The sequence below is a fragment of the Nilaparvata lugens genome, chromosome 3 (assembly GCF_014356525.2).
Source record: "Nilaparvata lugens isolate BPH chromosome 3, ASM1435652v1, whole genome shotgun sequence".
Taxonomy (NCBI): Eukaryota; Metazoa; Arthropoda; class Insecta; order Hemiptera; family Delphacidae; genus Nilaparvata; species Nilaparvata lugens.
Window position 1 is genome coordinate 91655853 of NC_052506.1, and position 64016 is coordinate 91719868.

A 64016-nucleotide genomic window follows, 5' to 3' on the forward strand; every position below is an offset into this window, starting at 1 on the left:
AATTTTGATGAATTTCTGTTATATCTGAATAATTTGGATACTAAACCGGATTTTATCATATTGTCTGAAGTATGGATCCAACCAGATGTGAATATTAATTTATATAGTATTGAAGGCTACACTACTTTATTCTCATGTAATGATAACAGATGTGGTGGTGTTGTCGTTTATCACAAGGAGGAATTTTTATGCTGCACAGTGACTAGTGAAATTAATGGAGCCGATTCCATTGTCATTGATTACGTGTGTGGTGGTTCTTGTTTCACATTAGTAGGGATATATAGGTGGCATGGAGCTCCTGTCGATTGTTTCCTTACTGATTTCTGTGGTTTGTTGGAAGGCTTGCAGAGCTCTATTGTAGTATGTTTAGGTGATTTCAATATTAATGTCAATAAATCTGATCGAATTAGTGACCAATACTTTGAGATAATATCTTCATGTGGTTTTGAAAATTTAATTGATATTGACACACGTGTGACTGACACCACTTCAATATGTATTGATCACATACTGGTTAGAGGTCTAGCTCCATCTCTTGCACGCTCTGCTGTTGTCGAGGTCTCTATAACTGATCACAGAGCTGTATGTATATCTATGCATGCTGATAAGTCTCGATCTGAGGTGGTTTCACAGGAATTTCAGGAAATTAATTATGAAGAACTTACTCGTTTACTCAGTGAAGAGGATTGGTCTACTGTGTACAGAGCTGGAAACGCTGATCAGGCTTACAATTGTTTTTGTAATATTTTGAATTTGTCCATTCAGTCAACTACATCCACTAAGCTTAGGCAAAATAACCATAGACAGAGATTGTTAAAACCTTGGATGAGCAGTGGACTTTGTGAAGCAATTGTATCAAGAGACAAGTTATACAAAAGATCTATGAATGAGCCTGACAATCATAGGTTGAAGCTCGAATTTGTAACTTTGAGAAACAAAATAAAAAAGTGGATCAAGAAATCAAAAGAAAGATACAACTATGGTCGATTCCAGATGGTTAGAGGAAATTCAAAAAAACAGTGGAAATTGATTAATGAATTGATTGGAAGAGTATCAGGTTTGTTTCTAGACATTCGAAAAGCCTTTGATACTGTGGACCATTCTACACTTGTCAGAAAGTTGGAGGCATCTGGAGTTCGTGGTCTGCCACTAGCTTGGTTCCGTTCATATCTTACTGGGCGTTCCCAGGCTGTAAGCATTGGCTTGAGTTCCAGCCTGCTTCTGATGATTGACTGTGGAGTTCCACAAGGCTCTGTGTTGGGACCAATTTTATTCTTGGTTTACATCAACAACCTGTATCTGGGCCCCTTCAGAGGAAGTTTTACAGTGTTTGCAATGACACAGCACTTTCTTATGGTGCATGTTCTGATGAGGATTTGTATGATCAGATGTCAAACGACCTGCACTTGATTTCCATGTGGTTCGGGTACAATAAATTAAGCCTGAATCTTGATAAAACCATTTATTTGAATTTTGGAATAGCCTCTTCTTTCTTGCTAACCCAACCTTTAAAGTTCCATCATGTGGGATGTACCAGTCGTGACTGTGACTGTGGTATCATCAATCAGTCAAAAAGTGTAAAGTATCTTGGCATTACTGTTGATGACAATTTGATGTGGAAAGGACAGATAGACGGCATGAAGAAGTACCTGCGTTGCTTACTGCATCGAATTTTCAGTTTGAAAAATATGTGTCCAACATTTGTTTTGAGAGATCTTTACTTTGCTCTTGCTCAATCTCGCCTTTCTTATGGGCTGGTCTGTTGGGGAAGTACTTATATAACTCACTTAACTGGACTTCACTGACTGCCCTTCACTGGAGAACTCGAAGTCTGTTAAATACCTGGGAGTAATGATTGACCAACATCTAAGATGGGATACTCATATTCAGTCATTATGTCAAAAAGCCAAATATCTAATACAAAAATTTTATAGAATTAGCCTCTTGAAACTACCACAGCTTGCCAAAATGACCTATTTCGCTTACGCTCAATCTGTTCTGCAATACGGGATAAGAGTCTGGGGAGGCGCAGCTGAACGACACATTGGTAAGGTTTTCAACATACAAAAACATATAATAAAAATTGCACTTAACAAGCCGCGGCTCTACCCGACCAGAACACTTTTCGAGGAAAGCAAAATACTATCAATCAAACAGCTCTATTTAAAAAACCTAGCATTATACGTGGTAAAAAATAAAAATTTATTTAATATCCGGTATACTCCATACCATACACGTCGAGTTTTTAGATCTTCTGACATGACTGAAACAAATCTTAGTGTTTGTAGGATGCAATTTCCTTATAGGTGTGATAAGCTTGTGAATATAATTCCCCAAACCTTGTTTGCAAATTCTCCACCAAATAAACTAAAGATTGAAACCATAAATTGGATCAAAGCATCCACTGACTTCTCTGGTAACATAAGATAGTATTTTTGTGATTTGGATCGTTTCTCACTACTTTCTCCACTATATCAGAGCCCTAAGTTTTTCTAGCCCAATATTATCATTCGAGCTTACCGTACTCTAAAACAGCTTTATGCTTTTCTCATTTGCGTTCCTGTTGTGCTGTCTAGCCTAGCGATGTTTAAAATGTATAACTCCACTTTGAAGATTCTTCTACCTGCTTTTCAATTCCATTATTTACTACTTTTTTGTATGTATTTTTATCTCCTACTTTTTAATCCTACTGTATTTCATATTATTGTATGCCACTTTGTTTATAAATTTTTTGTAATCTATTTCTTTTTGAAGCTCACGAACGGACGTAAGTCTTGTGAGCTCCACATTCTATTTCTTGTAATAATTTTTGTATGTACATTGTCAATTTGATTTTCTATGTTGTACAAGAGATGAATGAATAAACTTGAAAACTTGAAACTTAAGGCCAGTAATGTCTCTGCAGAAGTCTCTAGTTAGAGCAATTGCTGATCAAGATAATGTTGATTTTCTATCATCATGCCAGGTTATGAAAATCATGCCTCTGAGGCACCTGTATGTCTTCAAGGTCCTGTCTGAATTCTATTGGTCTAGTGGAAAATCAAGGGGCAACTTTGGGACATGATACTGGAATAATGAGAACAAGGTTCACTGATAGGTTCCCAATCCCTAGATCCAATAGCACTTTCTTTCAAAAATCTTTTTGTTTTTTGCAAGGCAGGTTTTTCAATCATGTGCCACAGGATATAGTTTATGCTAATTATCCTCTTCCTGTTTTCAAGAGAAAAATAAAAAAGGTAATTTTTGCTCTCAATATCGATGTCATTGAAAGCTGGTATCATATTCAGAGATAAGATTATTCATTTATGTGGAAAACCCTTGATAAAATGTTTTAAAATTAGCATGTAAGTCATATTGAGTTATCATGCCTTTTAGTATGTATTCAGTGAGGTTCCCTGCTAATGTTCTACTGTTGTAGAAATTCAATAGGTCAAATCATTTTGAATATCCTCAAATTTTTCAGTTTTTAATTGCATAGCTCCATCTCATTTTATACTTTTTTGTAGCCTATACAGTATATTTACAAAATGTTTCATCTTAGCCTAGTATAATTAGTTATGCTCTCGTTTCATATATTATTTGCTTCTTATTTTCTTTTTATTTTTGTCAATATTCTAATATTCATTATATTGTTGTTGATATGATACTCCTGTGTGCAGAAAATTTATTCTCTTTGTGCTCAGTAAATTTGCCATAATTATTATGATTTAGTTTTAAACTTTTATTGTATTATTGTTTTATTTACAATCAATATTGTGTTTCCAACAGTATGTCTGTATTTGTTTTTATGGCAAATAATTCTATTCTATTCTATTCTATTCTATTCTATTCTATTCTATTCTATTCTATTCTATTCTATTCTATTCTATTCTATTCTATTCTATTCTATTCTATTCTATTCTATTCTATTCTATTCTATTCTATTCTATTCTATTCTATTCTATTCTATTCTATTCCATTCTATTCTATTCTATTCTATTCTATTCTATTCTATTCTATTCTATTCTATTCTATTCTATTCTATTCTATTCTATTCTATTCTATTCTATTCTATTCTATTCTATTCTATTCTATTCTATTCTATTCTATTCTATTCTATTCTATTCTATTCCATTCTATTCTATTCTATTCTATTCTATTCTACTCTATAGATAGCATAAGAAGATATACCATTGTCACGTCGTAGAGGGCTAAACCATAGTTAAAAGATAGCATAAGAATATATACCATGGTCACATCGTTGAGGGCTATACCATAGTTAAAAGATAGCATAAGAAGATATACCATGATCACGTCGTTGAGGGCTATCCCATAGTTAAAAGATATGAAGCATAAGAAGATATGTCATGGTTACGTTGTTGATGTTCTAAATTTCAAGTCGATTTTTTGTTAACTCAAGCCGATTATTGTGAACTGTTGTCTATTATTACTGTTTGGGCTTGGTGAGATTGTAAGAATGGCACAGTATGAGAGACTATTTCCTCTCATAAGCAATGTGCTGCGTCCGAAAAGAAATACAGTAGAGCTAAACAGTATTGCATATGCGCTTGCTAGCCAACAAATTATAGACTGCCAACTGATCTGTTGCATCTGTACAGCATCGTATCATATTTCAACATGAAGTAACTCTTTTTGTAGAGAGCTTCCTTCAAGGAACCTCTGTAGGGAGCTTCCATCATCTAGGGATCTAGTTACTTTGGAAATGTTTTTGAAAAAGTAGGAATATTACTCCGCAAATCATACCTCGCCTGTATGCCGTTTCAAAGTCACGGAGGCAAAGCTATGGGATGTGTACTGTACTGTAAGTTGAAGGTTATTTTCAATTGAGGTCCATTTATGTTTCATATTGAATAGATATACCATGGTCACGTTCTTGAGGGCTTTATCATAGTTCAAAGATATGAAGATATGCTATACCATAGCATAAGATGATATGTCATGGCTATGTCATTGATGTTCTAAATTTCAAGTCTATTTTTTGTTAAGAGTGTGTGCCATCTTTCACCTTATTGGATTGAATGTCCCAAAAGATCAATGTTATCTTTTGGAACACATAGAACTGTTATTCATGGACAGGAATTCACATATTATACATCATTGGAAACATAATAAAATTCTTCAAAGCATGTATTTGTTACTTTTTTATTTTTAAACTCAATCTTTTTTTTAAATTCAATCAAAAATAAACTTTTCAAAGTTTTAATTTTTTTTAGGGTTTTGGAAGGAATATTTCAAATTTGAAAACACACATGCCTTGCTAAACTAATACTTTATTCAATGCAATTTTTCTCAACAAGATCCGATGTAAACTGTAGACGTGATTCCAAAAGTAATGCATGACTTGACTGAAATGACCACTGAGTCTAACGGTTGATTTGTCATAGTAGTTCAGCAGACTGCCACAAGATAGTAGCACTCACTGTGTGCTAATGTGTTTAAATGTTTAAATGTTTAAATGTTTAAATGTTTAAATGTTTAAATGTTTAAATGTTTAAATGTTTAAATGTTTAAATGTTTAAATGTTTAAATGTTTAGATGTTTAAATGTTTAAATGTTTAAATGTTTAAATGTTAAATGTTTAAATGTTAATGTTTAAATGTTTAAATGTTTAAATGTTTAAATGTTAAATGTTTAAATGTTTAAATGTTTAAATGTTTAATGTTTAAATGTTTAAATGTTTAAATGTTTAAATGTTTAAATGTTAAATGTTTAAATGTTTAAATGTTTAAATGTTTAAATGTTTAAATGTTTAAATGTTTAAATTTTTAAATGTTTAAATGTTTAAATGTTTAATGTTAAATGTTTAATGTTAAATGTTTAAATGTTGAATGTTTAAATGTTTAAATGTGTAAATGTTTAATGTTTAAATGTTTAAATGCTAAATGTTTAAATGTTCAAATGTTTGAATGTTTAAATGTTAAATGTTTAAATGTTTAATGTTTTAATGTTTTAATGTTTAAATGTTTAAATGCTAAATGTTTAAATGTTTAAATGTTTAATGTTTAAATGTTTGAATGTTTGAATGTTTAAATGTTAAATGTTAAATGTTTAATGTTAAATGTTTAAATGTTTAATGTTTAAATGTTTAAATGTATAAATGTATAATGTTCAAATGTTTGAATGTTTAAATGTGTAAATGTTTAAATGTTAAATGTTTAATGTTTAAATGTTTAAATGTTAAAATTTTTAAATGTTTGAATGTTTAAATGTTTAAATGTTAAAATGTTTAAATGTTTGAATGTTTAAATGTTTAAATGTGGAGCCAGGTTGGACTGAGTGGACAGAAATTGGAATGAATACACTTCCATTAATAATCGGAGGACCAGACCAACAATAAGTTGATCAAATGAATCACTTAAGCACATAAATCAAGTTCAATACAACAAGGCAGTTTAAAACAAAGTCTTTCATTCGAAGGCGGGAATCTCACTACTAGGTAGTAGCACATCTTGCTTATTTCTATACTGTCTTTATGAATTGTACACAACAAAAATAAGTCTCAGGTTGATACTGAAGCGGTATCACAGTAGTAAAACACTTGGAGCGGATTAATCTTGTAGAGAATGAACATGAATCTAACTCGGAGCGGGGAATGACATAAAAATGTAGCAGGAAGCAGGATTGACTTTGCACTGTGAGCTGAGTAAATGATGACTCGAGAACGACTCCTTCAAAGAACGGTTCCTTGGTGAACAAAACTTCAAATAGTTCTGTAGGAACTAGAGGCAGCGCTTGTAGCAGTTACTTACTGCAACTGGTTAGTGATAACATACTCCCCCCCCTGAAAATGGACAGTTTTCAATCTGCCTAGGGGTAAGCAGGCAATGATTGGCGGCGATCTCATCACTGGAGGCAAGTGAATCAGCGGTGCAGCAAGAGTGGGCAGCGAGTGGTGAAGTAGGGCAGCATGGCAACAGTGGTGCGGTCATCACTCATCATTACAGGCTGCAGGTGGCGATAAAACAGTGCAGGCGGTAGTGGCAAACAAAAAAGCTTATGTGATGTGGCGAATCTTGCTAATAGCTGTGATGACGTTTCCAGATGTGCATTTGATTGTTGCCACTCCTACAAGTCCATCTTTGCCAGAGTGCAGCGCAACAATTCTACCCAGCAGCCAGCTGAGAGGTGAGATGTTCATTGCCTTGATGACCACCAGATCATTGAGTTGTAGATTTTCCTTTGCAGCTTTCCATTTTGAGCGGTTCAGCAGTGTGCTCAAATATTCCTTGAACCAGCAGCTCCAGAAATGTTGAGTCATCTGATTTAGAAGTCTCCAACGGTGGGTGACGAGTATCTCTTCACTCTCAATAGGCTGTGGCAGTGCAGTAAGAGGTCCACCAACCAGGAAATGACCGGGAGTCAGGACTGTGGCAGCTTCAGTAGGCTGTGAGGACAATTTGGTGAGCGGGCAGCTGTTCAAGATGCTTTCTAGGGTGCATCACCTATACAGCAGTGTAGCATATTCTTGGCTGACTTGATGGCGGCCTCCCTGAGGCCTTCATGATGTGGAGCATAGGGGGGAATAAATTTCCAATTTATTCCATGGTCTGCCAAAAAACAATTCAAATCTGAGGGAAACGAACTCATGAGCCTTGACACTTCTTGTAGATTTTAGCAGTAGCTATGCACGTTTTAGCATTATCAGAAAATAAAGTATGGGGCATACCTCTTCAGGCTATGAAGTGTAGGAGAGCGGCCATGAATGTTTTGATTGACATTGAGGACAGAAACTCCAAATGTGTAGCTAAGTGAGGAGGTAGTGGCACTGCAACAGTAGAAATCCTCAGCAATGCAGACATGGACATTGGTCTGTGCTGCAGATCAGACAGTGGTGCAGTCATCACAAGATGGAGTAGGGCGGCGGTCATCATTCAGTGAGCGGTGAACTAGCGTGGTGACAATAATGAGCAGCAAGTGGTGACCCAGAAAGATGTCAATGACAGGCAGTGTGGGGCTGTACATTAACCCAGAGGTGTGGAGGCGGCGGTGACTCAGAGACAGGAGCATCCACAGCGTGGGTGGCATCATTTCTAGTGGAGGTGTGCAGAAGACTTAAAACTGTAGGAAACCGTGAAACAAGAGGTATTGTCAAGGTTGCATAGCAGTTGTCACAATGTATATCGTGACTAGTGAGGGGAATGGAGATTTGGGCTAGTTTTAAAGACGCTCGGTAATCTCTCGATGAGATCTTGTTGCTCAACGAGCGGGCCAGCCACTGAGCTACTGCTCAACAGTGCCGCGCATCCTCACCCCCTCCCTCTTGGCTACTGAAGGAGGCTTGCAAAGAGCTAGTGCAGGTGTCCAGTGCGAGCAGTTGGCCGGAGAGCCAGTGAAGGGAGCAGCATGCAACATAAGTAGGGGTAAAGTGAGAGTACTGAAGAAAAGCTGAAGAAAAGCTGAAGAAAAGCTGAAGAAAAGCTGGAGAAAAGCTGCCCCCAAATCTGCCCCAAATCTGATTCTTGGTTCTAACCTTGTCCAATCCAATGTAATCTGATCTAACCTAACCTAGCCATACCCCTAATCTCACAATAAACCTCAAATGAAGATTTCCCACTTTTTTGGAAAAAAAACTAGATCCAGCTTTTTTTTATTTCTTGAATAACTAAGAAACCGTTAATTTTACAAAAAATCTACAAGAGTAACTTTTTCCAGTAAATCTAATAACGAATCCATTGACACCTCATTTGTCAAGATTGAACAAAAAATAAGGATCTCATGGGAAAACTAGATCCAGCTTTTTTTATTTCTTGAATAACTAAGAAACCGTTAATTTTACAAAAAAATTACAAGAATAACTTTTTCCAGTAAATCTAATAACGAATCCATTGACACCTCATTTGTCAAGATTGAACAAAAAATAAGGATCAGATCATGATTTCACTTTTTGCTGTAGGCTAGACATTTTTGTGTTGAGACAGAAAGTTGTTTGGCCTCCACATGTGAACAGTTTCTTCAGTTAGAGTAAAGTGAAAGTGGGTCAAACAGCTTTCAGTTTCTATGGTGAGAGTGAAGTGAGAGTGGGTGAAAAAGCTTCCAGTTTCTCTGGTGAGAGTGGGTTAAACAGCTTCCAGTTACAGACTATAAAAGCTGATTTCTAGTCTGGAATTATCCACACTGTATTCAAGGAAGCAGTTGGAGGTGTACATACAGGAAACATCTGTGCATATTCTTCTACCTTCCAAGTTGGAAAAACATGAAGGTGAGTGTTATCTATTATAATTTCTTGAGTTTATAATCTATTCTAATGTGGTAATAATTTTTATGAGTGTAGCAGTCCCCCTTCTTACTCACTCTCTCTGTTTCTTCCCTATCTCTACTGTGATTGGCATAAATCAAACTCAAATTTACATGTACTGTACAAGATTCATTTCAAAGTTTATTGTTTCTGTCACAGAAGGTAGGATGAGTTAATGAAGATTGGTTATAATTTTGATTGTTTTTTAGAGATAGCCTTAGTCATGATGTGGAATTTTATTGTGAGTTCATTAGGCAATGTCTCTCAACCTTAATTAATATTATAAGTAGAATTTTGATCATGAGTTAATTTTATTATAAGTTCATTAGGTAGTATGAGACTTTATGCTACTGAGCTTATGAATAAGGTTAGAACCTTCATTATGAGTTTAATTCCATTGTCTGCAAGGCTGCTTCAAGCAACTAAGGTTATTAATTCTTGATTATGATTTTGAATAAATTAAGGAACTCTGGCACATATTCTTAAAATATTAGGTATAGAAAATGGATTATTGATTAAGTTCACTTTCATCTTTTTGGGAACCATGTATACTTGATTATGAGTTTAATTCCATTGTCTGCAAGGCTGCTTCAAGCAACTATAAGTACAGCACTTATCCTGAGTGTACTCTGACTCCTTCGACTACTAGGAGTTGTGTCTGAGGTTAACTGGAGTTAATCAAAGGCACTGGAAGCTCCAAGATTCAGCACTCACAGCAGGTGAGTGTTGTTCGACCACTTTGATGACTTTTGGCAGCAACTTGCCTGTTTCGTCCAGTGGCAACAAGTCAGATTTTGGCTAAAACCTGACTAGACCCTGGTACATCATCGTGAGGACCAGGAAAGGTGAGAGGACCTCGAGTAAGGCTCAGGGAGGCCTTTCTCGACCTCGAGACACGATCCTACTCGCAGGAAATAGCCGGTGCCTGAGGTTGAGGACCCAGTGACCAGTAGTGATGCCCAGTGCAAGGGCTCTCGTACCTTGCTATTTTGTCCTAGAATAGCAAGAGGACCTCGAGTAAAGCTTGGGAAGGCCTTTCTCGACCTCAAGACGTGATCCTGGCTGCAGGAAATAGCCGGTGCCCGAGGTTAGGGACCCCGTGACCAGTTGTGACGCCTGGTGCAAGGGCTCCCATACCTTGCTATTTCGTCTTAGAATAGCAAGAGGACCTCGAGAAAGGCTTGGGAAGGCCCTTCTTGACCTCGTGACGCGATCCTGGCCACAAGAAATAACTGGTGCCTGAGGTTAGGGACCCAGTTGCCAACTACAGCAACCAGTTCGAGGCTCTTATACCCTGTTATTTCGGATCTCAATAGCAGGAGGACATCTAGTGGCAATCGGGAATGTTCCTCCCGTACCAGAGACCCCCCTCACGGCAGACACCAGATCGTTCCTATTCCTCTCACTCCATGCCCAACCCTGTTAGGCAGTGCGAAAGCATGGCCTTTCTTACCTAAAAGAGGGAAGCATTTCTCCAAGGTGCTCAAGACCCTGTTCCAACCCCCGACTCGAACGAGGGTGGTTGATGGACGCCCCACCAAGCCTCCCGCCCCCTTCTGCAGACCACCCCAGACACCGACTGAGTCTAGCCGGCCCAGAGTGACACTGGAAATTCTGATAGAAGAAGGTGTGGGCAAAAATCTACTCAGACAGTAGTCTTTAGATCTCGACAGAATCTGGCAGTACATCTGCTGTCACGTTATTCTTTATATTAAAATAACGATTAGCCTCCTGCTTGGCATCAGTCGGTAAAGCATGAGATTTAATATAAGTAGGGCGTGGTTTTCTAATAGTATTCAGTCTTAAAAAATCTTGATAGGCCTAGATATGGGCTTCTCCAATAACTCTTGTAATTCAATAATAATAAATATATATATAAAATGATACTTATACTATAGAGATGAGGAATATAAAATAAATTGCACACCATGTAAATTTCACACATATATTACACAAATAATGCAAAGATCAATCGAGGCAAAAAATATATATAGAGCGATAAAAAATATAATATAAAAAATAGAACAATATTTGAAATCAATAAAAATATCACAGGCTAACTTTATATTCTAGATTTATGGCACGAATCATTACCATGTGCCTTTATCTTGAAATCATATGCATTCTTTGGCATGTAGCTGTGACATGTACTTGCTAATACTTGTCTGCTTGGATAATTCAATCAAAAATATGTGTTCTAAGATCAGCTTGATAAATTAGCCACTAATAATCCAAATATATCTATATATTAAAATCTCTAGTATTTAGTAGATTTATTTGTATCGAATATATATTTTTATCTCAGGGTGCAAGATTCGGCACCTGACGGAATAGGTAGAGCCATTCATCTAGTGAATTAGAACTATGATAAATTATCGCAAATTGTATTGCAAAAATTGAATATTGATGCATATGTTTGATAGCCTAGATTTCGTACTTCTTTGATTAAATAGAAATTTCTAAAATATTGATCTATATATTTTTCTTTCAATTAAATACCTTTAATACTAATTTTTACTTGCGCAAGTATTACTCTTATTAATTTCTTAATTTATAATAACCCTTTCGGCGAGCTAGCTTTGATCATCAGATTATTTCGAAGCACTAGGGCGCCCATCACTAAATTCAAATTTAATCACTCACGTGTCGAAAATCTTCTTGTAAGCCGCCGATGTCGATCCAACTCCATGCGGTCCGGGAATATGGTAGCCGGAATCGTCTCCTCCAAGGGGTTATAAATTTAATAAAAATGAAAAAATGACTTCTGCTTCACAATAGCATCACGAAGTCTTTTAAGAAATTTAATAATTTACTTTAACTTTAATTTTTACAAAATTATTAATAAGGTACTTCGCTCTAAAATATTTGGGGTCCTCTTATGGTGGCATCTGGCTGGCGAGTGCTGGTTCTTCCTTCTCAAGTTTTACAGATCCTCCTTTCCGACTTTCAAATTAGCATAAAATTTAAATATCTTAGTCCTCCGCCATTAAGTTCAAATAGATCTTACAAAAAATACCAAAATATTGCTTAGATTATATGATTAATAATTTCTTTGCATTCGAGCCATATTGATAACATAGATTACACAAATTTTTACACGAAATCTACTACAATTATATAAATATATATAAATATTTTTGAATCGGCCTACAGTTGCCGCCTATTAACTGCCGTTTTACTATTGGTGCATGCAAATTTTATTAGGTATTCATGCGCCTGGTAACTCTTATTTCCTGAATACATTAAATTATTTTTATTTGGTTTTTTATTTATGCTCTTTGCATGCTAGTTAATATTCTATATATTAATATTAATTCCATGCTACCTAATAATTAGCCACGTGGACGGTGTTTTTTCACATTGCACACCATCCGAATGCAATAAAGCTCTGCCAAGGGGTTTTGGTCAGATTCTACGTTCTTCGGTTTGATCGATCTCTAGGTCACCGATCTGTGAATACTTCTACATAACCTCAATCTTCAAATATTTTATAAATAATCTATTTATGAGTAGTAAACTTCCTTCAAATCTCTTTTAGGTTCTTGTACCATTTAGCCAGAACAAGCTGATGCTATCTAATCATGTTTATTATCTGCTTGGCGATATTAGCCAATTACTTTATTTTTAGACCTATTACTATTTCTATTAGGGCTTTTCATCTACCCAGATTTAAATATGTTACACGCGCCCCTGGGTTTGAATTCAAAATATTTGAGAATCACAATGTTTTTAATGAAAACCCACCCTTCAATACATTGATATATACTATACTTTATTTATAAATTATACTCTCCTACTTCTATCACATTTCGCAGACATATTCGCTGCATCTCCTTTATACCTTTATCAAAAACAATAACAAATTCTCCTCTTCAACACACATAAAAATATCGTAAATATAAACTTCTAAACGTACTCCTCCTGACACCATTTACAACACAGTAATTTTTGAATTCGCCGCTTGCAGGGCTGCCAACTTAACTACACACATTTCATAATTCTCATAAATGATTCCTTTTAGACAATAATTTCGATTCATAAACTTCTGGGCTTATATCTTATAGTATTTCTTAGGTCTTAATATAAATAATTTTCTATACATCAGGTACAATACTTTCTTTTGCTAATGGCTCTTTGGTTTTGGTAACTGGTATTCACTTTAAGTCTTTTCAGGTAACAAACGTGGCATAATTAAAAGTAATAAATATAAAAACATATAAATAAATATATCGACATTAATAAATATAATAAATAACAATAATAAATAACTTTTTGGATACAGTACTTCTTTTTATAAACATATGTTCAACAGATATTACATTCATTTGATTTGGTTGGCTTTGGTCAGCTGTTCGCTGTTCTACAATTCATAGTGCTACATGTTACGTCAGAATTTGCTATCGACTTTCATAACTAACCTAACTGCTCAATTTTTTCTCTTAAAAAGGTAATTAACAAATTTTAATTTTATTATCCCCGCTTGTGTCCTTTTTTATCTGATGTATATAATTTAATTACATATTTAAAAATTGTTCTTTTCCTTATTGCAGGCTTCTAACGGCTGGAAGGAATTAAAACATTGGATTGTTGCCACGAGGTCCTATACCAATTTTAAATTTATTAAGGAAGGTTAGTAATGGCTTGATAGTGTTGTTTTCCTTTGACTTCTTATCATATTTATTTCAAATTCTGTGATATGGCTTAATATTGGCTACATTTTCCCACCAAACAATGTGCGTGTTCTCACTCTCTTGTAACTGAACTGTGTTATGCTGAGATATGGCTACTATAGTGAATGGCCCTGAATAAATTAAAAAGAATTTGCGAGTTACTTTCTCTAAAGCATTTGATAACCTGTGGCTCTTTACTAAAACTTCATCTCCAATGTTATATGAAAATATTTTATAGGCTCGGTCGTGGAATCTCTTTCTGCTATCTGCCTTCTGCTCTAGCTTTAACCTTACCAGATGATGGATATTGGGGCTTGTTAACTTACTCACTTCTGATCTTGGAAAATCAATTAATTTTTCGATAAATGTATTATTCCTTTTACCGAATATGATCTCATAAGGCGTACGACCGGTGCTTTCATTTAGGCTATTATTATAGCATTCTTCTAAAAATGGAATATACCTAACCCATTGTTGGTGTTTTTCATTACAGTACGTCCGCATAAAACGAGAGATTTCTGCCATACGTCGCTCTACTGGGTTAGCGCTGGGGCTGTAAAGAGATGTCCTCGACCATTTAATATTAGCCAGGTGAAGTATTTCTTTCCACTGCTTGCTACAAAAATAGGTTGCGTTGTCTGATAGTACTCGTTTGGGCTTTCCTACTTCACTTGTCCATCTTTCCGTTATGCATCGGGCCAAAACTTCTCCGGTCAATTTGCCTATGGGAAATAGCATGGTATATTTTGAAAAAACACATGTAAGAACGAATATGTATTTTTTTCCGTATTGCGCCATGGGCAATGGACCATATATATCCGCTGATATCAATTCCAATGGTGCGCTGGGGAGAATGGGATTCATTTCACCTCTGATATGGTATCGCGGGTATTTGGCTTTCTGGCATATATCGCAAGCTTTCACTATTTTGGCCACTTTTTTATGCATGCTTTTAAAATAACAGCTTTCTTTTAGTAGGTGGAGGGTCTTCGTAGTTCCAAAATGTCCAATGCGTTCGTGAGCTTCTTTTATCAAATCTGTTTCCATATTAGCGGGGATAATTAGGCGCCAGTCGTAAGTATTTTTAGCCGGTCGGTGGAACATAAATCCTTTGTAGCGGGTATACTGTCGCAGGTAGTCGGGCGGTTCGGCAGCTCCTTCTTCCATCAGTTCACGGATCCGGACAGTCTTGGGTCTTCATATTGGGCGATACGGATTCTTTCAGGTGTTAACATGGCGGTATGAATTCGTGGTTGGATATTGGGAGGATACGGTATGCTTTCTCCACTTTTTACGGCAAAACATCTTAGATTGGTATCTTGACAATATGTAGCGTCTATTTCTCTGGATAGAAAGTCGGCGGTCTGATTTCTCTTTCCTGGCAGATGGGTCAATTCGATGTCGTATTCTTGAAGCGCAAGAAACCATCTAGATAAGCGGTTGTGATTCAATTTGGCTGTCTTGAAAAATGTTAAGGCTTTGTGGTCGGTATTGATAAATATCTTATTGCCGAGTAACAATGTCCGGTACTTAATACATACTTCCACAATACTCAACAACTCTTTTTCGGTCACAGAATAACGACGCTGGGCTGGATTAAGTGTCTTACTAAAAAATGCTAACACTCCTTTCTCTCCTTGCTCATCTTCTTGGAAAATCTCTGCGCCTATCGCATAATCTGATGCATCGACATTCAAGAAAAAGGTTTCTTTAGGTTAGGGTGTTTCAACACGACGGAATTTAGGAAGGCTTCTTTTAGTTGTTGGAATATAATCTCTTCTTTGTTAGTCCAAATCCAAGGCTTGGTACTAGACAGTATATGACTGAGTTGAGCAGTGTAGTGTGACATTTGTTTATTAAAACGGCGGTAGAATTGTAAAAATCCAATAAACTTTTGCAATTGTTTACGGTTAGTTGGTGATGGAAATTGTCTGATGGCTAATAATTTGTCCGGGTCCTGTGATATGCCAGTGGGTGTAATTATGTGTCCTAGGTATTTCACCTCTCTCGCAAAAAATTCACACTTAGATAATTTGAGTTTCAATCCGCAATTTATCAATCTATCAAATACTATATCTAAATGCTTGCAATGTTCACGTATATTCTGTGAGGCTATTAATCCATCGTCCACGTATAATGTACAGTAGTCACTGATATCGTCTCCTAGCGCCTGTCTCAAACATCGTATGAATATAGCCATAGCATTTCTTAATCCAAACGCTAAACGAGTGAACCTATAATTGCGTCCATTAAACAGGAAAGATAAATAATCGCGCGATTCCGGTGCTACTTGGACTTGCCAATATCCTGCGCTCAGATCTACCGTTGAATATATGGTCTTGCCATGGAAGGTTTGCATAACTTGTTCAATTTGGTCTGGTCCTTCTCGGTCATCATCCAATATGCGGTTCAAGGCGCGAGCGTCCAGACAGAGTCTCACGGTTCCATCCTTTTTGGCTACACACACAATCGGCAAACTATAGGGTGCTGTGGATTCTTCTATAATTCCTAGTTGTTCCATGCGAGATATTTCTGCTATGGCGGCGGATCGATAGGTGAACGGTATGGGGTATGATTTGCGGTAATACGTGTCGTGTGGTTTAACGTTGAGTGAACATTTGAAGTGAGTAGCTAGGCCAGGTTGTTCGGAAAAAACGTCTGCATTTTTGCGGAATACTTGAATTATTTCCTGTCTAGTGTCAGGGTGCCAATCGGTACGTTGATGAATTCTGTTTATCAGTATCTCTAACAATTCTTCGGTACTAGAGTCGGCTCTTGACGGTGCTCGGTCCTTCGTTGTTAGGCTTAATACCTCCATACACTCCATAGCATTTTCCATTCCGTGGATACCCCACTCCCTCGGCACGCCTTCCATGTAGTGAGCGAAATGTACCTCAGCGATTCCTTCAGTACGTTTCTTCAGATCAAGGGGTACTATGACTTCGTATGCTTCGGTTTCGGTAAATGCATGAAATTTCGAGGTTTGGAAATTTAAACAGGCCTGGAAGTGTTGTAGAAAATCTGTACCTATTATTATATGCGGACCGGAAACAGGTAATACAAGAAATGTATATGCGAATCGTTGTTGTTGAAGATTTATTTCCAGTAAACATTGAGTAGTTATATGTATTCGCCGTCCTGGACTGATACCTGATACATATACGTTGGTTAACGGTAGAGTAGCTAATTTTGTTTTTTCTTTCAGACGTTGGAATAAGTCTGTTTGTATGAGGCTACATTGTGAACCACTATCTACTAATGCTTGAACCTTCATTCCATATATTTCTATATCGATATACGCTTGCATTTGTATATCCGGTAGCATGCTTTCTTTTTCCGTTTCTTCTAACAAAGTCTCCGGTAGATCATTTCTGAATGTGGTGTATGATGTTGAGATGTCTTGTTTTTCTTGGTTTGTTTCACTTGAGTTTGTGCTTGCTGTATCGGGGGTATCATATAGTCATGGTTTATTAGCTGTAGTTTTCTGTATGTCTGGTGGCGGGTCGTTGGGTGTTGGGTTCCGGGTTTTTTGTTGATTCAAACCTATTGCATGTGCTAGTGTATAGTTTGTACTTACTTGTTGAGGTGGTGGTTTATAATTTCTGTTGTAACTGTTTTGTGTATTATTATTATGTGAGTTTAATCGATCACGGCCATCATAGTGATTCCTACGATTGCTCTGCTGGGCATAGTGGTTGGTTGTACGATTTTGAAATTTTTCATTATTCCAATTACCATTTTGCCTGTGCTCATAGCGGCGTTCAAATTGGGGAGCAGATCGGTAGCGATCATATGATACCGGTTCATATTTTTGGCTGTTATGCGGATTAAATTTTGAATTATGCTGATTTGATGCGTACCTTTGGTCTGAGCGGTGGGTTGATATGGCCATTGCAGATTGTATGCCATATAAATGATTAATCAGCTGCTTACAATCAGTAATGGGTTGTGTGGCGAGTGCCATTCTAACTTGATACGGTAGCTTCTTTAAAATAATGCTTGCTAATGCCGATTCATTAATGGGCTCGCTCAGTTGAGAATTTTTAAACTGTATGGCAGTGACGAAAGTGGTACATGCACCGTCTAAGTTAGGGTTGAAATCGCATGATATGATGTCCGCTAGCACGTCCAACTGTTTACTTCTGCTCCAATACTGTTCCAGGAAGACAGCGACAAACTCATCCAATGATGTAAATTCATGGGCTCTACTCCGAAAAAACATCAGGGGTTCGCCAATCAATAAATTAGTCAAACGGAGACGCCAAAAATTCCAAGAGGTAGGTGCAAGAGTTTGTACTAATTTTATCTGATCAATGAATGGTTGAGGTTGCAAATGGCGATCAGTGTTATCAAATTTTCCTAGTCCTTGTAATATACTATGTACGTTGAGGTTGTCTGTTTGAATTCCTTGAGGTTGTTGTTGAATATGATTTTCCAATGCTATTATTTTTTCCTGTGTTATCTGCCATTGACTATTATGTGTAATTTTATTTGCGTTTATTTCTTGATTTAGTTGAGTCAGAGTGGATTTCTGAATTAGTAGAGTTCCATTTAAAGCTTTACAGGTTTCAGTGTTTTGATTGATGCTACCTTGCAGTTGGTTCATTTTTGTGGACATATTAATCTGTTTGTTTTGTATTTCTTTAATATTGTTAATATTTTTGTCAACTGTAGTTGTTAAGTTTTGATTGGCAACGGTAATTTGTTTGTGGATTTCTTGGTGGCAATCGGCCTTAATGTTATTTGTTATATCCTGAATAGGTGTAGTGATTTGTGTATTTAAATTGTCTATCCTTTCATTGAGTTCACATGTAACCGTATCTAACCTTTCCGATAATCCTGCCGTAACTTTATCCTGACTTTCTTTTTGTAGGGTTATCATTGCTTTTAACTCTTCCCTATGACTCTCTACTTTAGTTTCAATATTATCCAACCGTTGTTCTACTGATTTTATAGCGCCTGTGGTCTCTTTCATACCCTGTTCCACTGTCTGTTTATTTTCCTCTTTTACTGTAGCAATTTCCTTTTTAATCTCCTGCATCATACTATCCATTGTTTTTTGTAACATAATGTTGAAAGTGCTACTCGTTTGTTCCATTATTACCTTTTGAAGCGGATCTAGTTCTGTGGTTGAAAATATACTTTGTTTGCCCAGGTGTGACTCGGCCTCCGGCGATGCGGGTTCTGCAGACTGCTCCTCGCCCCCTTCAAAGTTGATCTCTACTATCCGTTGATTCAAGGGTGTGTCAGCGGCGTCGATTCGAGTGGAGGATAGAGGTTGCAGACCTGGTGGATCGAAGACTATCGACCCGACGCTTCCTGGTTCCCTTTCTCGTGGCGTATTGGCATCTACCGTGGTGGGGTTTGATGTGCTCGGAGTCGACAAAGTGGGATCTGTGTAACCGCCGTACATATATGAAACTTCAGAGTTTGCGGGAGTGTGATTCATTATGTCAAATGGGATAAATGCTAATTAAACAGTGATAAAAATGATAAGCGAAAATGCTTAAAAAAGAGACACAACCGGGACTTACAGTGAACAGTGATGTGTAAAGTGTTTGGATACTCTTACAACCAGGTATTTATACTTAAGTTTTTTACAATGCTCTAGCGCCCTCAATGTTTTGTTGATTTATTTTTGGCTAATTTACAGGCTGCGACTTATTTTCCAACCGGCTTAAACACCTAATATATTTTTGACTAGAAAGTAATAGCAGTTTAGGCTTATAAAATATAATCTCTCTCTATAAACATGTAATTTTTCACAGTACTAATAATATAAAATTTTCTTTAAAACATATAATTTCTCTCTATTTAAAGCTATTGTTTCCCCAAAAAGTAATACAAATTTTTCTTCGCCAGTTTTCCTCACAACTTGTATAAGTTAACTATAATTTTCACTATGGTTATTGACCTAATTTCAAATAATTATTCAATGAGCTTGGCTCTCATCATCAGTCCCACGTTGGTACGACATGTCTTTCTGTCACGTTATTCTTTATATTAAAATAACGATTAGCCTCCTGCTTGGCATCAGTCGGTAAAGCATGAGATTTAATATAATTAGGGCGTGGTTTTCTAATAGTATTCAGTCTTAAAAAATCTTGATAGGCCTAGATATGGGCTTCTCCAATAACTCTTGTAATTCAATAATAATAAATATATATATAAAATGATACTTATACTATAGAGATGAGGAATATAAAATAAATTGCACACCATGTAAATTTCACACATATATTACACAAATAATGCAAAGATCAATCGAGGCAAAAAATATATATAGAGCGATAAAAAATATAATATAAAAAATAGAACAATATTTGAAATCAATAAAAATATCACAGGCTAACTTTATATTCTAGATTTATGGCACGAATCATTACCATGTGCCTTTATCTTGAAATCATATGCATTCTTTGGCATGTAGCTGTGACATGTACTTGCTAATACTTGTCTGCTTGGATAATTCAATCAAAAATATGTGTTCTAAGATCAGCTTGATAAATTAGCCACTAATAATCCAAATATATCTATATATTAAAATCTCTAGTATTTAGTAGATTTATTTGTATCGAATATATATTTTTATCTCAGGGTGCAAGATTCGGCACCTGACGGAATAGGTAGAGCCATTCATCTAGTGAATTAGAACTATGATAAATTATCGCAAATTGTATTGCAAAAATTGAATATTGATGCATATGTTTGATAGCCTAGATTTCGTACTTCTTTGATTAAATAGAAATTTCTAAAATATTGATCTATATATTTTTCTTTCAATTAAATACCTTTAATACTAATTTTTACTTGCGCAAGTATTACTCTTATTAATTTCTTAATTTATAATAACCCTTTCGGCGAGCTAGCTTTGATCATCAGATTATTTCGAAGCACTAGGGCGCCCATCACTAAATTCAAATTTAATCACTCACGTGTCGAAAATCTTCTTGTAAGCCGCCGATGTCGATCCAACTCCATGCGGTCCGGGAATATGGTAGCCGGAATCGTCTCCTCCAAGGGGTTATAAATTTAATAAAAATGAAAAATGACTTCTGCTTCACAATAGCATCACGAAGTCTTTTAAGAAATTTAATAATTTACTTTAACTTTAATTTTTACAAAATTATTAATAAGGTACTTCGCTCTAAAATATTTGGGGTCCTCTTATGGTGGCATCTGGCTGGCGAGTGCTGGTTCTTCCTTCTCAAGTTTTACAGATCCTCTTTCCGACTTTCAAATTAGCATAAAATTTAAATATCTTAGTCCTCCGCCATTAAGTTCAAATAGATCTTACAAAAAATACCAAAATATTGCTTAGATTATATGATTAATAATTTCTTTGCATTCGAGCCATATTGATAACATAGATTACACAAATTTTTACACGAAATCTACTACAATTATATAAATATATATAAATATTTTTGAATCGGCCTACAGTTGCCGCCTATTAACTGCCGTTTTACTATTGGTGCATGCAAATTTTATTAGGTATTCATGCGCCTGGTAACTCTTATTTCCTGAATACATTAAATTATTTTTATTTGGTTTTTTATTTATGCTCTTTGCATGCTAGTTAATATTCTATATATTAATATTAATTCCATGCTACCTAATAATTAGCCACGTGGACGGGTGTTTTTTCACATTGCACACCATCCGAATGCAATAAAGCTCTGCCAAGGGGTTTTGGTCAGATTCTACGTTCTTCGGTTTGATCGATCTCTAGGTCACCGATCTGTGAATACATCTACATAACCTCAATCTTCAAATATTTTATAAATAATCTATTTATGAGTAGTAAACTTCCTTCAAATCTTTTTAGGTTCTTGTACCATTTAGCCAGAACAAGCTGATGCTATCTAATCATGTTTATTATCTGCTTGGCGATATTAGCCAATTACTTTATTTTTAGACCTATTACTATTTCTATTAGGGCTTTTCATCTACCCAGATTTAAATATGTTACACTGCTTACAATCATTTTTATCCTTACTGGAAGCATTGCAGACAACACAAATTTTCTGGCTTGTATCGTTGTTTTTGAAGATTGTGTGATGTGGAATTATGTAGTTGACAGCAGAATTGGAAAGTGCTAAGTGCCCAAGCTCCTTATTCATTCATGGAATTAGAGTATTTCTCCTCCAGCTTCGAGGATTTATCCAGATGCTTCAACAGACCAAGATGACTTTGGTAAGCCTGTTTGCGGTTTGAGGCAAGAGGGGGTGCTTCAGGTTTGAATGGAAGTGCGACTACATATATCTTCCTTCATCATTGCGGTAGGTGGTGGATTTATACAATCTTTCACATAGTGCATCAGCAGGCGATGAAATTTTCATATCTGAGCAGATGTCTTCGGTTTCCCACAATTTTTTCATAGCAGTAGAGAGTGGTTTTTTTTGTGCAAACATGGTGCACAATTGCACTTCATTGAGTGGTGCGGGTGCGGGTTCAACATGTGACAGGCCACTTAAAACATATCCAAAAATGGTAGCAAAGGCAGCAGGATTTCCTGGAATTATGGGATGCTCCATGGGGACAAGGATATCGGGATACAGATCAGCTCCAATTAGTAAGTCAATTTCAGCAGATTGATCAAAGTTTGGATCAGCTATGTCCAAGTGTGATAATGAATTCTTGAGAGCAGCATGAAGTGGAAATGCAGACAAGTTGCCAGCAATTTGATCTAACACAAGAGCGTTTTTTGAGAGTGCAGTATCAAATTGTGGTCTGGACAGTATAGTGAGGCATGCGGTTCCCTTTTCAGAGATCCCATTTAATTGAATTTGAGCAGGTATAACAGCTCACCCAAGACAAATAGCGGCCTTGGAAGTGATGATGGAGTGCATGGAGCCGGAGTCCAATACAGCAAATAGTAGAAATGCTTGATTGTAGGGATTTAGAACTGTAACAACAGCAGTTCCAAGTAGAGCAGAGGCATGGACGGCTTTCATTTGGGCGCATCCGCTGAAAGTGTGTTGGACAGTAGGGGGTGAGCTAGGTGGTGCATCTGGAGCACTGGAGGCAGTTCCTGAACCAACAGGTGGAGGTGTGTAACGGCTGAGAGGTGGCAACATCAAACGTGAAGCAGAGTTGGCAATCACGTTGAGAGAGCTGCTGGAAATGGTGTAACAGGCATTACCCACTTGCGGTGGTGGCGATTCAATGTTGCGAGGTGGGGCCGATGGTGGTTCAAAGACAGATGAGGGCACATGACGAGCGGTGTTTTCTCTTAAGGCCATATACCGGTAGTCGGGCTGCCTTGGTGTGGTGTGTGACTCTGCAAAGCGTTGTTCTGAATGGTATTCAGTTGTTATAAAGGATTGCGGGCTGTTACTATTGCTGTTACACAATAAGGAGTGATGATGAGTAGACTTACAAAAGCGACTTGATGATAAAGAGCTGCAATTTGCCTTGATATGAGACCCAAGACAGGCAAAACACCTTCTTTGTTGTTTTACAATTTCTAATCTTTTCTGATAGGCTCTGTCCGGAAACGCTCACACTTGTATATCTGGTGCGGAATGTTGCACAGAATGCAGAGGTTATCAAGATTTTTTCCAGATTGAACTGCAGAGAATGTTGGTTTGGTCAGGTGCGGTTTAGCTTCATCCTTGAAATTCATTGTGGGTGGTTGGCTGCAACTGGCTTGCATGAAAAATTGGTCACTCACCTCATTGATTGCAGTTACTTCCAGCGATTTTTCCTGGTTGGAAATAAATTTCATGAGTTTGTGAAATGCAGGTGAGTCATCTGCACCTAAGGAATTCTCAAACTTAGCCCTCACTGTGCTGGGCAGTTTCTGTAAACAGATCATTGTTATCAGAAAGTCAGCGTGATTCAATCTTAAACTGAATAAGGATTGCTTAGCAGAACTTAACTCAATCGCAAAATTCTTTAGTACCTTCATTAGATTGCCTTGGAAGTTGGTAATCTTACTGAATAGTGCATAGGCTTGGTAGCGTTTGTTATCATATCTCTCATGCAAACTTTTGCAGGCGTTCTGGTGAGAATCATTTGTATCAGCAAAATTCTGTACCAAACACAAGGCATCGCCACATAGGTAGGAAACAAGTAGATAATATTTTTCATCATCAGAAAAATCTTCACAGTGTTGTGAACAGCTGCCTCAAATACACTTTTGAAGGCACTCCATTGATTCATATCACCAGAGAATGTAGGTATGGAGATCTGGGGTTTCATGAGATTTGAAGTCTTGTTTTCAGCATTAGCTCGGGTATTTTCGGTTGCTTTTAATTTTATTTAATAAAAAACATTATGAAACTCATTTTGAAGTGTGTTAAATTCAGCAATTTGATCCAAGGGTACATCGTCAACATCCAAATCATCACATAGTTTTTTGAAGTCTTTGTTATGATCTAGGTATAATTCACATAACTTCATGGGGACTTCAAATTCGTATCTATTAGCAAGTGCAGAGATTGAGAGATTGAGTCTTTTCAATTTATTAAGCAACGGAAAGTCTGCCATTTTTTTTTTACAAAGAAATTGATTGATAGAGGAAAAAGTTTGGAAGACCTCACAGTTATGTTTAAGGTAGTGAGGAGGTAAACATATCAAAAGTCCCCGTCCCTACCCCTTGTGCTAAAGGGATGAGTGTGGTTTAAGAGTTGAATATTTCAATGTTTTGCTTACACGTTTATATCTTGAAAAAAATGTGTTCAACCGACATGACTAAATATTCAAAAATGAAGCTTGATAAATTCTCTACAATTTTTGTTTCGTAGAGTTTTGTGATTTTCTCAACAGTTTTCGAGATATACACTCTTGAAAGTGTGAAATTGTTAAAATTACAGCTTTTCATCCAATTTTTTGCTCTTTCAGGGCGTATCAATTTTCAACAATGCATTGTAAAAATTTATGATTATCGTAGATCTGTCAAACATTGATTTCTCTTCAATTTGATGTATTATTACACTAATTTATGTTTTTCTTTCATTGTTATAGCAAATTCAATGTGTGGAGGTTAAATTTCTAACTCTGCAATAAGTGTCAACTTAGCATTTCCACAACTTCAACAGACGAGCTAGAGATGCGCATTTTTGCTATGTTACCTCCTAACTAGTCTTCATTGACATTCAAAGTAAAAAATTTTGTACCAGACATTCCCCTCAAATTTCATTGTCAAATGATCAATTGTTACAGGATAGAAAATTCCACCCACTACATTGAATCTGCTATAACAGTAAAAGGGTAATATGAAATAGTGGAATAATACATCAAATTAAAGAGAAATCAATGTTCTACAAATCTATGATAAGCATTCAATTTTATGATGCATTGATGAAGATTTATACGCCCTGAAAGAGAAAGGAATTGAATGGAAATCTGTTATTTTAACAATTTTACATTTTCAAGTGCGTATATCTCAAAATTGTTGGGAAAATCACAAAAGCACATAATCAGCATGGATTTTTTCCATCAATATTCAAGAAGATATAAGAGCAAAAATAGCGAAAAATTGAAGGGAAAATGTGTTTTTTTTTTCAAAAATTCACACCTTTGAGAGCAGATATCGTATCTCGAAAAGTAAAAGAGATAGAAAAAGTTTTGAGATAGACCTGAATATTGTAGAAAATTATGTAAGCTTCAATTTTGTATGAAATAGTCATGTCCATAAGATGCATAGTTTTCGAGATGTTTGCAAGAAACTAAAAAAGGGAACCTTTGAACCACCCTCACTCCCTTAGCACAGGGAGTCCTATTTACCTCCTATTTATCTCCTTACTACCATAAACAGAACTGCATGGTCAAAAACTGTCTTCCAAACTTTTCCCTCCATAACCCTTCGTTGACTGGACTAGTGCTGTGTGTAGCAAAATAGTATCCAAAGAGTATGGAAGTGCAAAGAAATGTCAAATGTCGTATGAGAGGTTTTCTGGTGGTGGGGGGGTTGTGAATGAGTCAACGAATAGGGGCGCAAAGGGATACTATCATTGAGGCGCAGTCAGACTAGTTACGCCAGTGGTTTTTGATAGATTATACTTCTATTTCATTTAACGTAATTATTTATTCATTCAATCAAAACGTTATTGACTGAAATAGTTGGATACCACTCAAATTAACCTTGTAAATTGAAAGCGAAAAGCAATCTATAAACCTTCTAACACATTTCGATAATATTCAGTTTTTGTTAATTGTATTTAACATTTCAAATTTCATGTGTTTCTGCACTTTAAGCATGAATATTTATTAAAAAATAATTTTTTATGTTAATATTCCTATAAACCTACAATGTACTAAAATAAAATACTTATGCAAACTGTGAAATTGGAAAAGAATGGAGCTGTCTGCTTTGCTTGATGACAGACTATAGTCAACTGCATGAAAGTATAGTTAAAGTAAATTGGACCAGCTGAGTACTTTCTAACCCTTCCCCCTCTAACGAGTTCATTGGGCAATAATATTTACTCCTTGCTTTAATCATGCTCAATATCACTATCATATCATTCATGCTACAGATAGAATCAATAATCACGGAGGAAAAAATCTTGTGGAAGTCATATAAATGGAGAATTTTAAATCGTTTCAAATATTAGTCATATTTGGAGAATTTTAAAACGCTTCTAATCCGAGATTTTAATAGAACAGCTGACAGAATGTGAGCAGCATTTTGACCAAGCTCTCCCGCCCTGGGTGCTTACTAGCGATGTTTTATCCACGTATATCTTTATCTTTATTCATTCATTTATAAGTACATCATAAAAATGGTAGGGAGAGGGATAGCACAAGGTTACATTGCTCTTCCTCTCCCAAATTTAGATAATGTTAAACCATAGAGAAAAATGGCATGAGAAGATATCCCTTGGCATAGGCCGTTTACGTTCCCAAACCTCAACTCAAACTTTATTACTGACGACTACTGTCTATTATTACTGTTTTGGAGGATTGACAGCGTAAGAGTGAAACAGTATGAAAGACTGTCATCGCCACATAGCTCCACGAAAAAGAAGTACTAGAATTAATGGCTTGGGTATTGAAATTTAATTTGTAACATTAACACCCTATACCATGGGATATCTTCTTATTCTGTATTTTTCTATGGTTACTCCTAGTCCGAAATAGCTTACCGGCCAACTTGGGACAGTTTTCAACTTTGACTTGAAATTCAATTCCATTATCATTTTAATAGTTTATCTCTCCTGTGCTCAAAACTTACGTCTTTAATAATACTTCAAATATATACATTTAATTTCATTATTATTCCAACCTGTTCTGAAAAAATATGGTGTCCCAAGTTGGGTAACTTGGGACAACAAAATAATTTGCCTGAAATGAGACAATTGAGTGGTTGAAGGCTGACTTGGGACTTTATATATTTTGAATAATATGTTTCATATTCATAATAGAAATACTTTAACTGTAAAATAATTGAATAATTTATAAAATAATTGTGTGTAATATTTGAGTGTTCACAATAGAAGTTATTAAAGGCTCAATTTCTAGGTTGGAGATAGTAGATTGTTATGACTGTTAAAAAAGTATCTTAGCTGTTGATCAGTTGTTCAAAACGTTATTAAATATTTTAAATGATGTGTTCCCAACAAATCCACAATGCCAGATCTCGGAATGAATTGCACAGACAGCTGGTAAGTTAGAATTGGAGGGTAGGGTTTAAACTGTCCCAAGTTAGACTACCGTCCCAAGTTAGCCGGTTTGACGGTAACTCTTGGAGTTATTCACTTAACACAATTTTTTAAGTGAATTATTCATTGAACATGATTTCAGGCCAGAAAGCGCCGCTGACTGAGAAGCAGGAACGAGTACACTCGGCCCTGAACAAGATGCTCGCCATGGGTTTCAGCAACGAGGGCGGATGGCTGGAGAACATTCTCGATCAGCAAGACGCTAGCATTGAACGCGTTCTCGAGATGCTGCTGCCCCCATCAGTTGTCGGACGTGTTGTTGATTAAATCGTCAATCAATCACTCATTGATGAAACGATTCTATCATAAATATTTACAACCTAATCATCTTTACTTTATTATTGGATTCTATTGAAACTGAAACCAAGCAGATCTAACTTAACAATGTCTACTGGAACCAGAATCATCTATTATTGTATGCCAAGTTCTATTCTGACGTAATTCAAACCACATGGATTGGTTCGTGAATTCTGCTCTTGTTGTCATCATTCTTCGTACAAAGATTGATCAAATCTCTGATCAATAACTGATGAAGAATCACTCAAAATCAGAAATATTAATAATTCCACATTATAAATATTATCAGATTCAACAGTTGAAGCCAATTATCAATGTACGTGTCAAATACAGTGAACATATTAATGGAACTATTCCCACTCAGCCCGGCCGAATAGTCCCATCAAAACTTGAGGGATTGATATCATCAATATGATTTGAATAGAATCAAGAATAATTATTATTGATTGTCAGAATCCGCTTTTCATTCCTGCAAAATCAAAATGAATTTTTTGTAAAATCTTCAAAGTTGTTGATCAGAACGTTTATAGTTAGCTGTTCTATTTCTAGTTGTATTTTTTATTTGGCAGTTAATGAGAATTCATTATCAATAATTGATTGTTAAATCAGTTCTATTATTTTGAATACTATATTTATCTACTGTGAGGTGTACTATTATGTTTTATCCTTATAACTTGAAGCTGTTTTGAATAAGTTAGTATCTATAGAGATTAGCAAATCTCGACTTAATCTCTTCTTTTCTCTTCTCTTCTCTTCTCTTCTCTTTCTCTTATATATATATATATATATATATATATATAATATATATATATATATATATACTTATAAAAGGCTAAGCCCCGACAGACTGAAATCACACCACAGCCCAAACTACTGAGCCTAAAAACTTGAAATTTTGCACGATTGTTTATGGTAGCCTGAAAACATCCACTAAGAAAGGATTTTCAGAAATTTGCCCCCCTGAGGGAGCTAGGGCCCCCCCAAAATTTTGTACTTTTTAACCGCTCATTGCACAGCAAAGTCATGAGGAACTTTTTTGTTCAGCTACGAAAAAAAATTAGATCTATGCAGAAAAATTTCGATCAGGAGCACAGGGAGATCCAGGAGAGGGTATTTTTCGAAAATTTTGATGTAAAATCACACTACAGCTCAAACTAACTGTCCTACAGACTTGAAACTTTGCACAAATATTCTTCAAACATGCTAGACGCGCACTAAGAACGGATTTTGAGATATATTGCCTCTAAGGGTTTCAAAGGATGAAAAAGGATCCTATTAAGTAAGGTTATGGACATGGTAAGGTGAGTGCCATATGGAAATGAAATAATTCATTTATTGACATGTGATATTCTAACATATGTTGTAATCATTGGAAATAACAAAATAATATGATAGAAATTCAAAAAAGAACATCTGTTCTGTTATTGCTTTCTACCTGATTCCACTCAACCTCAATAATATTGTTCTGATAATTGATAAATATGTTTGATATTATTATTAATTTAATAGAAGTATTGTTTTGATAATCAATATTTTTTTCACAAACTCTGTATAATAATATGGCGAATGTGAAACAGCTGCATCAAAGAAATTATGTCAACAACATATATGTTTAGGAAAACCATAGTTTTGAACTTCATTTTCCTGATGCAATGTATAGGCCCAATGTATGGATTATTCATTTTTTGCTAGAACAGTTTTTTGAGACTGCTAAATAAACGTCTACAGTTTTATCAATGCTGTATCGGCAATACAAAAACGCATGCAGTTAATATGTCTTTAAATAAAGGTGTTGACATTCACATGAATTAATTATTCTCTACCATTTTTATTTTATTACAATTTCAAAATTATTCGAGCCATGATAGAATTATTGACTCACTGTAGAGTCAGTCTAAAATTTCAATATTGAAATGAGGGGTATTTTGGCAAGCTGAACAAAAAATAAGATCCTATGCACCTTTTCGATATTTCCTCAAATGAAAAATGAGTTTTGTGGGTTGTCAAAACTCCCCCTGAAAGGAAAACTATTCAACTTATCCTATCGTTTAGTAAATTAACAATGATTTCTGCGTTGAATAACATGTTTCTTGCCAACAAGAATCGAACTCTCTAAATGGAGGTAGAATGATAAGGTTGACAACTTTCAGTTCTGTTGTTCTAACATTTTTTTTAAATCACTTTCAAAAAGTTCATGTAGTACCTACTATTGTGTTCGAGAAACTCCTGGGGCTATCATAGTTTCACAAATATTCTGTTCCACACTCCTATCTCTTGCAGTCGTTAACCATATCTATAATAAAATAAAGAGTTGGCTTATACACGTACGGGATAGGAAAATTATGTTTGACGCATTATCACGTCTGAACTACTGGACTAATCAACTTGAAATTTTGCATATAGGCTAGATTCTTAATTAACCAAGGATGGTTATAGGTCTATTTTCAATTCTTCAAAATTTCATTACGTCAAGTTTTCAGATTATCAATTTTGAAAATAGATCCTTGCGAAGCACGGGTTCCTGTTAGTCTTTTATAATTTGTTTATCTGATCGATTTATCAAATATCGAATTTGTGTGTTGTATCATACGAAAAACATTCACATTTTCATGTTTTCTCTACGGTTGTAGCTTACTCATTTAATTATATTAAAATTGTTGATAAATCTACGTAACTTTCTCATTTTATCTGTGTAACATGAAGTTTTGACATCAATCATGTCATATATTTCCATCGTGCATTTTTTAACGATATCTGAATTTGAAGAACCTCCTATTAAACAATCTGACATTTAAGTATTAAACAATCAAAATATTAAACAATCTTACTTTAAGATTGTTCACAGAGAAAATTCGAGTTACCGTACTCATTCCACTCTGATTCTTTTCTTTCATATCCAATTTTTATATTCTAGTAGTTGACTTCGTGCACTTCATTTAATATGAAGTGTATTGATAAATTTTCACATCCAATACCGACACACAAAAGCTAGTGTGCAATCATGTGAAAGTCTTCTACTGAAAAATTACATTATTGTAAGTACTTATTCTTCGTAGTTCTGATTAGATCAAGAATTTCTTATCAATATTCGCGAAAATAGAATATTCTCCTTCACTGAATATTGTAATCATAAGTCGATGTGTGTAGAAGTTGATAAGAAGTAAATAAATAATTAAATTAGTATCAAGTGGCTTGAATAAAAAATGATTGAAAAATAAATGAACAGTGGAAACTATTTTATTTTTGTGAATTAGATCATAACATGCAGTGAGTTTTATTTTTCCCGTTATTTCTAGGTACATAATCATTTTTCCCTTTCCTAGGTACATAATCATTTAAATTTACATTTCTTCATTGTAGTCAACTACAATAGATGTTTCTATAATTGTATTTGCTATGTTGCTTTGTTCATTAATTTCTTTATTTTATTTCGTGAAATATTGTAATTGATTAAAATATGGTGCATTTGATATGATGGTATATCGGTGTAATATGATTATATTTTAATGGTATCGGTGTTTTGAAATCCTATTGTGAAAAACAAAGCTATATGCCAGTTGAGATCTTGTTCAATTTCTTTATAATTGTAGTGGTTCGGAACACACCTGAAACGTTGAGAGTACATTCATCCCTCCCGTTACCCACACGCAAGTCTTGAACCTCGATGTGCATCATCCTCATGTTCATTTCTATTGTAGTATAGCCTATAATGACTTATTTGTTGATGTGGCGAAGATTGGACAGTGATGTCCACTCTACACTTGACCACGATCCATCATGGCTCCATTTACATTGTATATTCTGTTGCTGGATGTTTAAAGCTGAATTCCCACATAGCAGTATCACAACGGTATATAGAAGAAGACGGTAGGTGTCACGCGCATGGTGTGCTAAAATTCCGGTTTAGCTGACGTCATTTTATATCCAATCATCTGTTTTTACAAATAAGTTTCATGAATTGTCAATAGGGGCCTGTTTCATAAAAACTTAGAAGTCCTGTAATACAGGAACAGCTAATTTTATCGGCTATATTGAGCATGTAATTGGAATGGTGATTCTCCTGTATTACAGGACTTTTAACTTTTATGAAACAGGCCTAGGTGTTAGAGCCTGTTCACATGACAGCGATTTACGCTCGGTTGTTGCGCGATCGCTCGGTTTTAGTAGTCGCCGGCGAATCGCGGCGGTTGTAATCTCAGACTTAACCGAGGGCAAATCGCTCATGAATCGCTGTCATGTGTAACAGGTGTAGTAGATAATGGAGTAACAGGTAGCTTAAAGCGAGAAGGGATGTCTAAGTCTTGTATCTCAAAAGTTGCTACAGTAGCTAGCGAGAGACGGGAGAGTGAGAGTGATGGAGATGGGATTTATGTCCACGTAGGAGTAAGTGGAATGGATCTCAATGCTTTAATTGATACGACGACAGATAAAACATTTATCTCTTCTGAAGTAGCTAACCGTCTTGGAGTAGAGGGGGAGCCCATATTACCGTTTATCGTTTGTGGGAAAAATTATAATTGGAAGGTATCTATCACATCTAATATAAACTCGCGAATGGTTTTAGGTTTGAAAAATCTCCGTGATATGAGAGCTGTAATAGAGTTACAGCCTCATGGTATTCGCTTAAGGAGTAGGGATGTTGAGGGAAAATTATCAGTTGTCTCCGGGATGGAGAAGGTAGATAAATCCCCTGTAAGAAAACTTGAAAAGTTTTCACCTATCTTTGAACAAACTCCTGTAAGTGGGAAAAAAGTAAAACTCCATAAAAGAGTTGAATCTATTGAACTTTATACCTGTCCTAAAAATATAGAGAAGCAGGGGAATGCTTTAAATATTAAGAATAGGCAGGATATAGTTGTGGTACGGGATGTACTGTCACGGTTTCCTCATATAGAGGGGGGCGAGTTGAATAGAGTTAACTCAGGTTGTAGTGTAGCTCATTCAATTGAAAATCGCCGTAGCGGTAGCGAATTTAGTGGGAAAGGAAAATTGAAAACCCGATCCGAGATAAGGAGATCAGAGGGGAATGATTTTGGTAACAATTCATTGTATTCCAGCGGTCAACAGTACAGGAGCCGATGGAGAAGAGCGAAAGGAGTAGGTAGACCCCTAATGTGTTCCATATGAGGGGTGAATGGTTCTCTTTTCTTCTTTTATCTTTTTCTCCTTTTTCTTTTCATTCTTCACAGGTGCTGCGCCGCCGTTTTACTTTTCCTTTCCTTTCAGATTATTATTCAGCTGCTGCCAGCCAGGGGCTGTCATTATCGGTGTTATCGGGAGATAACAAGCGATGAGGTCTATTGCTAATTGCTGTTATAATCGTTGGAGCAACAGGTTGTTTCTTTTTCAGCGTTAGGTCATGCTTATCTTGTGGCTTCGAGAAGTCTGACCTACTACACTAATTATTCTTCTTTTCAGCTTGACATTCTTCTTTCATCTCTCTCTTTATTCGTCCTGTTATCTTCTCTCTTTCACTTCCTTCTTGTTTTCTTGAGTGCTGTACTTCGGGTGTGTGATCATGGGTTCAACACGGAGTCAACCGGTACCTCGGATGCTGTATTTTCTTCTCATCGCCAACCCCCCCCCTCCTTAGTAGGAGTGGGGTGTCACAAAGTGAATTTTTGTGACGGATGGAGAGCCGTCGTCCAGCGTAATTTAGCGAATTTATTTTATTTTAGAATAGGAATAGGATCGACTGCCGGATATATTTTGTTAGATTTGCAGTTGTGTACATGCACATCATCACCATCGCCGTCAACCCCTTTAAATCAGCAGCAGCCGCATCATCAAAACGATAAGCGGCTACCGAGTCGGGTTGGTATCGTTCTTCATGAAATTTCTGGAATAGAAATATTGTTTACCGGCCTGAATTAGTGTAGCAATTACTATCATTGTCATCATTTGCTGCACCCTTAACATCAGGAGCAGCTGAATCAAACCCCGTCACATGACCAGTGGCGTGATCGTCTTTTCAGACTCTCATTGGTCAGGAAGCTCTTTTCCCCGGCCTCCTAATTTTCAGCGACCCGGTGCAGCTTCAAGTAGACCTGGCAGAGAGCAGTTGTTCGGTGAACGGGTTCGTGTACGGCTGCGTTCCGAGCGGCGCACCTAATAGTGGTGTACTAGAGGGTTAATATTCTATTCTGTATTTTAGTGAATGGAATATTGTATGTCGAATTGCCGACTGTATTTGAAGATAGAACTTCCTGGGGGATTTTCTTTCTTGTTGGTTATTTTTCCTAAATTCGTGTCACTGGGGGTGAACGAGTTATCCTTGGTTTTGAAACCTGTAAGGGATCTCAAGTTTGTGCTACAAATAGTTGAGTGGGAAATTTAGCTAGGCTCTTATAGCAGATTATTTTTGAGTACTTAATTTATAAGCCTCGACTCTGTCGCTTCACGACGTTTTTAATTATAATACGGGAAGTGGGAATCGGTTCGTTATTCTCCGTATCAGTATCCACATCATTTCAGGTAATTGTATGTCAGGACTGGTAGTCCGTATATTTTTCCTTCTCTGTAGTAAGGTGGCCTTTAGTTTAAAGAGTAATTTTTCTCCATTGAGTTTTTATTCTTGTAGGAAAATCCCTGTCCTTTTTAAGAATAATTTTTCTCAATTAATTTTTATTCTTGTGGGAAAATCCCTGTTCCTTTTGAGAAAAGTTTTCTCGATTAATTTTTATCCTTGTAGAGAGATTATTATCATTTATGGTAAATTTTCCTTGCTTAGTTTTCATACTATAGAGTGGCCCTGTATTTTAAATTCGCTTAGCAGTTTCTGACTTGCTGTAATTCCAAGTAGGAAAAGTCCAATCCTTTTCCTAGAGAACTCAGGTGCAGCTTGAGTTCGTCCTTGTCGAAGTTGGTAGACTGCGACGTCCTTTCTCTTTCTTTCTCTTCACTTTCCCTATTCTAAAATCCTTCCAGCCCTCAGGTACAGCTTGAGGACTTCCTCGCCGAAGTTTCTAGACTGCGGCATCCTTTCTCTTTCTTCCTCTTAATTCTTCCTGTGCTAAAATCCTTCCTGATCTCAGTTCCAGATTCGAATCCTTTCTAATATTCTTAGAAACCTGTCTTCTTTAATAGCAAATATTATTTGCTGGTTTTCCCTGTGGAAAATTCACGAATTTTCCCGTGATCTCAGTTGCAAATTAGAGATCGATATTGTGGTAGTCTTTAGACTGGCAATTACTTGGAAAAGTCTATTGAAATCTTTTTCTGAATTAGGAGTCTCTGACTCGATATTTTCCTTGTGGAAAATCCTGGAAAAATCCTTTCCTACCCTGACAACGACAGACTGTTGTCTTCCCGATATTATTCTACAGACTGTGTCTGTGAAAAATCTTTTCTATCCTCTCATAATAGTCGACATACTGACTATTAATTTAAAAGCGTTTCGGACGATTGAGAGTGATTCCCATACCCTTAGGGGCAGTCACAGATTGGCCCTTAATAACCGGCGCGCAGTCACCAGATTAGCGCGGAAATCCTGTTTAGCAGTTTCAGAATTGCTGAAAATCCTTTTCGCAGCTGCAGGCTCGCGATTCAGAAATCCTACACCTAAAACCTTATCCTCTAAGCTTTAATTACCACGTAATTGAAATTGATATACTGTATTTAGCTAGCAGGTCCAGCTTGCTGAGAGCTAGAGCGCAATTCTCAGATTGCGGATTATTGAGCAGATATTTATTTGCTGTAGAGAATAATAATATTATTATTGATTCTTTGTTCCCTATACCCTATACCGTATACCTCATACCCTGCACCCTATTCTCTATAGCTTACACCCTATACCGTGCCCTATTTAACTACATCTTAAATACATCTAATAACTCCATAGTTCCGTCATACCTTTACCCCATAGCTCTCACCTTAAACCCCATAGAAAAACCACATCCCGGGCTTGCAGGTACAGCTTGCTCGCCGTCAATTTGCAGTTGGTCCAGATTGCGTACTACCTTTATAAATAGAATTATTGGTAGGGATCTGATAGTCAGATCCGTCTCCTTGTATAGGGTTATCTTAATCTCCCTTAACACCCACCCTGTATTCCAAAGGCCGAGGGCCGAATCGGCCAGCAACGGCACGGGTAAACACTCTTCCCCTGAAAGTAAAAATCTCGCGAAAGAAGCAGAGGGTAAAGAATCAGGATAGAGGGAGAAGTGTAGGTCCAGTATCTCCACCGGTCAATACGGTCACCGACCCCGACCCATACCCGACTGTAGCTAGTCCGCGTCGTAGCAATACTTCGCAATTATTAGAAAACCTAGAGGGTGGAATAGGTCATGCTAATAAGTTTAAATATAATTCCTATGATTTAGTTTAATTGGGCTATCCTACTACCTCCGTAAATCCATTGTGCATTCTGGTGACGTCAGTACAGGTCAAGAATAGTTATAGCTATATACTATCCTTGAGCACAGGTAGGGCTCCTACACCAATAAAAATTTGTTGATTTCAGCAGCTGATCTATATCATCTAATTTTTTTATTGGTGTAGGAGCCCTACCTGTGCTGACGTTACCATCAACCACCTGTCATGCACTATGGCTTTGTTTACGGAGGTAGTGGCTAATCCCAATCAGCCCGGACTCGTAAACACACACTCATTTGTGGGAATCCACATTCTTCAGATTACCTGAAATTGATGATGGTTTAACAACCTTAAAATATTTTTCTCGCAAGTTATTATTCAAAATGGCTCTCACAAAGTTGTTAAAATTTTACATTAGCTCTTTACAAAATTAATTTTTTTTCAAATTCTCCACAGAGGTTTTTCGACGACGTAATGGAATTATAATGAATAGGACTCAAAATTCAGTTCAAAATTTAATTCACAAATTCTTCCAGCAATAATCTACTCAAAACTAGAATTAACTAACTGTAATGTAGAATTAGTAACACGGCAACAAATTAGCCTACTTTCAAACTGAAGTCAGGTCTATACTTTCAAACAGGTCTATACTAATTAATATGATTAAAACGACTTATTTTCTATTAACTCCTACAAGAAAGTAAATGGAATGTTACAATGCAATGTAATTTCTCAAATTAAAATAACTAAGATCAAAATCATATTAACCTATTTAAGTGAAATGTTACAATGCAATGTAATTTCTCAAATTAAAATAACTAAGATCAAAATCATAATCACCTATTTTAAAAACAATAACCCAATAGTTCTATCTGATAAAGCAAAGATAAGTGTTTTATGAAATTCTACGAATTATCACCAAGTTAAAAATTGGAACGAAAGTAATTACTCATCCAATATAATTATAATAACAATACCTACAACAACTGATATTTGATAACAATAATGACTAAATAAACTTATTGCTTAGAATAAACTTTATTGCTTAAGATTCTATGTAACTGATATGCTTTGAATTGTATTCAGAAGGAAAAAATAAATTGAATTGAATCAAATGACCATTAGTATCACTTACATTATTAAAAAAACTTATTTTATTGTCTTGTATCATGTTTGATAAATCATTCATGTGGATGAATGCTCAGAAGAATGTTGATGGATCAAAAGTGTAATTCACATAAAACTGTCAGCATTTATTTACAAGAAATGCAGGCAGTTGGAAGTGATTCCCACAACAATCATGTTTATTTCCAGATACATTAAACCATGAAGCTCAGTAGGCAATTGAACGAAGGTAGCTTTCTATTCAATCCACAATTAATTATCAAGAACCATTATTGAAATTTCCATTGCACCATTTTCCTGCTAGCCTATAGCCTACTCTAGTTGAAGTAGCAATAAAACTTATTGTAAATTATATGTAACATTCTTAGAACTACAGCCTCTTTGAATAATTTCTTAATAAATTAGAGGTTTCACTCATCAAGAATATAAGATTTTCTAAATTATCATTTTATTATATTCGAAATAATCGATAGGTCGAATATCAAGGGGCGCTATTGTAGCCTAGTTCTGAAAGTACGTTTTAATACGCAATATTATTTCCCTCCATTTTCCTCTTTCGATTTCCAGCAACCTAACAAACGTTGAACGAATGCCGCACACGGATTCTTCTTAATCCTGAAAAAAAACCAAATGAATCATCAAATTACAAATATTCATTTCACTTTGAAATAAAACTTTTGTCACTGAAGATCTACAGTCCCGCTCCAAGGACCTAATGCTGATGATATAGTGATTGTGTCAGAATCGGCTGAAGACATACAAAACGAGCTAAACCTATGAAGTAACCGTTTAGATAGCCGAGTGTTTACAGTAATTAGCCGAACGAAAACGGAATACATGCACTGCAATTTCTCTGGTGTGAACGCAAACGTGTCACCATACTCACCATCACAATTAGATAATATTCACCTCGATATAAAGTCTCCAAATTCAAGTACCTAGGCTCCTTAATAACTAATGAGTCGAGCACAAAAGAAGACTTGGAAAACAGGATCCAAGCAGGGTGGCAAATGTGGAGAGCATCTACTGGGGTGCTCTGTGACTCAAAAATGCCTACGGTATTCGCACCAAAAGGATATATACATACAAGGATGGGGAAGAATATGAGCAAGAATATATACAAGGATGGGGCTCTGTCAAAATAACGGCTCATTGATAGAGTTTGGCGTGCCTCAGGGCATATTTTAGGTCCTATTCTCTTCGATATCTATATAAATGATTTGCCGATTAATATTGATGGAAACTGTCTGGATGGTTACCAGTTTGCTGATGACTTTGGCTTGAAAATTAATTGCCCATCCAAGTTTGATCTTAAAAAGAACGAGACCATAGTTATTGTATTCTAAATGACTGGTGTACAGCTAATAATCTGTCTCTTAATGATGACTAAACCTCTTATATAATTTTCAATTTCAGAAAGCAGAAGGATGCTGCATCACTCATGTTTCTAAGTGTTATGATTGATTTATGTCTGTCATGGGGGGCGCACATTGATTTTTTGTCAGTTAAACTCTCTATGGCTATGCTTCGCAGACTATGTGTAACTGTTGATAGACCTGTGTTGATGAATATCTGTTACGCACACATTCAGAGTCTCCTATCATATGGAATTATGCTTTGGGCTAGTAGTGTTAAAGCCAATTCAATCTTTGTCCTCCAGAAGAAAGCTATTGGAATCATGTGTACCTAATTTGCCTTTCAATGCTCATTGTAGACCACATTTCATAGAACTTGGATTGCTGACATTGCCATCACTGTGTGTTTTTAATATTTTGTGTTATGTACAAAAGAATTCGGATAAATATGATACAAACCATCACCAAAATTTAAATAGACAAAATAGACATAGACTTATTGAAATTTCACAATATAGCCATTCCAAATCTCAGAGAAACTGGCACTTCATGCCAATAAAATTATATAACTCCACACTACACAAATTAAAGTAACTTGCATTCACTCAATTCGAAAATAAAATAAAACATGTATTAGTCAATAAATGTTTGTACACATTGAACGATTTCTTTTCTATAAACTGAGTACCTACCATTTCTCTTATGATATAATGAGTAACATTTGATCTATGTTTTACATGACTTGTTAATTATTGTATTTTTGTATTTTTTAAACTGACTAAGGAATAATAGTGATTTAAAAAGGATAATTTTGACGAAGTCAATGTATTTTTTGTAAATATTGAATGACTAATAAAATTATATTCTATACACGAGAGCAGTTCGACCCGCCCTTTGTGTATGGTGCGGATGTGCAAGCAAGATAGGAACAGAAGATGCGAATGCTTAGGTGGGCTGGAGGTGTGACCCTGATGGACAAGGTTCGGAATCAATACATTCGTGGCACATTCAAGGTTGCACCAATACAGGAGAAGGTGTGAGAGAGTCAACTTCGATGGTTTGGCCATGTGGCCACAAGACTAATAGGGCGATAATTAACACTGCTGAGGGTAAAAGTGACCGTGGTCGCTCCCCTACGACTTGGGCGAGCAAAATATGTAGAGATATGAAGCCGATGGGTGTAAAACTGGAAATGATAAAAAACAGAGAAGAATGGCGCAAATTGATTCGGAAAGCCGACCCCAATTGACATGGAAGAAGGATAGGATGATGATGATGATGATGATGACTTTGAAATTAAACGATTCAGGGAAATAAATTGTGTGGGTGGTAACTTATTAAAGTAAGATTTATTGGTTGGATTGAATGGTCTATAGTGAGGTCCACGCTATAATGGCAGTGGATAGAGATGGAAGAACAGCGTTGCCTGTTATCTGCCTTAATCAATTATATTTCTACATCGTCAAAAACAGATTTGGCATCGTTGTGGAGCTAGAAAAGGATAGTACTACCTGCTTTTTCGAATGATAGACAAGAATAGCAACATCAAAGTTGATCAAATACTGTCATTATAACGTGGACCTCAGTATATCATAAGGTGACCATCCATCCCGTTTTCGGTGGGACTGTCCCGCTTTTCAGGTTAGTGTCCCACTGTTTTCAGATTTACTTTGGGGACACTTTTATGTCCCGTTTTGGCAGGATAAACGAAAAAAGTCCCGATTTCGATATCATTTTATATTATAAATATTGTTTTATATTCTGGAATGGAATGTTTTTGACTGACTCTTTCACAATAAAAATACAAAGGCAACAAGGACATTGCAAGAGGTCATTCACCTCATAAACGAATCGGTCACCTGTTGAATGTAAGAGGAAGTGATTTGAAAGTCCAACTCCAAGTGGAATCGGCGACCTGTTGCATGTCTGGATTCAAAGTCCAAATACAAGTACATAAAATAAGAGGTCATTCACCTCAAAAACGAATCTGCCACCTGTTGAATATCAGAAAGGCAAAAGTTTCATTTTCAAAAAAACCTCAATTGCATGCAACTACACGTATCTACCTTTATGAGGAAGGAGAGCTTGATACATTCCAACCCTCAAATTTCGAAAAAAAACACCTTTGAAGGGCGGAGCTGGAGGCTTTTCCTTGAACCACCTGTTTGCATGCGACTTGAAGGACCTAACATTATGTTCTCCATGGAAATGCATGAAGGAAGTAGGTAGAGCTTGAAACATACCAGCCCTTGGATTTCGAAAAACACTTCAGGGAGCAGTGCTAGAGGCAAAAATCTACAGATTATTCATACATTCAACAGGTGGCAGATTCGTTTTTGGGGTGAATGACCTCAATGAATCGGCCACTTGTTGATTGTCTGAATGTTGTGAGTTCAAAGTCCAACTCCAAGTAGATTCGGCGACCTGTTGCATATCAGAAAGGCAAAAGTTCCATTTTCAAAAAAAAAAACCTCAATAGCATACGACAACTGATCTAGCGTTATGTCGCTTATAGGAATGAATGGAGGAAGTAGAGCTTGAAACATACCAGCCCTTGAATTTCGAAAAACACCTTAATCGAATCAAATCAAAATCCATTTATTGCCAAAGATAAATTACAAATTGTATAGGCCACGTCATAAAAAACTACATATCATTACATATACTGTATAATGATACCACATACAAAAAAAACAAGAAATCCACATCAATGTCTCGAAAAATCTTCATATTGATGGCATTATATTCATCATTAGTATAAAAACGTTCTCATATTGGAAAATCCTTAATTTTAAGTTTATATTCACTCACAAGTAAGCATCTTATATGTAACAGTACCTGATTATAAAACCTAATTGCACAAGCCCTGAAACTAATATGACTAGATTTTTAACGACAATATTCGTTTCTAAGGTTCAACCCATTTCTTGCGTAGCCTTAGGGAGCGGAGCCGGAGCTAGAGGCAAAAATCTACAGATCTTTCATACATTCAACAATAAACCGATTATTTCTTGGGTTAATGACCTCAACGAACAGAGTGACTCGGACAGTATTTACACTTCATTCGGTAGATTTTACAGTGTAACTTACAATACTTTCAATTGTCAAAGTGTGCTTTTGTGTTTGGTTCGTTATTAATTCAGTATAGGAACTGATGATCCAAAATTATAGTGTACCGGTAATTGTGTTTTTTTTACCAATTGAACAGTAAAGTTTCTCCTGTTCCTATTTCTGTAAATTTTAGTGCTCAAACAGATAAACTAATGAGTTTAGACCGTTTTGTTGTGTCAATAAACAGTAGAAAATATCTTTCACACGGTATGTTTTGTGTTGCATTTATAAAAAATGATGAATTCTCATATCCAATGGTTGGGAGATTATGAAATTCTCATGAGTCATGACAATACATAACATACGGTAAATACTTCTCTATGTATAAGAATCCATTAAATGCTGACAAGCAGTGATAACGTGCCACTTGAATGCAATGCGACGAGAATTAATCAGAGAAGTGAAGACACCTTTAGGCTAGCTTCACACGCATTCGGTTTCATTTGGTTCGGTTCGGTTCGTTACCGAAAACGAATGAGGCTTTCATACATGTCAGGTATGGTATGGCAAATTCGTACGGTTCTAATTAGGTATTTTCTTCTCAAACACAGCTGTGTTTGGATTTTCACAGCTCATGCTGGTATATTTAGATATAACAGCTGATGTTAAATTGTAAGATGTTATTTCTTGAACAACAAAATTTTAAAGTTAATTAAATATTGTGAATTATTTTAATAGTTTCTTTTTGATCATGTTAATTTTGGATGTTCAGAGAGATTATTTTTCAATTGAAAATGTATTCCTTGTTTTGACACATGGTATATAAATTTCATCTCTTCTCTCCATTGATGAAATCATGTGATATTCGTGGAAAAAAAATTCTCCCTGAGATTTAATTTATATCTTTCATATTTTTTAGCAAACTATTCATTGAGAAAAAAATGTTCCTGTGAACTAACAGAAATGAATTGACCATATGATTTTGACTTGGAAAATTTTGAAACAGATAATCACGATATCAGGTTGAAATAAAAACGAAAAAGGCAATCGTGTGTAAAAGACTTAAATTTGTTTTTTCCTGTTTCCCTAGCAACGAATTCGAATATTATGAAACCTATTCGTGTCGAGGGGGCGTTCGGTGCTATGCGGTTGCTATTCGGTACCGAATTCAAACCGAATCATCGTTTCACACTTATCGGAATTTGCCGAAAACGAACCGAGCCGAACCGAAAGTGTGTGGAAGTAGCCTCTCGCTAGCAACAAATTGAAACCTAATGGAATTTATTAGAGTCAAGTGGGCGTTCGGTTCTATGCGGTTTCTATTCGGTACCGAATTCAAATTGAATTACCGTTTCACACTTATCGGAATTTGCCGAAAACGAACCGAAAACAAAACGAACCGAATGAGTGTGAGACTAGCCTAAATCAGCACTTAATAACGGTTGAATATGACTCAGATGAATCAGACTTGGAAGTAAGGAGATTGATGTTGGAGTCAATTGCTCGTTGGTAGTAAGAGTATTCCTACTGGTTCTGGGAAAATGGTAGTAATATTTTTCAGATTTTGTTGTATTGCTTTCTGTCCATTGGAATATTGACATGATCTTGTTCTTTTTTTCTTATTAATTTACACTCATCAACAGAGTCGTCGTCATCATCATGATCATCACCATCGTCATTGTCATCGTCATTATCATCATCATCATCATACCCCTCGTTCTCATCTTCAATTGCTGGTTTAAAATATTGACATCATGATCTTGTTCATTTTTTCTTATTAATTTATACTTTTCATCATCATCATCATCATATTCCTCTTTTTCATCTTCAATTTTAGTTTAAAAATGTATTGTAGTTACTATATTTATTTAATTTTGTGAATTTTCTTTATTAGATTAGGCTTATACTATATTATATTATACTAATCATATTATTAGAATTGTAATTTTTGGTTGTGTCAAGAGGGCTATTATGGAAAGTATTGCTACCTGGTGCCCTTATATTGTAATGGAAATAAATAAATAAGAAATATTTCATGGAATTTTATATTCAACTGAGCCACAAAAAATATTTTTCAAATAAGATTTCAAAATTGGAAGTTCTAATAAATTAGATAAGAAAATACAATAAAATTGAAAACTATTTTTCTACATAATATGATAGATAGGCTATCAGTGGTTCTCAATAGGTATTTCGCGAAAGCTCTGGAATTGGTCCGCAAAAAAGTCCGAGGGATGGAATTGGTCCGCGATAAGAGTCCGAGGAAAGAGAAATTGACTTTTCAAGCTTTACTAGTGTTTTTGAAATTATATTGAAGTATATCAATATTGAAATATGTGAATCAATTTCCTTTCCAAAATGTAATAACGAACTCATCGTATGTTGAAAATACATGTTTCAATCGTAAAAGAAGTAATGAATTTCTAATTTGTAATACAATAAGATAAAATTTTAAATATTGTTTGGTATCTTGATGACGTTTTTGTACCATATGATCGAGTTAGCCAATCAGAAGCATGAAAGTCTATGTCTTTTTTGTATAGTACCTAACTACAGTGAGAACAACCTAAGTACTTGCACTACCAGATTTGTTTGAATGGTAAGCATTATATAGGAATGCTGACTTGAGTGAATCACACTATATCTATTTATTCAATGGAAATAATGTAGGCTTCCAATTTACTATATATTTTATTCTTCCAATTTACCATAAAATTTAGCAGTAATTAACGACGATTAACTTAAGAAAGAAAGAAAGAATTTATATAAATTATCTTTAGAGAAGTATGGAATCATAAAAATAAACTACCATCCCATATGAGAAGTGTATGACTATAGAGTTATTTGAATAGCCTACCACACCCTAATAATCATTGTTACTAAAAATAGAGAACTGATGGTGAGTTGTCTGTTTGTAGATCAAAATTATTATATTAATTTTTTGAAAAATGCTTACCTGCTATTTTCAGTTTTTGGTGCTGGAGCTGCATTGTCAGACTTCGTTGTTTTATCTGGAATACCAATTTCTCGCATATCTCCTTCTGACATAGGAAAAGAAAAGGGCTATTTCAATTTTTATTTAAAATTATATACCTGTATGATTGAAGATGAGTCAAGCTCAAAGCACTCAGGCAGGCTAAAAATCATCTGGTTGAATACTTAGCATATACAGGGAGTCCCAAGAGAAGTGTAACTGCCCAAGATCATAGATTCTAATGAATTTTGCAACAACAGTGACTAGTAAAATTTTCTTATATCGACCTTATTTTGTTTTCGAGATATATAGATTCTTCGATATTTTCCACAATCGTCAATAACTGGAAGAAAACTATAATAAAAATCCAATAAGCTACTAAGGATATGGTTGGGAAGAGGAGGAAATTTCTGATAAGATCCCTATAATGTTTTCCTCTTCGAACTTTTTATGAGCGTTGAAACTGATTGAAATTTGGCTTTGAGCTTGACGAATGTAGCCTACTTTTTACAACTTTCAGCGCTCATAGAATGATTAAAACCGTTAATCTATGAAACAAATATATGAATATTATTGAAAATTTAATCCTTTTCCATAGAACTTGACTGATATCTTGACGATTTTAAGAAATATTTAAAAATCAGTACATTTCCAAAATCAAGGTCGGTATAAGAAATTTCTACTGGACATGATTTCTGTTGCAAATTTCATGTAGAATCCATTTGTCTTTGACTGTTACACCTTTTGTGGGACACTCTGTATGAGTAAGTTGGAATGTGAACACCGGAGGTGCTCTCACCTCCGTTAATGATGATTATACTTTCAAACCACCCCCAGCACCTCAGTTAGCACAGTGATTTGGGGTGAGGACTTTTGATATGATTACCTCGTAACTATCATTGAAACAGCTTTAGGTTCAACAATTGTGCTCCAAGCTTTTCCCTGTAGAAAATTTATCATGCTTCAGTTTTGTGTAGTTAGTCATGCAGGTGAATTGTTATTTAATATTATTCATCATCTTTTTATAATTTTATTTTATATAATTTCATGTTCTATCATTTTTGAGAACTATTAAAATCTCTTAAATCTCTCATTGAGTAAATTATTACTATTTTGCCACTTTCTTTTTTTTCTCTCTCATTGAGTGAAATTATTACGATTTTGCCACTCCATTGTTGTATTATACTAGCCTGTTTATATTTATATTATAAAACTTTAAAGTGTTTTCTGTTGAGTGCTATATATATATATATATATATATATTATATATATATATATTGTGGTGCTCTTCCTGGGGGAGTCACTCTCACCTCCAAGGATAGGACAACACACGTAGGGTGATGTAATGCTGTATTGAAATGCCCCACGTTGGGCGCCAAATCATGTGGAGCGGTATTTGAAGGCTTCACATATGTAGGGTGAATCTTGTACTGAGTCAATGGTGTAGCGGTTATAAATTTTGTAATGGTGTGCGTGGACGCGGAATGTACACCAGACTGATTGATTCACTACAAGATTCAATACAATTGTCGGAATCGCAGGAGGCCTAAACGCTCGCTCACCCTTGATTCTTCTAATGACAGATTGTATAAAGCTGAAATTTTTATAAGCAGTGTAGCGATCGCTAAACACTGAAGACGGATACCTTAAAATTATTACCTGTGAAGAATGAGCATACAAAATCATACAGGTCGAGCAAAAATCCCGATGTAGATAATTTACGGGACTGCGTCTCTAATAAGTTCTGAAGGATTAAAATACGGTATTTGGACCAAATATCGTTCAGAATATATTTCGAGAACAGAGTCTTGTCGGGTTTTAAGCTCTATTGTAGGAATTTATATGATCTATGGCTGCATCTGCTGTACAATTGATGTGTTCGCTCCTAAGTCGAGGTAGGTAACAGATAAAAGCTGATATATGAGCAGGTAAGGACAAAGAATAAATATCTCGATCTGACCCCACTCGCTACATCCACTTAGACCTGTTCCAATATCCAGCTTAATTCAATTATTTCAATGATCGTATTCGATCGGTTCTTGATGATATAGAATGTATCAGACACAATAATTGACAGGCTTAAGAAATAATCGAACTCAGAAAGCGAATTAACAAAACTGAAATATATTATAATAAAATATATGATCATACAGTGCAGATTCAGAATTTGATTTACAGGTTGATAATAATTTAGCATTAACAGAATAGTTAAAAATTCTCTTGTGCTTGCATGATACCATGCGTGATTCAACAGAATTTTACAATTGATAAAATTGAACAGTTTTGAAAAAATAGTGAAAAAATGAATTATAAAATATTTTTAAAAAATGCTCGGGGTCGTGGTTCTGGCAGCGGAGGATAGTTAATCAACTACAAATTCTTAGAAATTCTATATGAATAAATTCTAGGCTCTTAATAACTAAAAGCGCTTGTCGGCGTGGCCAATAATTTAACGAAGAAAAAATTTATGTTTCTGCACTGAAATATTTTTTGAAGCGTAGATTGGGGCCCCTTTTAAAACTTATAACTCACGTGAATTTCCTTGGCGGTCGTAGTTTTCTTCTTTAGATCAAAAATCGTTTGATCGGCAGCAATCCAGGCTTCGGTTTAAGCACGTGTGGAATTTTAATTTAAATATCTCCTTCACCGAATTAATTAAGGGATAATTTACTTTAAGCTTTTAAATTTATCGATTGATGAGAACATAAATTTACAAATAACAAATAGATTGACCTAAAATATCGGCTCACAAATAGAACATATAAAAATCGAACAAGAAATTTTCACAAATAGGTCTTGGTAACTATAAAAAGAGATCTGAACGGTGAGGATTTCAAAAGGGAAGTGCTGTCTTTTTCTCTAAGCTTCTTTGCTAGACCTTTCTTTTGAGAATCTCGATGTAATAATTTGCATAAAAATTTGCCATTGGTAGAACGCTTGTGACGTAGACATGACGTCAGTGGCAAGCAGTAGAATATAATTCCTTTAATTACAATAATGATTCAATTTATGTAATTCTTAAAACTGCTCAATCTTCTAGACATAGTTCCTCTCATACAATGTACATGTGTTAGCGTAAATGATAAGGCAGGGTTGTTGTCTGATAATAGATTAACATGTGTTGCTTTCAAACGATCACCTTCTTGGTGCTATTTCTATGCACTATGATTGGCTTAGGCTTGCCAAAGAGATTTAATTACCATGTGGTTCAGTTGAATTAAATCATTAATAAATTAATATTCTTGTACAATTTTATTAGGTTTGAGACTGTTATAATTAATTTCTGCCGTTTTATCAATAATATAATTTCATGCTATGACCTATTTAGTTACAATAAGACCTGACATATAATATAATTCTTAAATAATAAATAATTTCAACGATAATACATACATTTTATTTTTTTATTTGAAATTCTTGGTCCTTTATTGATAGTTTTATAATTTTTAGAGATGGTATTATATCTTACGTGAAGCCAGCATGACATTTGACAATACTTTGAATTAGTCAGCTGCGTTCGAACTGTTTTAAAAACATCTGATCGATAGTAAACAAAGTGTAACCTCAAAATCAGTGAGCGATTCATAAACAATTTGTGCTTTATTTGCAAAATAATTACAATTTATTGAATAATTTTTTCTAGAAAATATTCAGTACAGAACGGTACTCTTATCTAATATACAGTTATTGATAAGTAAGCTTTATCGCTCAGTCGCTAACTATTCCTTTAGCAAATTCTTTCATTTTAAAAGGTAATCACAATTTTTCTCTCTTTTCATGAGATCTATTTGAAAGATTCATCACACAAAAGCCCCAGGATATTTTAAATAGGTAATTGGGAGACGAGTCGAAACAATGACTATTTGAAAAATCCGATATTGTGATGAATACACCATTTCATCTCCTTACTTCTATGAAAACTCAACACTTAACACTAAAAACAATATATCGTGCACTTTTGGCTACGAGAAAATAAATAATTGATTGTTCCTTTCATTGGATACAATCGAAATACAGTAATTAATGAGGTCTCTTTGGATCCTTCATTAAAACAACTCCACAACTTCCATTCACGGGTGGCTTATGAGCAGACCCATAACTATAACAAATATACAAGATTTCACATATTATCCTCTTAAGATTCAAACAGTATTGGCAACAAATATAGATTTTCATCATTTTTTCATGGTTATTACAGGTTTCGACTCTTTATTCTGGCTTTTACATAAATTGGGTGAGAGTGTGATTTTACTTCGGTGACTTGACAATCGTCTACCGTTTGACTCGAGCAATTCCTTATTTGCGCTTAGTACGTTGTGTACAAACAGGGTTACACTTGAAATGGCTTTCTTGATTTTTATCAATGCTGGTTACACATATTAAGTATTCAAGATTACATTTATCAATTTGAATTTCAATTCATGATCTTTTGATGCAACAGTAATAAATTTCACATTTAAAGGTAAGAATTTCATTTTCTTTTTTTTAGCTTTTTAGCAATACATTTATATGACATAGAACATGCGCATTTCGTGCAATTTAACATAAATATATATTTTTGGTTGCGTTTTTTACTTACAATTTCACATTAAATAATAGGTTACATTAATTAATAACGATATTGCTTCGATTCTATTAACATTGACTCTAGGATTTCGTACACATTGGTTGGTGGGACGAAGAAAATTATCGAACAGGCTTTGGTTCTGAATAGATTTCTTGATCGATTCTGTATTTCGAGGTTATATTGACGTATTTTTTCAAATAAACTTTGTTTATTTTCTTTCCTCCTATTCACTACTAACTTCATCTGATTTCTAATTTACAAATATTTTCTGTTGATAATACAATTTTTGTTTTTGTTTTCCAGTTGTGCGGCTTGTACCAGGCGATTGTTTCTGTGATGATTGTAACATGAGGCAGACGGCTTGATCAGGTTGGTAAATTTTTAGAGTTGTTTTGTAGTTTTATTTTCTTCTGTTATTAAAGTTGATTTCGGTTTCTTCATTTGAAGTGAATTAATAATATTTCCTTATTGGCTGAGATGCGGCGAAGTTTAGGCTATGTTGATTAGGCTGCAGTAGAAAAATGCTAGCTGCAAAGATATGATTCGATGGGTAGGCTGTGACCATGAAAAGTTTGATGATTGATGTAATTTACAACGTAGCTTTCAGTTAATTAAAATATTATTCTTTCCTCAAGCCCCCATCTAAATTTGATTTCAGTATTATTCAAGGTCCAATTCCGATTTGTGACTATCTGTTTTACTAAACTTGGCTTAAAACGAATGTGCCGGTGGTGTCTGTGTGTCTTTCCAAATGATATTTTCCTTTTTTGCATGCCGGTGTACAGTCTACTGGATTTTAACCGGACATGACTGCGGTGGTTGTAGGTCTTTCTTAATAATATTTTTCTCCTATCTTGCATGCTTGTAAAAGATTTGATGTAGGATTTCAGCCTAACATGATGGCGGTGGTTGTAGGTTCTTCTAGATATTCTTCTTCTTTCTTGAATTGTTTTGCTGCTTGTGTGTGGTCTTGACTTTATGCGGATTTTAATTGTTCTAATGTTGTTTTCTGATTGTTTTTGATGGATACTGATTTGATGTGTTGCAGGTGCTGTCCTCGGTGGATGGACAGTGATGTGGGCGGTCGGCGGTCCGGGCTGCTCTTTTACTCGGCGGGCAACGTCCTTGGACTCCTGGTAGTCGGCGCGCGGTGGTATGGGCTGTCCCTCTACCTGATGGATGTCGTCCTCGGCCTGGCGGGCGATGTCGGCTGGTCCCTCTCGGCGTTCTGCGGTGTGCGGCACGACTTCAGTCTTGACATTCTCGGTAGGTTGGTCTTCCTTATATGTGTCATGTTCGTTTGCCTGTTTTATGACCTCCTCGTCGAGTATGTTTGCTTCTGCATGCATGGGCTCAGTCTCTGGTCCACTATTGATTCTAATTGTCTGACTTTTCTCCTTGATTTGCTGTCCTAACATCCTGCTTCTTTCCGCTGCTTCCTCCAACTGTTGATCCAGTTTCTCAAAACCTTGTTCATTTACCTTCTTTGCTTCTTGAACTTCCTTTTTTAATTCTTCCTTTGTTTGGTCGCTTTTTTCATTTAGATTGTTTATTGCTTCATTTGTTTTCTTCGATGCTTCTTTTATTTGTTTGTTGTCTTCCTTTAATTCTTCTTTTGTTTGGTCGTATTTTTTATTTAAATCGTCCATCATCTTGGTTATCGCTTTCAGGAGGGTGTCCGTATCCAGTGCGGGAGCGGGCATACATCTAACGGTCATCTGCTGGTTTTTCATCCGAGCAACGGTGCGAGAAATGGGAGTTCCTGTTTCTGAGGCGTCGTCGTCCGTATGCTCTCCCGATGTTTCGTCCTCTGGCTCTTGGGCTGCCGAAGGATCCTCCACTAGAATGCAGCTCTCCTCCACCTGCGTCGAAGATAAATCATCCAGTACATTGGGATGGAAATCGGCGGATGCGGTGGCAGATGCGGACGGCGGCGAACAATCGGGTGAGATGTCCTCAGTGTCCGACAGACTTGGATTGACCTGGTCGTTTCCTGCCATGGTTTGTGAGAAAATAATGCGACGAACGTGTGCGGTGAATAAAAAACGTGAAAGTGTTGATGTGATATACAAAATAATTAACAAGAAATCCAATAGAAATTGCTATAGCTTCGTAGTGCGTGAAATACAGAAAAAGTGGTTTAGCAATGTGTTCAGTGATAAAATGAGTCAAGTTAGCAATATCGTTAACATAAAAATGACAAGAACATACAGGATACACAGTGAACACTCATGCGGTAATACAGGTACGCCTCTTATAATTTATTATTACTATTATTATAAATATTTTACTTTTATAATTTCTTGCCGCAATTCTATATATAGGGCTAGTATTCTTCGCAAAATTTTATATAAAAGCAATGATGCTCTGCTTGAATTCCACAATATATCCGTGATTTAATTTTACTTCCCTCTTTATGCTTTAAAAACTTTTAAAAATGTAAATAACTTCAATCCTCTTTTCCGTAAATTTTTATAAATTATTTTAATATAGACCTAATATTCTTCAAATAATATCACCTTTCTTATGATATTCTTATACCTGTGACTTATAGTATGACCAATTTTCGAATAACACAATAATAAAATTCTGAGTTCGATTTTTCCTCTAAAAATTCATCAATCGATAAATTTCTTTTCTGTTCAAAAATTGGTATGGTACGACTTGTTATTTTATATAACAGTGAACAGTTAATACTAAATTCGAAGAAATTCACAACCATGAATTTTTCAAAAATTTTCTCGTTGTCAGCGCTATAGTATACTGAGCAACTAAATAATCCTCGTGGTCGATTATCTGCCTCTTCAATGCCTATCACTGTTGGGCGCCAAATCTTGTGGTGCTCTTCCTGGGGGAGTCACTCTCACCTCCAAGGATAGGACAACACACGTAGGGTGATGTAATGCTGTATTGAAATGCCCCACGTTGGGCGCCAAATCATGTGGAGCGGTATTTGAAGGCTTCACATATGTAGGGTGAATCTTGTACTGAGTCAATGGTGTAGCGGTTATGAATTTTGTAATGGCGTGCGTGGACGCGGAATGTACACCAGACTGATTGATTCACTACAAGATTCAATACAATTGTCGGAATCGCAGGAGGCCTAAACGCTCGCTCACCCTTGATTCTTCTAATGACAGATTGTATAAAGCTGAAATTTTTATAAGCAGTGTAGCGATCGCTAAACACTGAAGACGGATACCTTAAAATTATTACCTGTGAAGAATGAGCATACAAAATCATACAGGTCGAGCAAAAATCCCGATGTAGATAATTTACGGGACTGCATCTCTAATAAGTTCTGAAGGATTAAAATACGGTATTTGGACCAAATATCGTTCAGAATATATTTCGAGAACAGAGTCTTGTCGGGTTTTAAGCTCTATTGTAGGAATTTATATGATCTATGGCTGCATCTGCTGTACAATTGATGTGTTCGCTCCTAAGTCGAGGTAGGTAACAGATAAAAGCTGATATATGAGCAGGTAAGGACAAAGAATAAATATCTCGATCTGACCCCACTCGCTACATCCACTTAGACCTGTTCCAATATCCAGCTTAATTCAATTATTTCAATGATCGTATTCGATCGGTTCTTGATGATATAGAACGTATCAGACACAATAATTGACAGGCTTAAGAAATAATCGAACTCAGAAAGCGAATTAACAAAACTGAAATATATTATAATAAAATATATGATCATACAGTGCTTATTCAGAATTTGATTTACAGGTTGATAATAATTTAGCATTAACAGAATAGTTAAAAATTCTCTTGTGCTTGCATGATACCATGCGTGATTCAACAGAATTTTACAATTGATAAAATTGAACAGTTTTGAAAAAATAGTGAAAAAATGAATTATAAAATATTTTTAAAAAATGCTCGGGGTCGTGGTTCTGGCAGCGGAGGATAGTTAATCAACTACAAATTCTTAGAAATTCTATAACTAAATATATTATATATTAATAAAATATATATTATATATTAATAACTAAAAGCGCTTGTCGGCGTGGCCAATAATTTAACGAAGAAAAAATTTATGTTTCTGCACTGAAATATTTTTTGAAGCGTAGATTGGGGCCCCTTTTAAAACTTATAACTCACGTGAATTTCCTTGGCGGTCGTAGTTTTCTTCTTTAGATCAAAAATCGTTTGATCGGCAGCAATCCAGGCTTCGGTTTCAGCACGTGTGGAATTTTAATTTAAATATCTCCTTCACCGAATTAATTAAGGGATAATTTACTTTAAGCTTTTAAATTTATCGATTGATGAGAACATAAATTTACAAATAACAAATAGATTGGCCTAAAATATCGGCTCACAAATAGAACATATGAAAATCGAACAAGAAATTTTCACAAATAGGTCTTGGTAACTATAAAAAGAGATCTGAACGGTGAGGATTTCAAAAGGGAAGTGCTGTCTTTTTCTCTAAGCTTCTTGGCTAGACCTTTCTTTTGAGAATCTCGATGTAATAATTTGCATAAAAATTTGCCATTGGTAGAACGCTTGTGACGTAGACATGACGTCAGTGGCAAGCAGTAGAATATAATTCCTTTAATTACAATAATGATTCAATTTATGTAATTCTTAAAACTGCTTAATCTTCTAGACATAGTTCCTCTCATACAATGTACATGTGTTAGCGTAAATGATAAGGCAGGGTTGTTGTCTGATAATAGATTAACATGTGTTGCTTTCAAACGATCACCTTCTTGGTGCTATTTCTATGCACTATGATTGGCTTAGGCTTGCCAAAGAGATTTAATTACCATGTGGTTCAGTTGAATTAAATCATTAATAAATTAATATTCTTGTACAATTTTTATTAGGTTTGAGACTGTTATAATTAATTTCTGCCGTTTTATCAATAATATAATTTCATGCTATGACCTATTTAGTTACAATAAGACCTGACATATAATATAATTTCTTAAATAATAAATAATTTCAACGATAATACATACATTTTATTTTTTTATTTGAAATTCTTGGTCCTTTATTGATAGTTTTATAATTTTTAGAGATGGTATTATATCTTACGTGAAGCCAGCATGACATTTGACAATACTTTGAATTAGTCAGCTGCGTTCGAACTGTTTTAAAAACATCTGATCGATAGTAAACAAAGTGTAACCTCAAAATCAGTGAGCGATTCATAAACAATTTGTGCTTTATTTGCAAAATAATTACAATTTATTGAATAATTTTTTCTAGAAAATATTCAGTACAGAACGGTACTCTTATCTAATATACAGTTATTGATAAGTAAGCTTTATCGCTCGGTCGCTAACTACTATTCCTTTAGCAAATTCTTTCATTTTAAAAGGTAATCACAATTTTTCACTCTTTTCATGAGATCTATTTGAAAGATTCATCACAATATATATATATATTGTGATGAATATATATATATGTATATATATAATATAATGTAATATAATGTATATATATATATACAGAGTGGCGTAAAAGTCACTGGACACTGCTATAAACAAAGACTGTATTTATTTTTTATTACAAAAAATACTTAGAATTATTTTTTATGTTCAAACTGTTTTCCGTCTTCATTAATACATCTTTCCAATCTTTCGGGAACACTGTGACATACTTTATGGCATAGCCTGGTATCACTGTCCAAACCTTTAAATGCGTCGTGTATGTAGTCTTTCAGTTCGTCGATTGTCTGAGGCTTTCGAGAATAGACAAAGCCCTTGAGGAAACCCCATACGAAAAAGTCCATGGGCATGATATCTGATGAACGTGGAGGCATGTCTATATCTGCCCCTCGTCCAATCACTTCTCTGTGGAAAGTTTCGTTTAAATAATCGCGAACGTTAGTGGCATAATGTGGTGGAGCACCATCGTGTTGAAAGTAAATTTCTTGAACGTTTTCAGCACACGTCATGAGTCCTGGTACCACGTAATTCTGAAGCATATCCAAGTATTTATCTCCTGTCACAGTTCCTTCAAAAAAATATGGTCCAAGAACGCCAAATGATGATATTGCCCCCCAGACACTCACACCAGGTTGTTTTAGTTGTTGTTCTAACAAAAGATTTTGATTGTCAGTATACCAGTAAGTACAGTTATGTCTGTTAACTTGTCCGCTTAACTTAAAATTAGCCTCATCAGACCACACAATTTTATTAAACAAGTTAGGATCGTGTTTCTTTTCGTTAAGCATCAATTCACAAAATTGAAGACGTCGATCTTGATCATCTTCAAGTAACCCATGTAGCAAAAGTGGAATGTAAACTTTGAAATTCCGTTTGTGTAATATTCTTTGCACAGACCTTCGTGATAAATCCAGCTCAGATGCTAATCGTCTTGTTGATTTTCGTGGACTGTTGGTCACAGCTAAACATACCCGCAACACATTTTCCTCAGTTGAGACTATTGTTGGGCGGCCAGATCTTGGTGCATCCATAACAGATCCATGTTGTTCAAATCTATCTCTTATGTCGTATACTGTTTGTCTAGATGGTGGTTTTGATGTAAAGTGTCTACATGTTCATTAACATCTGCAGTAGCACCACTTTTATAAAATGTTTTTAAAGCGAAGATTCTTTCTTTTTTCGTTAACATCGTGACAACTGTTTAACAAAAAAAAAAAAACTAATTCGGAAACTACAGCTTCGGACACGTCTCACAGAACACACTTTCAAAAACTGACTAGATCGATTGTTGTGTTTGTCATTGCATGGTATTGCCAACTTGACAAGGCGTAATTATCAACATTTTGTAATACCAACATCATGGGCTGAAACTATTGTACTACATCTTCCTGTTATTTTATTTTTTCTTTTAGCCAACTGTCCAGTGACTTTTGCGCCACTCTGTATATATATATATATATATATATATATATATATATATATATATATATATATAACAAAAGAAATAGAGATGAGGACTCAATGCTCTATAAGCTCACAATTAGCACGAATTTTTAATCAGATGGTGAAACGTTATATGACCAAAAAGATTAAACAATTATTATAGGAGGCAAACTGGTTTCCCTTCAATAAGCCACGCATTTTGAAACTTTAATGGAAGCTTTCATTTTGTATTCAATAGTAATGTCCGCAGTGACGTATCCAGAAGAACATTTTGTGGGGGGGAGGATATTCGTTTAAATATTTTGTAAGAACTGACTTCAATGAGCTCAAATCGATGCACATTATTCCTTCAAGTCCTGTGGATTTTTCTATCACTATCACTAGAATTTGAACAGAATGGACTATGTAAATTATAACGTTTTATTATCATACAGACGGCATTGAAACATTCTTACTTTTCTGACCCTGATATGGTCATTAAAATGTGCACTCTTTAAAAACATGAAAAACATATAATCATTTATTACAGAGCTTTGATAGTGTTCAGGCCTATAAAACTTTCAAGAGGGAGTAGCCCACAGAACACAAAAAACTCGAAAGGAATGTTAGTTTTCAAGTGGAAATAGCAAATCATCCCACCAAATTGAAGATATATTCTCAGAATTTTCTGGGGGCAAGCCCCTGGACTCACCATTGGTGGAGGTTATGGAATAGCCCCCAAAGTTTAGGTGCTTTCTACTCTGATGTTCTCATAGCCTACTATAGAATAAATATGATACATAGAAATCTACATGAATGAATTCCTATAACTCTACTGATTCTGATGTGTGAATCCGCCTTTTGATAAAATTCAAGACCGTGGTCACAGCCCATTTTACCACAGAAGAGGCCCACTAATGTCTGTCAATTATGGCATTCTATTTCAAATTGGACCATTCAACGAAAGAGCTGGAAGTCATCGAAGCTATTATAGTCATTTGAAAACTGACCATCTTTTTTGTTGACACTCATTTGTGATGTTACAACTTTCTCCATATAAAAATCGGATCTCCCATTCAAATCCGCCTTTGATGAATTTCAAGACTGTGGTCGCAGCTCATTTTACCACAGAGTAGGTCCACTAATGTCTGTCAATAATGGCATTCTATTTAAAATTGGACCATTCAACAAAAGAGCTGACTGAGCTGAAAGTCATTGAAGCTATTATAGTCATTTGAAAACTGACCATCCTTTTTGCGACACTCAATCTTCATTGTTACTCTTATTATGATAAGAGTATAATTCCTCACGAAGTAATGAGACAGCTCAGAACTTCATAAAGAGTCTTGATAAGGAAAGGCTCAATCGGTGGATTGTAGCTATGGAGGAAATGGACTTCACACACTCCAGCAGGAAGTCATGGAACTTGCTACGCAAACAGGGAGCTGCAAGTTCAATATACCACACAACATCTAAAGCCATGCCTGACGAAATTGCAGACAAGATTGAACAAAATTCAGGTCCCAGTATACCACAGAGTGAAAAAGCTGCAATGAAAAGGCGTCTCAGGAGAGCACTGAATGAGTGTGGTGAGAGATCGGCATTTGTGAACCCAATCACTTCTGAAGAAATAACTGAAGCAATAAAGAGAATCAAGTGTGGGAAATCACCTGGAGCTAATGGTGTAATGCCGGAATTTATCAAACACCTAGGGCCACATGCAATCTACTGGCTGTCTCAATTGTTCACAGCAATCATTGATCAGGCCAGAATACCAAGAATGTGGAAGAAATCAAAAGTTGTTGCTGTACTGAAGACAGGGAAGGATAAGGAAGACCCATCTAGCTACAGACCTATATCTCTCCTGTTAGTCACACATAAACTCTTTGAAAGGATTATTCTGTTGAGGATAAGTGGTAGAGTGGAGGAAAATCTCCCAGTTGAACAGGCAGGCTTCAGAGAAGGTAGAAGCTGTGAAGAACAGGTGTTATCACCATTCATTGAACATGGATTTGAGAAGAAATTGAAGTCAGGCACTGTTTTTTTTTGGACCTAAGCGCAGCTTTAGCGTCACCCTTGCTCTTCAACCTCTACACTGCAGACATTTCAGACACCAGGTCACGTAAGTTCTTCTATGCAGATTACATTGCTCTTATAGTCCAGGGACCAACATATGAATTGGTGGAGAGAGAACTGAACAAGGACCTGAGTGTTCTGAGGAAGTATTTTTCTGACTGGAAACTTGAGCCAAATCCAGCTGAGGCACTGAGCACGGCATTTCATCTTGATAACAGAGAAACTAATTGTCAACTCAATTTTGTCTTCTGTGAGGAGAGAGTAAATCACTTTGAGGCCCCTCGCTACTGGGAAGTGAAGCTGGATAGAACTCTAACCTTTTGACAGCATCTTGAGAGTCTCAAGAACAAACTGGAGACTAGGAACAACATAATAAGTAAGTTGGCTGGTACAAGCTGGGGATGCAGTGTGAAGGCTCTGAAAACATCTAGTATGGGAGCACAGCACTCATACTAAGAAAATAGACATCACCCTGAATGAGACGATGAGGAGAATGAGTGATACCATGAGACCCACTGGAACTGAGTGGTTGCCTGTCCTATGCAACATTGTTCCACCAGCATTGAGAAGAGAAGAAAGGACTTATCAGTTGATGAACCACTTATCCTCCAGACAAGAGCTGCCACTAATGAAGGATATGCTGAATCCACCCCTTAGAAGATTGAGGTCTAGGCATTATCTCCAACTGGTGGAAGTTGAGAGAAAAGATATTATAGAATTGTGGCGGCAGGAATGGTTTCAGGTCAACATTAAGAATAAGACGTTGGTGGAAGACCCATCTGTGCCTTTGCCTGGAATGGATTTGGAGAGGAAACTTTGGTGCAGGTTGAATCTCTTTCGTACATCTGCAGGCAGGTGTGCTCAAGCACAGACTACTTGGGGCATAGCCACTGACCCCCACTGCACCAGTGGAGATGTGCAGACGATGCAGCACTTGGTGGAAGACTGACTACTGTATTCCTATGAAGGGGGACTCAGGGGTATTCACCTGGCGGATGAACGTGCCATGTCCTGGCTGGAGGGGACTGTGGGAGAGCCTGGCATTTGACCTACCAAAAATGAAGAGAACACAACGAGACATATTTATTTTGAATATTATAAACGCTATATGTATGTTTGATCCATTAGATTGTCTATATGTTGTTGTTTGTGTGTTTTATTACTGAACTGGGCCTGAAAAAATCAAAAGCATATATATATATATATATATATATATATATATATATATATATATATATATATATATTATATATATATATATACTCAATCTTCACATTGCATTTGTGATGTTACAATTTTCTCCTTATAAAAATCGAATCTCTGATTCAATATTCAAAATCAATAAAAGTCAATAATCAATATCAATGTCTGTATAATAGAAAAATGTACATGACGCTCTTTCATCAGCTGTTTGATGATGCTGGAATATTTTGTAATTTTCTCTTTCCAAATTGATAAATAATTTTAATAAAGATAAAGGTTAAATAGAATTCGAAACAGATTAAAATTAAAGTCTATTGAAATACTGAAAATATAACTTGATATTTTAAGTTTCAATGTTGGTACGGATGATGTCATAGGGCGTAACGAGCAAATTCTTCTTTGTGTGCTCTCTCGCTTTTAAAATGGCTTCTTGATGTGTTGTGTATAAATTTAGCTTGGCTTTTTTAAAGATTATAAGAATTGAATTATTATAGTTTCTGTGAAGTTGAGTAATTCTATTGAGATGAAAAAAGCCTGTAACCAGTTAAATTAAATTATTATAAACAGATAAGTACTTAGTTTGTAAGAAGATCATGTTTTGTGTAATGGTTCTATTGAGTGTTTTGTGTTTCAAATGCCTAAGCATTATGAAAATTATAATCCGATTTGCTCTAAACTGGAGTTCTTATTTAGAAACAGTAAACCCATTCATAATTTCTGTCAGGATATTGGTAAAGGGAACCGATAGCTTTTCTTTAGGTGATAGGTGAAAACTATCAAACCTTTCGGAGGAATTCGGTAGCACGGCACATTCTATCAAATATTATATTGATAATAGATTCTATTCTAGAGTGATCATATTCTATCAAAATATGGAAAAATTAAGCACGGTTTTCTATGGATAGGCCTAATGAATTTGAGAATTCATCTCAACTTACCGTACTTTAGAACTTTTGAAGACCAGGGATCGAGGTAAATGATTTCGGTTACACTGGCTGTATTAGAAGGGTTAGGAGACAAATCTTCTCTTGATATTTCGTGTCGGGCTATTGTTACACCGTCAGGGTATCTTACAGCAAGCATCGGCTCCTTCCCTACGAATGATGACTGCACACGAATTAAGTATCTTTCCTGTCAAATACAAAACTAACTTATAATTGGCGATTTATATACTCTTCGGAGAAGAGATGAAGAGGAAGATGATGATGGGGAATATAAAAATGTGGAGGAGTAGTAAAAGGAGAGAAAACAAGACAAAGAAAAGAACAATGTAAAAAGGTGGTCGAGAAGGATGAGGAGGAGAAAACAGAAGAAGGGAATATTGAGTTGCATTGCTTTTTGTTTGACCCAATAATGGAGTAACTCAAGTTTTCATTGACATTTGCACAGTAACAGTAGTTGAAACCAAATTCAATTTTAAACTAGATTAATCCATATCCTATTATATTAAGCGATCAATTTCTGTATAAATATATTCATATATTTACATGGTTATGTGGTTATATGGGTATATATTTATGTTCAACAGATCTCGAAAACAGCTCTAACGATTTTCACGAAATTTGGAACAAAGTAGGTTTATGATATGAAGATTAGATTGCACTAGGTCTCAGCCCTTGGATAACTCGCTGAAGGAAATTATAAGGATGAATACGTCCTTGGAAAAACAGCTGGAAATTTTGTCATCTGTCAATACCGTAATGAAAGATAGCAAACAAGTGCATGTGTGTGGGCGGATCATCCAGCTGATCTCACGAGAAGAAAAATTCAGCAAGAGAAACTTATTTCCGTTTATTTCTCTCTTTTTAGAAAACTTGTTTACTTCAGAAAGTCCAAAATAGTAACTATAGTGAGGTCCACGTTATAATGGCAGTGTATGATTGACAATACTGTTGATGTCCTTTTCTATCATACAACAAAACAGATAGCGCTATCTCTCTCCAGCTTTGCAATGTTGTCTGTTTGCCAGAATATTTTATTTTTACTTTTGACAGTTACTGTACAAAAGTGAGCAAACAATTCTCAGCCGCCAATTTTTTCTTCATTCCATCAAAATACTTTAGTACACGAGTCATATAATTGATTTAAGATGTATTTTTGAAACAATGAAATAATTTTTGACATTACCATACGAGAAACACAAATTAAAATACCTGAAATGACATTTTTAATTTTGATAACTCACCATCCTAGACTTCATTCATGCTTCAGTTAGCCTACACATTATAGGTTAGACTTACTCATACTGGTATGAATAATATTGAAAGGATATTTCAGAATTATTTCCATCGAAATTACTTATTTCAAATAAGATTTATATTTTTCTATTATTTTTAAAAGAAATTGGAATAGAATACCTACCGAATAACTTGATTCCTTTTGTTTTGAAGTTCGAGTTGGTGTATCACAGCTTTTCAAATTAGCTGCCATTTCAGGTTAGTAAATCTGATCCCCGTTATAAAAGCATATAGTTTAGGATCAAATTATGAAAAAAATCATTTTATTGATGAATTAATTAATTTGGAATAAAATTTATTATTTTATTAAAGGAATTGAAATTATTATCAGATCAAATTTAATGGGATAAATTGAATGACAGCTGTGTACACTCAGTGGCAAAATTGAGTCAATTTGGCAACGTTGTTCTCGTATCTTTCTTCACTGCCATTATAACGTGGACCTCACTATAGATGATGTTAGTGTAGAATAGTACATATTGTAGCAAACATAGTATATCATTTGTAAAGCCGTATTTGACCTACATGTGCCCAGCTGGCAGTCTGTCAGTAGAGCATGTGAATTTTGAATATTTTTGATATTTATGCGCCTGCTGAAATAAAAATACCATATGGTTCTTACCAGCTCTTCAAGGCGCTTATACCAAACTCTGCTATCAATCGCTGCAAACTACTGCTGCTTTATCAATCGTCAATCTTTACCGCTGCATTGACTGACTCCTCAATCATAGATGTTGAAGAGGTAGATAAATATAAGGATTTCAAATTTGCACAAGACAATAAGGTACTGACATCAATCCAACTTGCTACCATTTGACAAAGGGGTCAGCAGTGTGAGATAATACCGAGTGTGATCAATGACGGTATTTTAATTGTAATTCCTTATACTTTCTATGACTTGTAGTACTGCTTCGACTCAATTCTATGACCCTGTATTCAGTCAATTTTATTTCAGTGATTAGGTTGAACCATTTAAATAAATCTTGAGAACGTATTATTTCTGAAGATTTAATGATCAATACTGTATATCACTGATTTATCCAACTTACTTGGTGTAGAATATAGTTGGTTGATAATTTTATTAATTGTCAATAATGATGAATAAAAATACTAGTACAAGATTGGTCATGCATGAAGACAGGACTAAAAATGAAAGATAGACCATTCAATCAATCTTCTCTTCTTCTTCTTCTCTATACTTATAAAAGGCTAAGCCCCGACAGACTGAAATCACACCACAGCCCAAACTACTGAGCCTAAAAACTTGAAATTTTGCACGATTGTTTATGGTAGCCTGAAAACATCCACTAGGAAAGGATTTTCAAAAATTTGCCCCCCTGAGGGAGCTGGGCCCCCCAAAATTTTGTACTTTTTAACCGCTCATTGCACAGCAAAGTCATGAGGGACTTTTTTGTTCAGTTACAAAAAAAATTAGATCTATGCAGAAAAATTCCGATCAGGAGCACAGGGGGGTCCAGGATAGGGCATATTTCGAAAATTTTGATGCAAAATCACACTACAGCTCAAACTAATTGTCCTACAGACTTGAAACTTTGCACAATATTCTTCAACATGCTAGACGCGCACTAAGAACGGATTTTGAGATATTTTGCCTCTAAGGGTTTCAAAGGATGAAAAAGGATCCTATCAAGTAAGGTTATGAACATGGTAAGGTGAGTGCCATTTATGGAAATGAGATAATTTATTTATTGACATGTGATATGCTAACATATGTTGTAATCATTGGAAATAACAAAATAATATGATAGAAATTCAAAAAAAACATCTGTTCTATTATTGCTTTCTACCTGATTCCACTCAACCTCAATGATATTGTTCTGATAATTGATAAGTATTGTAACATATTTTAATTTGGATAGATAAATAAAAATCCCTAGCTGAAATATTTATAGGTCTAAGTGAAGTAATTGGCTAATATCGCCAAAGAGATAACGTAAAGATTAGATATATCGGACGTCCTGGCTAAACTGTACAACAGCCTAAGAGGAATGGAAATAAATTTTGCTAAATATAATATTATATAAAATATTAAAAATTGAGGTTAGGCATAAACATTTTGTGATCGGCGACCTAACGATCGACCGAGCCATACAACGTAGAATCTGACCAAACACCTTGGCAGAAATTTATTGTGGCAAAACAGTATGCAATTTGAGGAACTAAAGGTCTCACGTGGCTAATTATTGTGATGTATGTAACAAATAATAACCTATAAAAATTACTTAGCATGTAAAGAGCATATTTAAAAACCCCAACAAAAATAATTAAATGTATTAAGGAAGTAGGAGGTTACTGGGCGCATGAATACTGTAATAATTTGCATGCACCAATCAAATAGTGGCATTGATGGGCGGCAATAGTGAGCCGATTCAAAAATTAGTTGTATATATTTCTT

The 64016-nt window shown here is 35.5% G+C and overlaps 2 protein-coding genes across 2 annotated transcripts; one reads left to right on the plus strand and one right to left on the minus strand.

Moving 5' to 3' along the window:
- The first annotated feature begins 7797 nt into the window (after positions 1-7797).
- LOC120350308 lies at positions 7798-28514 on the plus strand. The gene is made up of 3 exons (XM_039422960.1): positions 7798-7874; positions 9099-9199; positions 27658-28514. The coding sequence occupies exons 1-3, from the start codon at positions 7798-7800 to the stop codon at positions 27840-27842; spliced, it is 363 nt and encodes a 120-aa protein (XP_039278894.1). The 3' UTR covers positions 27843-28514.
- Positions 28515-36687: 8173 nt separating this feature from the next.
- LOC120350639 lies at positions 36688-60494 on the minus strand. The gene is made up of 3 exons (XM_039425040.1): positions 60302-60494; positions 44673-44757; positions 36688-37925 (listed from the first exon to the last, which is right to left on the minus strand). The coding sequence occupies exons 1-3, from the start codon at positions 60444-60446 to the stop codon at positions 37844-37846; spliced, it is 312 nt and encodes a 103-aa protein (XP_039280974.1). The 5' UTR covers positions 60447-60494; the 3' UTR covers positions 36688-37843.
- Positions 60495-64016: the final 3522 nt, after the last annotated feature.

Bases quoted from the DNA above. Each gene is read 5' to 3' on its own strand.
- LOC120350308 (XM_039422960.1), top strand. From the start codon at position 7,798: ATGGACATTGGTCTGTGCTGCAGATCAGACAGTGGTGCAGTCATCACA. The intron at 7,875-9,098 runs GTGAGCGGTGAA...GCTGATTTCTAG, and splicing joins AGGGCGGCGGTCATCATTCA to TCTGGAATTATCCACACTGT. The intron at 9,200-27,657 runs GTGAGTGTTATC...ACATGATTTCAG, and splicing joins CAAGTTGGAAAAACATGAAG to GCCAGAAAGCGCCGCTGACT.
- LOC120350639 (XM_039425040.1), bottom strand. From the start codon at position 60,446: ATGCTTGCTGTAAGATACCCTGACGGTGTAACAATAGCCCGACACGAA. The intron at 44,758-60,301 runs GTAAGTTGAGAT...TTCCTATGTCAG, and splicing joins TTCAAAAGTTCTAAAGTACG to AAGGAGATATGCGAGAAATT. The intron at 37,926-44,672 runs GTAAGCATTTTT...GTTTTTTTTCAG, and splicing joins CCAAAAACTGAAAATAGCAG to GATTAAGAAGAATCCGTGTG.